Genomic DNA, 72,089 nt, shown 5'->3' with positions numbered 1-72,089 from the left:
TACTGTCACTGGAGGAGGGGCTAATAGATGCTCACTATTGGAGGGCTAATAGAGGCTCACTAGTGGAGGGATTTATAGAGGCTCACTAGAGGAGGGGCTAATAGAGGCTCACTAGTGGAGGGGTTAATAAAGGCTCACTAGAGGAGGGGCTAATAGAGGCTCACTAGTGGAGGGGTTAATAGAGGCTCATTAGAGGAGGGGCTAATAGAGGCTCACTAGTGGAGGGGTTAATAGAGGCTCACTAGAGGAGGGGCTAATAGAGGCTCACTAGTAGAGGGGCTAACAGAGACAATAACACACAAAAATATAGCTAGTATACTGTAAACATTTGCCCTACCAAAAAAAGTAGCTTGTTTTTATGTTCTTTGTCTTTATAAATGTTTGCCTGTCAGAGAGATCTACAGCTAACTGCATACCAGATACTGCAGCTCTCTATTGGCTAGATAACAAGTTTTGCGGTTCAGCTATACCGCTGAAAAATTGGCCATATTAGCTATACCGCAAGCATTTTAGCCTGTAACGTAACGTCCATGCCGCACTAAAAAAAATGATGTTTGAGTGCAGGATTTTCGTAGCGCCTATATTGCGTTACAGTCTATACCGACACGATACATACCGCCACCTGAGAGCAGTAGTTATGGATTTTGTGTAACAAAAATGTTTCACAAAACTCGTAACTAAAATATTACAAAGTACACTAACACCCATAGACTACCTATTAACCCCTAAATCGCCACCCTCCCGCATCGCAAACACTATATTAAACCCTAATCTTCCGCCAACCCACATTGTGACTATTAAATAAACCTATTAACCCTAAGCCGTCGCCCCAACATCGCTGACACTAAATAAACCTATTAACCCCTAATCCGCCGCTCCCCAACATCCCCAACACTAATAAAAGTTATTAACCCCAAATCCGCCGCCTCCGACATCGCCAACATAACTATTCTAATAAAATAAAAAAAACTATCAATTAAAAACCTAAATTTAAAAACCTTACACTACGAAAAAAAATAAAAAAAATCTAATATTACAAAAAATAATAAACACTAAATTACGAAAAATATATATTTTTATTTGAACAGCCAATAGGATTTCAGTAGCTCTCATCCTATTGGCTGATTTGAATTTGAAGAAACAAATCAGCCAATAGGAATGCAAGGTACGCCATTTTGAAACAGGTACCTTGCATTCAACTTCAGTGTATAGCTGTGATCGTATGAAGAGGACGCAGGATGCCATCGCCCTGGATAGCTCTGCTCCGCACTGCCGGGATGAAGATAGAAGACGTCCCCGAGATGGATGAATACATTTTTTGGCGTTATTTTTGCACCATGTTTAGCGCAAAACTTGTAATCTAGGTGTTTTTTAGCCAAGAAGTTACATGAATGTCAAAAATTCAGTTTACTTCTATTTTCCGATGTATTTCATTCTCTTGAAATCCTTTGTGGAAAAGCATACCGAGTTAGGCTCAACAGCAGCAGCAATGCTGATAGCTGGTGACAGGTGTCTACACACATACATACCTCTCAAAGGATGTGTTCAGCTAGCTTCCATTAGAGCATTGCTGCTGTGGGGCTGATTTCAACTATGTGTTTAACAAATTAATTAATTAAATCAAACACATTAAAAGCAATTTCTTTTTGCACTTTTATATCCCTTTATATCATATGTTTCTACAGTAATCATGCTAAAAAGATGTGTTTTGTGTGAGTATAAATGCAAGATTTTGTTTCTCAGATTGCAGTTTGTAATCTTTCCAAAGTTAATTGAAAGATTTCAACGGGTTCTTAGAAACACTTTCCACCTGTAGAAAAACAAGTTACAACACTGCGTGCGTCTCTTGTCTTACTGAGATCTCAGCCTCACATATAATCTGGCTCTGACTGTAAAGACGCTGTAGAGCATTTCCAGACTAGCCCATGAAGTTTACAATTGCATGAACAGATCAGTCTAAATAAACAGTACACGTGTACAGCTGGGATATCACCCAAAAATAGGGCTAAACTGGGCTGTCTCTAACAGCTCCCCGCGTAACATGCAAGCAGCTTCCTATAATGTTAATATTTACCATTTCTTAATTGTGGCTTTGGTAAATTTGTATAACTGACATTCAAAATATGGTTTTTGGGATGCTGCTATAAAGACACATCTGAATCACATGACCAGCTGTCTTGTTCCCCATCAAAGGCGAAGGCAGCGTTCACTGCTACAATGCACTATCTGTCACATTTACGCCCACGAAAAGTATTTTAAACTTGACCCTGTTAACTTCAAAAGAGACATTCAAAGCCTTGCTGGGGCTCTGAATATGTCTCCAGCAGGGAGGATGAGAGGGCACACACTGCAACATCAAATGTTCAAAATAAAATGGTTTGCTGTTGCTATAATGCAGTATCTGTCAAGCTCAGCCCGTAGAAGTGTTCAACACATACATCAAAAGAGGCTTTAAAAAAAGTGCTGCAGATGTACAATGTACCACAGGTCTGTGTGAGAAGGGTTTTAGCATTAAAGGGATGAAAAACTCCATATTTAATGGCACAGAACATGTTTAAAAGTAAGCTTTCATTAAAAGGAAATTAAACATCTTAGGTTTGTAATATAAAATATTTAAAAATATGTAATAAAACAACTTATCAGTGTACTTTCATTATTTATTTTGTCCCCCTTTTTCTGTAATTTAACTCTGCAATTTGTGTGTGTTGTATTCCTGTTAAAAAAGGGTCTGGACTTAACTGCTATATTTCACACAGTCATTGGTTGCACACTCTAGTGACTGATTTATAACTGCTTACAATACCTATAATTTTTTTAAAAAATATTTTAGTGTCACTAAAGCAGTTGCTGCTCATTACTTATGGATACTAAAACTTTACACTTATTTTTCAATATTTAAACAACTAATCGGCTAGATTACAAGTGTTGCGGTACAGGTATACGGCTAAACAATTGGCCACTGCGCGTGGAATGGCCAGAAACGCATATTACGAGTCGAGGCCGTATAGCTATACCGCAAGCATTTTTTTTTTTTTTTTTTTTTTTAAATAAGATTTTTATTGGGTGACAATTCCAACAGCATTCGCATTCACAAACTTTTAGTCACGTGATAACAATAAAATCGAAAAACATGTTATACTTTCAACAACAGAACTTATGATCCATTTTTGCTGCTGAATTGCCCTCCCCTCTTTTCATTATATCTCGCCCCTTCCCCTATTTAACTTCAACCATCTCCCCTGTTCAATTATCCTCTCTATCTCTGCCCCTCCTTTTCTGAGGCTCCTTATACTCCTCTCCCCTTCTTCTCCTATCATTTCTGCATGTATAACGTTTTGTGTCTTTCAGGTTGGTAAAAGTTCTTGCCCGTTATGATTCTTTGCTGTTAGTATTCTGCAGTTAATTACCTCCTCACTTTAATGTTCAGCAGTGGACTCCTTTCCCCCCTGGGACTCGCTTTTTCAATTTGTAGTGTTTACAGTATGTTCCATTCCCCTCTCAGTTGTGCAGTTAAAATGTATTCTGAGTTGCGGAAAGGGTGTAATATCTGTTTTTGTATCTCTGTTGACTGTTGTAGGATCAGCCTCTCCCATTTCCTCATGAAAACCTTTACCCTATCTTTTACATCACTCATGGTATCAAACTGTTCTATTATCATTTGTTGCCGTAGCGCACTTTTGAGCTGTCTTAGTGTTGGCGGTTCCCTCTTCCTCCACTCCTTGAGAATTAATTTCCTTGCTGTAAGGATTATGTTATGTATAAGTCTTTTCTGTGTGCCTAGTTTAGCTGTGATGTCAAGAAGTACTATAGCTTTCCCATCTAGTTTAATCTGTGTGGAGCACATCTTGTTTATCCATCTTTCCGTCATGGCCCAACATTTTGTCAGTCTTGGGCAAGTCTCAAGTAAGTGTATATATTCAGGGTCTGGCTGTCTGCATTTGACACATACATTTTCTGTGTCCTTCACCCATTTACTGTATAATCTGGGGGTGATATGTGCCCTATGAATCGTTTTGATGTGCATCTCCCTTATGTCTGCTCCTATGGTGGCTCTCCTGACTTTTTCTATGCTCTCTGTAATTTGTTCCTCCGAAATTGGTGTCTGCAGTATGTCTGACCATTTGTCGCCCAGGCTTGCCTTGTGCTTTTGGTTTGGCTTTTCTATCAGCATTTTGTATATTGGGGAAACAGAGTGACCCCCTTGGGATGTTCGAGCAACCAGTTTTGATATCGGGTCAGTATGATCTGTGAAATCTATGTGTTTCTGTAACTGTGTAACGTAGTGTTTGACTTGCAAGTATGCAAAATGGTGTTGTCTAGGTAGTGTGTATTCTTTTTGTAGGTCTTGGAATGTATGGATCAGTCCTGTGGACTCCGATACCAACTGTTTAGCAGTGTGTAAGCCTTTGTCTTTCCATTGTTGAAATGGCTTTGTCGTCAGACCTGCCGGGAAGTCAGGATTCCCCCCCATGGGTATAAATTTCGTGTGTGTATGTGATACCCCCATCCACTTACACATTTTCGTCCAGGCCCTTACTGATTCCCCAAAGATTGGAAAGTCCTTGGACCATGTGTGTAATTTGTGATTTTCCATGTGTGGTAACATAGCTAATGCCCATGGCTGAGCCATACTGCTTTCTATTTATTTGTGTGTGAAATGGTTTGTGTTGCTTAGCCAGTCCAAGACGTATTTGCTAGTTGTGGCCCAATTGTATAGTTCCAGGTTTGGTAGACCAAAGCCTCCTGCATGAACCGAACACATGATCTTCTCCAGGCTAAGCCTGTGTTTTTTCCCTGACCATATAAACTTCGCCCATTGTGTGTTTAAATGTTTCAGATCTTTCTTATGCATTAGCATGGGGAGCATCTGGAAGGGATACATAAGTCTAGGAAACAGGCTATTTTTATCATTTTTATCAGGCTAATTCTACCTGACATTTTGTTAATTATCGGTTTATAGTTAAGTGCATACCATCTGGCTGGGTCCTTTGATAAACTAATCCCCAGGTATTTAATAGTGTCCTCTAGTATTTTAAAGTTAAATCCTAGGTCTTCTTTATAGCCAGATGGAGATAGCCACAAGATCTCACTCTTATCTTTGTTAATTTGGTACCCCGAGATTTTGCTAAAGTCCTCAATAATAGACATTAGTCGTGGTGTGTCCCTTTCTGGGTCTGATATGAATACTATCATATCGTCTGCGTACAGGGATAGGTGCAATGTTGCCTTCCCCACCCTTATTCCTTGTGTGTCAGTCCTAATTCTGAATGCTAGCGGCTCCATGGCCAAGTCAAAAAGGAGAGGGGACAGGGGGCAGCCCTGCCTCGTCCCCCTTCCCAGTCGGAATCTTGGAGAGAGTGTGCCATTTATGATTACTGCTGCCTGAGCTGATCTATAAATGCTGGCGACCGACCCGAAGAAGGAGCCCCTAATTCCATATCTAGTCAACGTGTGGAATAAATGTTCCCACAGCACCTTGTCAAAAGCCTTCTCCGCGTCGATCGCCAGCATACATGCTTTTTGTGATGGAGTGTCTGTTTTTCCTCCCTTTCTAGTGTTCCAGTAATGTTGTAAAACTAATTGTACTTTCCTGATGTTGAGGACTGATGATCTGCCCTTGATGAACCCTGTTTGGTCGTTGTGGATCAAGGATGGTAGTATGATAGCTAACCTGTTGGCCAAAATTTTTGTGAAAATTTTATAGTCACTATTTAATAGTGATATGGGTCTATATGATTCCCTGGCTGTGGGGTCCCTACCTGGTTTTGGGAGGACACAGATATGTGCCTCTGTGAATCTGTCACTTAGCTCCTCCCCTCCTGTTATCTTATCAGATAGCGTGACTAATGGTGCCAATATTTCCTCTTTCATCAGTTTGTAGAATTCGTTGGGTAAGCCGTCAGGTCCTGCTGTCTTATTTAGAGGTAATTGTCCTATTGTCTTATGTATTTCCTGTATTGTGATTGGTGCGTTTAATAGTTGGAGGTTCTCCTCCGTGATTTGGGGTAATTTAATGTTTTCCCAAAACTGATCTCTGTGTCTTCCGTCTACTGAATGTGGTGTATATAGTTCTGAGTAGTATTCGCTGAATGCCTGCTGCTTTTCATCTTCCGTGATTAAAGTTTTGCCCTGGATCTTCAGTGTCTGTATTATGTTAGGTTTTCTCACTAACCTTGTGATGTTGGCTAGGGTGCTGCTTATCTTATTGCCATATCTGTAAAAACGTGCCCTGGCTCTGGTTATGGTGCCTTTAGCATTTTGCATCAAAAATGTGTCCCTTTGTAATTTAACTTCAGTATACTTTTGCCTGTTCTCTGTGTTCGGGGCCCTAAGATATTTATTGTATGCGTTCGTGATTTGTCTTAGTAGTATGTCCTCCCTTTGTTTGTATTTCTTGTTAACCCCTGATGCGTATGACATTATGACTCCTCTTAAAACCGCCTTAGCTGTGTCCCAGAATAGGGCCGGTGTTGTCATATGTGCTTTGTTAGCTTCTGCATAATGCAGCCATTCTCCTTTGAGATGATTTAGCAGATTAGCGTCTCTGTACAAATAGTATGGGAATTTCCAACCCTCCCTTTTGGGTCGCCTGGGCCCTATCGTCATGGTCATGGAAATTGGTGCGTGGTCTGAGATTGTGACTGTATCAATTTTAGTGTCCATAATCTGTGTGCCCAAAGTGGATGATGTGAGAAAGAAGTCTATCCTGGATAGTGTCTGCTTAGATGGGGATATGCATGTGTAGTCTCTACTGTCTGGGTACCTTGCCCTCCAGATGTCTGTCACTTTCAATGCCCTCTTAAAATTGTTCAGTATCCTTGTGTCTCTCTTGCAGTATATGGCTGGCTGTTTTTTGTTCCCTAGAATGTCTGGGTTGGGGAATCTGTCCGCTGGTACCTGTGGTGCGATGTTAAAGTCACCTACCACTATTAGTTGTGTCCCTGTATAAGTCAATAGTTTTCTTTGTAATGTTTGCCAAAACTCAGCCTTCCTGTGTAGGGGGCCATACAGTCCACATAGAGTAAATGTCGTTTGTTCCACTTCTATATTTAGAATGATATATCTACCCTCGTTGTCTATTTCCTTGTGTGTTATCTTGTATGGTAATTGTTTTCTGAATAGAATGGCTACCCCTCTTGCTCTTCTAGCTTCATATGGTGTGAAGGTGACCTCCCCCACCCAATCTTGTTGGAGTTTCCTGTGTTCTCCTTGGGATAAATGTGTCTCCTCCAACACTGCAATGTCTGCTCTTTGTTTTTTAAGGTATTTAAGAATTGCTTTTCTCTTAACGGGTGACGTGACCCCACCCACATTCCATGCTACTATCTTGATCTGATTTAGTGCCATTGTGCTATGAATGAAATGTATCTTTTATGTATGTTTGTATGGTATGTGTGTTCGTCTAGTAAGCGCTTACCCTTGTTGTGTTCACCAGAAGTATTTAAAGATGTTTATGACCTACTTATTTTCCTTTTCTGTGAATTGTAGCTGAGTCCCAGGGGAGTCCGTGAGCTGAGTCCAACCTGCTTGTCGAGGATAAGAGAAAAACAGTTTAAATAATAGCTTGTCTTGATTACCTTAGTCTCCCAACACCCAACCTTCATATACTTTACAGAAAACGATATATCTATTAAATAACAATTAAGTAACAAGCCCCTCCCCCCCCCCAATAACTTGAACTGTGATACTTATTATAACTGTTCATTGCTGTGTCTTATTTAAGTCCTTAGGTGAAGACCTTTGGTCTTTCTTCTCCTTTTGCTCTTGGTGTTTCTACCAGTCCTATAGCGGGTCTTGCCTTGCTTGTATGAAACCTGTCCTATAGGGATGTTGATACAGTGTTATTTTTACTGCTCTACCGGTAGGTCGTGCTCTTCTTCTTCCTGCTGGTTTCCACCTCCTGCAGCTTGTCTGAGATACTTCTGTATTTGGCCCGTTGAGTCAAAGAGTCTTGGGCCCTGAGGTGTTTGAATCCTGAGTTTTGCTGGGTATAATAATGCCACTGGGATTCCTTTTTCTATGAATTGTCGACAATATGGGGAAAACTCTCTCCTCTTCCTGGTCACATCCGCTGAGTAGTCTTGAAAGATGTGTAGTTTTTTGCCCTCATATTGGATGGGTCCAACTTGTCTGTATGCTCTCAACAGTTGTGCTTTGTCTTTAAAATTTAAATATTTTATCATAACTTGCCGAGGTGGTGCTTCTTTATTGTCCATTTCTCTCATCCTACCTACTCTGTGAGCCCTTTCCACTACACACGGTATGTTGGCTTCTGGAATTTGTAGTGTTTGTGGTAATATAACCTCTGCAAAATGTATCAGTTCTGTGCCTGGAACTGACTCTGGCAACCCCACAACCCTCAAGTTGTTCCTCCTCGACCTGTTTTCCAGGTCATCCACTTTTGCTAGCAGTATAGAATTTTGTCTCTGAAGTTGTGTGACGTTCGTGTTGGTATCCCGTTGTCTGATCTCTGTGTCTGAGATTCTTTGTTCAACTTGTGTCAATCTTGTTGAGAAGTGTTTGAATTCAGACGAAAGTGAGTCCATCCCATTTTGGAGCTGTTCAATCTTTGGGAGGAACAACGCTGACAACTGAGAGACTATGGGGTGAGTGTCATGTAATTGAGAGTCAAATGTTGCGTCTTCATTGTTGGGTTCCGCATGTATTTCTGCCAAATGCCTTGTTTTGCGCTCTGCAGTTTTGTTCCTGGATGTTATGGTTTCTGTTCTTTTTTTGAAGCTATGATAATATTTTTGCATACAGTTGTCTGACAATTGAGCTTCTTATTAAAACAGGAATCGGGTTAGTGAGAGTTCTAAGGGATATATGTATGCCCCTTTGCTCGGCTGCACCCCTTGTGTAATTGGCCCTATAGGAGTATCTGTAGTCCTGGTAGGTTATGTTAGTCTCTCAATGAGGTCTTGGTCTTCACCATTATAGGAATGTCGCTGTGCTTGTTCAGGCGAGGGTGTATTGGGGCATTGGGGGGGGTTCAGGCCATTGGGTTTTACTCCTCACATGGCGTCATCATTACTGAGTGTGAATCGATTACCTCCTTTCCAATAATTAATTTTTCCTTTCTCAGGGCCCAATCCCCTTGCTGTGCTGCACCCCCCCTTCGTATCTTCTGCTGCTATGTGTAGTAAGGGAGTTGTTTTAGGGTTAATGACCTTTCTGCCCAGCTCTCTATCTTGTATGTTCTTTCTCTCCACCTGATGTCTGTTTAGGGGCCTGTAAGTTCCGTGCGCTGCATGGCCTGTGCGCTATTACCCCTTCAAGTGATTTTTATTTCTGGGTATATTGTCCCTTTGTTTCTGGCCAGTGTCCCTTCTGATACAAATATATGTAGGGTTTTTAGTGTCTTTTTTGCAATATATAGCGTGGTTCTCTTAAGTTGCAGTTCCGTTCACTCCGCTATAATATGTTACCCTTGCCACGTGGGTCTTTTGGCTGTGTGTAAAATGGTCTCTTTGTTACTCACTGTCTCTGTGGGTACCGGGCAATTTCCTCCGCTATCTTTTGTGCCTTTTTGCACTCCTCCGGTATCGTCGCTTGTATGCCTCTATGCCTTATGCGGGCGAGATGGTTGCTGCGCTTTCGCGCCACCGATGTACTGTCTGTCCGGGTGCCGGGGCGGTGAATTTCCCCCACACGCTTCTCTGGCCAACACTGACCTGTCCCAGGTGTTAAGGATTAAGGGTCATGTAAGGCTTGTGCGTTGGAGCTGATTGAGCGGTTTTTTAATAGTTTATTACTATCGCTTGTCCGGAGCTCTCTGTCCTTGCTTCCACTCTTCAGCTCCGCCTCCCGGAAGTCTCCCATACCGCAAGCATTTTAACCAGTAACGCAATGTTCATTCCGCAATCAAAAAATGAGGTTTGAGTGCGGGATTTTCCATAGCGCCGTATTACAGGTTGTGCGGTCCGGCTAAAATGCTTGCGTTACAGCCTATACCGACACGATACATTGCGCCATCTGAGACCAGTAGTTATGGATTTTGCAAAACAAAAATATTTTTACAAAACTCATAACTAAAATGTTACAAAGTACACTAACACCCATAAACTACCTATTAACCCCTAAACTGCCGCCCTCCCGCATCACAAAACTATATTAAACTTATTAACCCCTAATCAGCCGCCCACCCACATTGTGACTATTAAATGAACTTATCAACCCCTAATCTGCTGCCCCTCGACATTGCAGACACTAAATAAACCTATTAACCCCTAAACCGCCGGCCCCCCACATCGCCAACACTATAATAAAGTATTAACCCATAAACCTCCAGCCCCCCACATCGTAACTAATAAACTAAACCTATTAACCCCTAAACCTCCAGCCCCCACATTGTAACTACTAACCTATTAACCCCTAAACTGCCGGCCCTCCACATTGCAAACACTAAATTAAACTATTAACCCCTAAACCTAACACCCCCCTAACTTTAAATTAAAATTACAATATAACTATATTTAAAAAAATAAAAACTTACCTGTGAAATAAGTTTAAACTATAAATTAACCTAAAAAAAATAAATCTAAAAAATCTGGGCATTTGTATGGGCATTCAGCTCTTTTACACTGCCCATTAAAGGCCTAATCTAAAAAAAAAAAAAAAAAACACCCCAAAAAATAAACCTAACACTAACCCCATAAAATCTACTCACGGTTCCTGAAGTCCAGTCATCCATCCTCATCCAGGCGGCGAGAAGTCTTCATCCAGACGGCGACACCTTCATCCATCTCAGCGCCGTCTTCTATCTTCATCCTGGCGGCGCGGAGTGGAGCTATCCTGCACGGTGATGACATCCTGCGCAGAGCGTCCTCTTCATAGGATCATATGTTCAAATCAGCCAATAGGATGAGAGCTTCTGAAATCCTATTGGCTGTTCAAATCAGCCAATATGATTTCAGTATCTCTCATCCTATTGGCTGTTTTGAACAGCCAATAGGATGTCAGAAGCTCTCATCCTATTGGCTGATTTGAATTTGAAGAATCAAATCAGCCAATAGGAATGCAAGGTACGCCATTTTGAATTTGGTAACTTTCATTCAACTTCAGTGTACGGCGGTGATCGTATGAAGAAGATGCTCCGCACCGCCGGTATGAAAATAGAAGACGTCTCCAAGATATTTATTTTTTGGGGTGTTTTTTTTTTTTTTTTTAGATTAGGGCTTTAATGGGCAGTGTAAAAGAGCTGAATGCCCTTTTAAGGGCAATACCATCCAAATGCCCCTTTAAGGGCAATGGGTAGCTTAGTTTTTTTTTTAGACTTAGGTTTTTTATTTTGGGGGTTGGTTGGGTGGTGGGTTTTTACTGTTGGGGGGACTTTGTATTTTTCTTTCTAGGTAAAAGAGCTGTTTAACTTAGGGCTATGCCCCGCAAAAGGCCCTTTTAAGGGCTATTGGTAGTTTATTGTAGGTTAGGGGGTGTTTTTATTTTGGGGGGGCTTTTTTATTTTTATAGGGCTATTAGATTAGGTGTAATTGTTTTTATTTTTTGTAATCTTAGAGTTTTTCTATTTTTCATAATTTTAGTAATCTTAGATTTTTTAATTTTTTTCAAAGTATTATTATTTTTTTAATTTGTAATTTAGGTTTTTTTAATCATGTAATTTAGGATTTTTAATTGGTAGTTTTTTTATTTTATTAGAATAGTTATGTTAGGTTAATTTATAGTTTAAACTTAGGGTTTTTTTATTTCACATTTTAATTTAAAGTTAGGGGGGATGTTAAGTTTAGTGGTTAATAGTTTAGTGTTTTGCGATGTGGGGGGGCGGCGGTTTATGGGTTAATAGGTTTAGTTTAGTAGTTACAATGTTGGGGGCTGGCAGTTTAGGGGTTAATAGGTTTATTTAGTGTCGGCAATGTCGGGAAATAGCGGATTAGAGTTTTATAGGTTTAGTTTAGTAGTTATGATGTGGGGGACTGGCGGTTTAGGGGTTAATAGGTTTATTTAGTGTCTGCGATGTTGGGGAGCGGTGGATTAGGGGTTAATAACTTTATTTAGCGTTGGCGATGTTGGAGAGCGGCGGATTAGGTGTTAATAACTTTATTTACTTTCTGCGATGTCAGGGGCGGCGGATTAGGGGTGTTTAGACTTGGGGTTTATGTTAGGGTGTTTGGTTTAAACGTAACTTTCTTTCCCCCATAGACATCAATGGGATTGCATTACGGCGATCACCATTCTGTGATGGCATGTGTTAGTTTTTTTTTCGAACACTTTCTCTCCATTGATGTCTATGGGGGAAAGTGTGCACAAGCACATAAACTCAGCCCTTGGCTTTTGTGCAGTATGGAGTTTAACGCACAATAACAAACAGCACAAGGAGGCTTTTCAGTAACTCATAACGGCAGCACTATGGAAAGTACAATAAAGCAACATTTTTGCCGTTATTTTCGCACCCTGTTTAGTGCAAAACTCATAATCTAGATGAATGTTATTTAAAACAAATATGTGTGCATATTTTAATCATGCTATTTTGCTTTGAATATATCATTCAATCTAGTATTTAGTGATCAATGTCTCTTTAATTGATTTTTGCCTTATTTTCCTGTAATTTAACTTGGAAATGTTAGTTTTTTTCCCCCTCACTGCCTGAAAAGAAGCTGTAGTGGACCCTACAGGTTCCAGGTCTCTGACACTACTTGCTACACATTCATTGCTTAATATCAGTGGCGTCTCTTCCTAATTAGTCATAGCAGATATTATTATTATCATTTATTTGTAAAGTGTCATCAGGGGATAGGAGTATACTATGTCAGAGGTGCATTTAACAACGGCTGGACATCTCCGCCCCTGTCTGCCTGGCATTGCTGCTAGTCGGCAGCTATACACTGTCTGCATTTATCATTGCACAAGCCACTGCTTGTACAAACCGCCCCCTGCTCGCACACAGCCAATCACACATGAGCATGGTTTGTCAATCAGAGGCGTAACTAGAAACCTATTACTTTTTTTTGCAACATAAGACCCTGTCCATGGCAATTCCCTAGCCCCCACCCCTCTCCGTTGCGGTCCACCCAGAAAACAGTTATGGTCTACTGCTCACACATCCCCTGTGCCTGTTCTGGAAAGTCTCTAGTGGATATTTTATTTATACCCGTTTTCTGCATACTGTGCAAGATAGAGCATAAAGTGTATTTTCTTTAGGTGTTATAAGAAAATTAATTGAAGCTAAAAACAGAATCATAAAAAGTTTGAACTAAATTAACTAAAGTAACTTATCACAGAGACTCCTTTATATTGGATCCAGCAATGGAACAGTACATGGTGCAGCCAGTGCAGAAGCACAAGTGCCCACTATTACAGGGGTAGTTGCCCACTGGTCTGAGGTGTAATCTAATTTTTTGACTACTGATCCAAGCATCTGATCTGAGATATGATGTTGGTAAAGGAATGCAGATCCAGGAGTAAAATCCAAGGCCTAATCTGGTTATGGGGCTGTAGGTTCAGAGGTCTGAACCAAAGTCTAACTTGGGCATCGGACTGCAGGTTCAGCAGTCTGAAATAAGACCTAAACCAGGTATGGCACTGCAGGTCCAGAAATCTGATTTGAGGCTTAATATAGGTATTGTACTGTAGATCTAGGAGTCTTAGAGTCCTATCTTGTGTGTGGGTTGTAAATTCCAAAGTTTAATTTGAAGCCTAATCTGGTAATGGGAATACAGGTCTAGGGGTTTGACCATAGGCCTGATCTGGGTATGGGACTGCGAACTGAAGGGACTGTTCTGAGGCCCAATCTTGGTATGGGACTTCAGGTCCAAAGGTCTGCTCAGATGTCTAATCTGGGTATTTTGTGTACAAGTAAATGAGGTAGTATCTAGATGTGTGCATGCCTGACAGAAAAAAATGCTAGGCTATTATTCTGTTATCACCAATAAAAGTTATCCAAACTCTTAAAAATGGATGTTAGCTAAAAGTGAAAACATTTAAGTATATCTGTGCACCTAATCACACTATCTAAGTTACATACCAAGAGTACTCTGCAAGTGGAAAGTCTTTCAGGGATAATGCCTAACTACAGTTATAAGTAAAAATGAATATATTATATCTCATATAAAATTAATATGTATAAGACATATGGTGCATTTTAAAAAAAACATATAAAATTCCATAAGCAATAACTGGTACTAAATAAATGATACTAAACAAATGACCCGGGTCAGTGAGTATATAAAATAATTTTTCAAAGAAACTCCAGAAAAGCTCCAATTATAAAGAAATAATGAAATGCTAAATCACTGTAATTATTATTATTATTATTGGTTATTTGTAGAGCGCCAACAGATTCCGCAGCGCTAATTGTAATTCGCTAAAGCATGTTATTTCATTAGTAGTGACACAGCAGACTTGTGTGTGTTTATCCCCTGCAAAAGAAAACTTCTGCTGACCCAATCAACAGCAATAGTTACACTTTACAAATACACCCAAAGTCACCAGCGCTATCGATAGTCCTTCAATAGGAAATGTGTGTTCTGAAGTCAAGTGCCGCTTCTCAAATAGTGATATATCCTGGTCACCGTGGATGAAATCTAAAAAGAAGCAGAAAAAGTGCAGCTTTGACTCAAGTAAAAATGTATTGACACTATACACTTGACCACACCATATTTATCTACTCATTTATACAATAGTGCTCAGCATACCAAAGTAATTCCTAATACCACTTTATTCGCTATGTAACAAATTGAAAAATATATATTATAATCTGATGGAAACTCAAACACTTCTTATTTGTAGCATGCATCAATCATACATACACAGAAACTAAATTTCACTCCAGGCGTCCCTAGGGGAAAATAATCTCAGATGAGATAGATGAAAAGTCTCAGTTAGTCTGTAATCCAAGACCGGTAATAATCTGTATTACCAGAATTGAAGACAAAATGGTAAGGTCTTTGGAGAATGTCAACATGCAGTATTAATGTCCACTAGTACCATCCGCTTTTAATGTGTTAGCTTGTCAGTACTTTTCCACACTGAACAATAGTAGTATGCATGTGTTAGTCCCTTTCACTCTGGGCTGAATTCAAACACCTATAATACGTAATATCAGTGTCTCAGCTTGGTGTAACAGGTGGTAGTAAACATACACGTTGTTTAAAAGATATTGTGTATAATACTTGCAGTTATGTGCGTTTAACAGCTCCGGCATGCACACTTTCCAAAAGAAATTAAGCCATCCTTATCGTCAGGGTTGCTTCAGGAATCGTATACAACATGCATGCAAACAATCCTATGATGCGGTTCAGCCGTATGGATCAGTGATGCGTCCCGGCGAGAGAACAACAAGCTGGTAGAACAAGCAGGTACTGTAGTGAGTTGACGGCACCGGCAAACAACTCAAACTCTGATGCGCGTTTCGGGACTCCACCTTTTTTCAAGGAGAATTACTTTTGTGTGCTGAGTACTATTGTATATATGAGTTGGAGTATTTTGGCGATACTATACTAGTGCACCCACTAAGAAAGAAAAAGGAAATATCTTTTACTATTGATACAATCAGGTGCTGTTACATTATGTTTTGATTATATATATCTACTCACAAGATTAAATAAAAACAATGCCACATACAAACATTCTCCAGATTGATCAGAGGCTCACTGTGCTTTATTGGAACCGTCCTTGCTTGCAGCATTCCATTCCTCTCGGAAGGTAAAGATAAGGACACCACAATCCACGACTCACTACAGACCTGGCAATGACCTGACCGGAGGCAAACCTCAACGCATTACGGCAAATGTTTTCAAGAGAAATGGAATGCTGCTAGCAAGGACGGTTTGCTAGTGATAAAATGACATTCTTATGATTTAGAGAATTTCATTTTATCACTATGATGGCCCTTTAGACATTAGTTAGTACTGAACAATGAGAACCCTGTGTACGTCATAAGATAAACTTATTAAAGAGGAGAGTTGTCAATGGACTAGATTAATAGATGATCGTTAGGCTGCGGAGGGGTCTCATTGTTAAAGGTACAGTAAAGTAAAAGTTATTCTTCCATGATTCAGATTGAGCATGTACTTCTAAACATTTTCCAATTTACCTCTATTATCTAATTTGTTTCATTCTCTTGGTATCCATTGTTAAAAAGCATACCTAGGTAAGCTCAGGGGCAGCAAGTCACTACTGGGAGCTGGATGCTGATTGGAGGCTGCACATATATTGGTTCATCCAAAGTGATCAGCTAGCTCACAGTAGTGCATTGTTGCTCCTTCAACAAAAGACACTAAGAGAATGAAACACTTCCTATCAAATTTGAAATTGGCTTCTGTGCATTTTAAATTTGACCTAGTAAAAACATTTGTAAGACATAATTTCTATGCCAGACAAGACATTTTGGAGGGACAGCTACAATAATAATGCAAGTTTGTCCAACCTAAGGTCGAGGTGCCATAAAGCAACCACCTAATGCGTTTTATGTGGCTCCTCACCTTTTAAATAAGGTAGAGATTTATTTACCAATGTGATTTAATAATCCTATAGAAGCACTACAGGTACAAATCCCCAAATTCCAAAATCCAGAATTATACTTTTTTTTAATCTTAAAAGAATGATCTATCTGGGGGGGGGGGGGGTGGAGCCTACAGCTGTTGCAGAAGAACGTATATGTGAAGAGCTCCTGGTTCTTACTTGGATTTAACTATACTTTTCTCTTTAAAAAATATAACTTTTGTGCCTGGCACCTTAGTTAAAGTGTCCTGAAGTTACCCTAGAGGAGTCAGTGAGATAATATCGCATAGATGGATCTTCCTATGCTCTTCAGCGAGACCGCATGGAAGCTGACCGCATGGCAGTCAGGCCTACTTTGTGACTCAGTCAATCTATGTTGTCAAGGTTGCCGCACATATAAACCCCCCCCCCCCCCGGGATTTTATTGATTCTGGGTTAATAGCAGCATAAAATTGTTGCCCTCATTATATCTTTTCTAAGGAGGAACCGTCAACCGTCCTAAGGTGCTATATTAGTGAGGCTTTGGCGAAATGGAAGGCTTGAGTGGACCGGCTTCTGCATGATCATTTCCGGGAGTTGGAGAGGTAGCTGAGTGAGGTGATCCTTGGTGTGAGTCCTCAGAGTGGGTCCCATCGGGTTTCCGCCAACAATGATCGCAGCCTTGATAATTATGTGGCTGTGGGGGTAAGTTTGGGGGCTGTCCCCTTGGCTACGAATCAAATAGCAGTGAGCCCAGACGCTAACAAAAATATACTCACCCTAGAGCCCTTATTGGAGGCTCCTGAGATCTCTCAAGACTAGATCTACAAAGTGAAGCCCTCCATTTCTCAAATGCAGATCAGACCTGGTCTGGGAAATAATACGGCAGCTATCACTAGCGCATCTGAGGAATATGTTCCCACACGCAATTGCTGGGAGAGAGATGGATACATAGCAGAGAAACCGAATCAGGCTTTCTCTTCTGCATCAAAAGGCCCTGCAGCCTCGCGGTTTCTACACTTGAATTCCTGGAATGCCTATTACCACCGATCCCCAGCTCCAGCCGATGCCAGGTGCAGAACATGTAAAGTACCCACACCGTCTTTCAGCAAACAGAACCCGTTGGAAACCTGTCAACCATTACAATTTAGTTCATGGGGATGGCAACTTACTGACCCAGGACTTAATATATTAGGCAATTTTTCACGAGCAGAACGACAAGGTGTGGGCTAGCTGAGATGGGAGATTAAACCCACCTAGTCCTGTATAACTTCACTGATCCTAAAGGTAATCTGTAATTTTGTCCCGTCTACCGATAGTGACCCTGAGAGCAATACAAGTGAAAAATGTCTTCTTATTAAATGTGTCCCCAACGCAAGGGCGATGTGGAGGCAGTTCAACAGTTTACTGCTATTATGAGGTCTTTGAGTCTGAGACTTATTCAGTGACTTACTACAATAATTTTGAATGTCATACACGTTTTATATACTAACCAGCTGAAACTTCTCAATGGCTTCTAGTTATCAATGTCTGTCGGACCTGATCAGGTCCGACAGACATCGCTGAATACAGCGAGCAATACACTTGCCGTATTCAGCATTGCAACGCCGCCCCCTGCAGACTCGCGGCCAAGGGGTGTCAATCAACCCAATCATACTGGATTGGGTTGAATTGCGGTGATGTCTGTCCGCCTGCTGAGAGCAGGCGGACAGGTTATGGACCAGCGGCCTTTGTGAACGCTGCTTCATAACTGCTGTTTCTGGCGAGCCTGCAGGCTCGCCAGAAACATGGGGCATCAAGCTCCATTCGGCGCTTGATACATATGCCCCTATGTCTCTATGTATTGTCGTGACTTAATGCTCTCTCTAATTTAATCTTGTGAGGGCTACCACTATTACAGGGTATTTTACCCTCAGTTTGGATTTTAGGTAATGCAACACCTATATTATCTTAGATGAGTAGGAACTCTACTAACAGGGCTGACTAGCACGTGCAGCTCAATATAGCTGTAAGGCCATCTATCGGCATTATTGCTGCTAATTTTAAACCACTCCTAAGTAAGCAGAGCTTTAACTTGGTATCCCTGAGGAATAATTTATACTGTAATACTGTGATCCAGATTCCAGGAGGCAGATATTTGTTTTTCTGCCAAAGGACCTTATGTGCGACATATATGTTGAGCGCAGTGTTTACTAACTGTTAAGTATTTATTCTGTTTATTATATTTGATATACCCTACCATATGTATTTACTTTTATCAGAAGCTGATGGTAACGACTCTGTACATATTATCAATGATGCGCTGTCTGCGGCCGAGATAGAGCATTTTAGTATTTGGCTTACAGTCCATCGCCATAACTAACTGGGATTAATTACTTACCGATAAGAATTCATACCACATTAAGATACCCAGCACTTTAGCTCCCTAGACTTGGAGTCTGACAATATAGACACAGGTTAGAAGCATATTCTTTCTTACTTATCTTGGTAAGCCACAATCACTGAATCTCTACCCTGTATTTACCGCTCTACACTATTACACCCTAGAGAGGTACCATTGTTTAACGCCTAACTAATCTACTGATGATAGTCATGACGGTTCCCCTATCACAACACTTTATCTAAATCTGCTATCTAATTGAGAGATCAATCGTGCTTATATATTTTGATAACTCCCCTCGCTGGTCCAAGAGTAACCTTTGAGTAAGTTGGGGTACAACTACTAAAATATAAAATGAGGTCCCACCTTTATAGGCTCTAGGTTTTATATATTCTTGACAAGTTTTACATTTGAGTTTTTTATACCTGATACTGTCCATTCAATTTTTCCCTTTTGAGCTCACTGTTCACTCATATAGGTGTAGTACACTCCAATGATGTTTATAGCTACGACTCCTGAGACCTACGGTTTCAACTCACATATATGCCACCTGTGCTGTTTGTATGTACTCTGATAGCGTATTATCATTACAAATGGACATATCTAGTTGCTATATTTCTTTATAACCTTTACAGGTTCTATGTTTTATATCCGAGTCATATGCACAAGATACTGTCCATGCAACAATTTTCCCCTTTTTGAGCTTATTGTTAACTCATATAGGTGTGATACATTGCAGCAATGTGTAAACTATGTGTATAACTAGTTTGAGGTCTACGGTTATCACTCGCATGTATGCCAACTCTGATGTTTGTATGTTCTCTGACTTGGTATTGTCATTGTAAATGGACATTTCTTATTTGTTATATTTATTTAAAACATTAATAAAAGATTTTAAAAAATAAATTAAAAAATGACTATCCTTTCCCAACCATAAAATAAAAATGTTCTCTGTCTGTGTCTTTAGCTTGTTGATTGTGTTCTAAAATGTAAATACAAGTCTATATTTATTTAAAACAACTTTTACCTTTCTGATTACAGTACTGTACTATCTTTCTAAGGGTACAAAAAACTACCTTTAGGTTACATGTATAAGCTGTATTATGACATGTAAATATTGCCCTAAATGACATAAGATATTGTTGTTTACACTTTGGACCCTAAAGCTCTCTGGGCTGGCGATATTATTAAAGAATACTCACTAGTACTTCTATTTCCCTGGGAATTATTTAAAAAGAGTCAGTCTAATCCAAAATAAACTTTCATGATTCAGAAAGGGCATGTCATTTTAAACAACTTACCGATTTTCTTTTATCTCCATTTTCTTTGTTCTCTTGGTATTCTTTGTTGAAAGCTAAACCTAGGAGGTTCATATGCTAATTTCTTAGTCCTTGAAGGCCTAATTTAAGTAAACTGGATGTGCAAATAAAACAAAAATTAAAATACAAAGTGTAATTGTTGTTTATTTTGTAAAATGGGCTGAACATGGGCGTTCCATGGGCGCATATGAAATTGTCTCTCTAATACCAGCGTAATTCTGTAAAGATTTTGACACTGCAGATCTCAGTTTTTTCATGCTAACTAAAAGATGACAAGCTTTTCTCAAAACACTCAAAATACTTAAACCCCTAATAGAAAAAAAACACACACATATGAAAATATAGGTGATTGTAAGATGCTATACAGATAAAGCAGCGTAATGTGATTTATATTGGCTGCAGGATTTCATTTTTAAAGTGCGCCCCCTTCTCACTGACAACTTTGCTTCACTTCAAGCTCCATTAATTTCAATAGGGACAGTCCCTTTTTTACGATAATTTTACCAGGGCAGCCCCTGCGAGGGTCGGTAAGAAAAACCACGCCTGAAATTGCATGGTTTAGATAATCGGGCCCCTAGTCCCATCTCCCCTGTTCCATGTTTTTTGTACCTGTACTATGTTTTAAAAACAGAAAAACAAATGCCCCAATAAAATAAAGGGGTGTCAATATGCATGACTCTCCATATCAGCACAATAAATCATACAATAATACATTTGCACACATACCCTCCAAGTTAAAAAACAAACAAAAAAACTAAAGTTTGGCCCTTTGTGTGAAAAGATTGGACACCCCTGTATTAATGAAATCCCAATGAGACCTAGAGCAGCTCATGATTATGAATATATCCAATACTGGGTATGGAGATAGTTTATCAAATTCCAGCTCTTTAAATGCCCCACCCTGTATTACTAAACATTCTAGAAACGCAAATGTCACATATTTGAGATGAAGATTCCTTTGCTTCATCACACACCCATCAAGGAGGGAGGACACTGGAGACGTCACGTATGGAGATATCTTATATGAAGAAGGGGCATTACAGACTAACAACTGCATAGTAGTCCCCATCAATGTGTTGCAGTCGTTGGCAGTCAAACGGTTAAAGACCTCATTAGGTTACTAAAAATAATTTCTCATTGTCTCTAATGGCTTTCTGTTTTAAAAAAATTATTCATTATAGGGATGTCAATCAGAATTTCCATGCAAACTGCCTATGTGACTTTTTTTGCAATTTGAATGTTAAAGGGTTAGATATCTTGTCACAATAGTACAAAAATAAAAGATAAATTATAATTATATATATATATATATATATATACACACACATGTAATAAAATAAACCTACTTTTTTGCAGAAACGAAGCTTCTAAATTCCTTTAAATTTACTTTTTAAATCGTATAAAGTTTAAACTAAATCAATTCTTGTTATATAGGCAAATGCAGAAATTAAAAAATATAGTGCAAGGTCTTACCTTCCCAGAGGCAGAACTTTTTTTCACTTTCTGTGTTATAAATGCTTTTGTGTAGCTCTATCTCATTGGTTTTCAAACTTGCCCTCAGGCCTCCCCAAAAGATCAGGTTTTCAGGATTACCTTGGGGTGAGAATAGGTAAAATAACCAGGTTTACTAATCATCTGATTATTTCACCTGTGCTCCAGTTCAGATATCCTTAAAATGTAGCCTGAGGACACATTTAAAAGATGTAGGGACCTACTAATAAACCATTTACTTAATTATTCACTGTTATATATATAAAACATCACTATAATGCTATACTGAGAAGAATGATCAAAGTAGTTTGGGGAGGACAGGCAGTCAGTCATCTGTTCATATACAAAAAAAATTGCCTTATCACAAAAAAATAGTTCATCACTTTCACTCAGTCAGTTGCCGGACAGTCAACTGGACACTCCTCGTCCTCGCGGCTCGCTCCTCTGATGACCTGACTGATACTGTGTGACAGTGAGAACGTGGCTCCTCTCGTCTACGTAGCAGCTCCGTCCTGCTGTACTGCTGTCTTCCCGTGCCAATGCGACAACGTCACTCAGCCGAGTCAGCCAAGACCAGCAGGCAGTGGCACGCCTCCCTGTGCTGATGCTGCTGAGCTGATTGGCTGTAGATTTAGCTCCATCATAGAGGCGGTTTTGAGAACCACCTCTATTGGAGCGTGTATGGTGCCCAGTGAGCCACCACTGGGTGGCGCTAGCTCATAGTGAGCTAAAAACAAGATTTCGGCATCCAGGTTTGCGCAATCAATGGAGGGCAGCAGAACGGCTTACTTCCTTCTTATTGTGCAACATGGATGCTGAATTTTTTTGGATTATAAATATACTGTGATGGTGAGCAGACAAAATATAAATAGTTACAAACATTCCCTTTCATGATGAAAAGCTAATACATTTTGTAACTATTTACATTATGTCTGCTTTATTGAAATATGTTCACTCCTTTAATCAAATAAATCAGTATAATAATATTGAATATACAGAATAAAAGAACATAGTTGTAGGAAGCCTTTTTTGGCACTGGTATTTTGATGTCCCCAGCTAGTGCCAAAATTGTGGACGTACCGGTGTTCTGTAATATTTGCTGACTGTGGCAGTGAGTGCATGCGTGCAAAGGGTATTTGCAAGTTTATTGTAGGTGTGGCCGTACGCATTACGTAGGTAGGAAAACGTAACAAGGTAGGAAAATATTACAGAACACCCTCTTCCTCCAGAACAAATTTGTTTTGTTTAGTATGTTACTATGTATCTGTATCTTACCACAAATCCCTGCCATTGTATACCTCTACTTTTGAACCCAGCACTATGGCATTTGCTGGCACTATAAAAAGAGATGCTGATGATAATAGTAATAATTGCACCTCAATAATTTATATTAATTGCTGCGTGAAAGAAACCTGAGTCTACTTGCATTATACAGTCACCAATACTTGCAACATCAGTCTTTATGTTTTACTTTAGTCTGCACAAAAATCCCTCTTAAAAAAAAAACGAAAAAAATTGTGATATTGTTTAAATGTATTTATTTTTAATATATATTTCATCACATTTTCCCGTTATACTGTGTATATAATTTGAGATGTTTTGTTTAGTAATCCCAACATGTTTTTTTTCTAACGGATTAGATGGTTTAAAGGGATATTAAAAGCCTCTTGCTTTTGTGTAAAATTGTGCTTTGTCTCCAACTTCTTTGAGAAGCCAAAAAGCAGAATGCCAAAACCAGCTATTTGATTTGCAGCACTTATAGGTTACAGAGTTTGTTGGTTTGGCTTTAGGGAGCGTGGGACAAGCACAATCTGAAAAAAACGTGTTTAATATTTTTGTAAATAAAAGCAAGAAAAAATAATTATTCAAACTACAATGTTTAACACCTGAATTCTGATGTATTGGAATAGGGGGCAACACTTATATTACTTATTTGCAGTGGTCCCATCAGCATTTCTCCTTCCTGACTGTATACTATCAGCTGTTGCCGCTACATATGCGAGTTCAGTGATTTAGTAGACGAGAGCAGCTGTTACATTCTGTGCAACTAGCAATGTCGAAATCATGCAATAAATCCCAGCCAGCAGCTTGTCAGACAATGCAGTTAATTTATAAATAATATCTCCTAATGGATAATAATTTCTCATTAAAGGAACATAGAAATCTGTGTATTCCCTTGTCACATTTAATAAAGTGCAATTTAATGGGGGGGGGGGGGTTCTGTGCTTGATTATACTAAATTTGTTTCCTTATCAGCAAATAACCAAAACAGCAGCATTAGATTTTTTTATTTCCTACTATTTTTGAACTGTTTAAACAGCTTTTAATCAAACAGACAGAAATGTATTTTAGATATTTAATTAATAGAACTTCTTAACCATTATACAACATTCAAGCTGCCTATGATCTTTATTCACCTAGTAAATATATAATCATTTAAATGTTTACTTTATATTATTGCTCCCAATACAAGATTATAACCTACCCCAGGAATAGTTCATAGCTCTACTTTTTTTCCAAGATCTCTGCTGACTCATCAGTAATATTCATTTTCTCCTGATGTTAAACCATCCTAAAAAATGTAGGATGATGTCATTTTGCTCTTGTTTCTACAGAATTCCATCTATTGTCTTTCTGAATTACAACATACTCATAAAAATGTGCGTGTGTATATTTAAAAATAGACTTCTTTTAAGCTCTCATGATTCATATAGAGCATGTCATTTTAGGACACATAAAATCACTTCTATTATCAAATGTACTTTGTTCTATTATCATCCTTTGATGAAAAATATATTGTATGTACATTTCCTCTGCATCAGCAATGCATGACTGGGAACTAGCTGGTGATTGGTGACTACACATATTTGCCTCTTGTCATTGGTTCACCAGACGTGTTCAGCTAGCTCCCAGTACTGCATTCCTTGAACTGTCCTTTATTATGTGTTTATCTCTTTGCAGGTGTTATACACATAGGTATATTCAAGCAATAGTGCAATAATAAAATGCTCTAACATATTAGAGCATCTTTGTGTTAAAATTTGATGTCCCTTTAATTCAATGTATATCTATCCCTATCGATCTATCACATATATATTTCTACAAAGCTACAAAGCTACCAGAAATACAGTGTTTGGGTCAGAACGTAGGAGTTAAAGGGACAATAAGCATCTTATAATTTTAATACTTCCAATAGATTAACATATAACAGATTAATTTGCTTTCTGCAAATGTTGTTCAATGAATAAATTCCTCCCACCTTTTTCCTTATTTGGAAGAGTGAATCTGGACCTGAGTTTGGAGACATCTGGACTTGCCACTGCAGATCTCCTATCTACCTAAATTTGAGAGTGACTGTCCCTAAATCTGAGCACTGTCCCTCTGAGTCAGCCATATGTCCCGATCTGCAGGATTTTCCTTAGCCCCACCCATGGACTATCCTGACACGCCCAGAAAGTGCTCACACACACTGACTAAACAGACACACCCACAACTCTGACCCTCCTGACACAGCCCCACCAACAAAACAGGGACGGGGCCCCCTCGACCTCGTGGGTCCCGGATACAAAGGAACAAATGCTGGGAGATATGCCACTGTCATTGGGCTCCATTTATTAAGCAGCGAATGCTTCTTCGGAGCCCCATCGTTTCAGGTCCGCCTGAAACAGAAGTTAAGAAGCAGCGGTCGTAAGATCCAATCTAATCAGATCACGATGATTGACAGCCCCTGCAAATGCTTGTGCAATGTTAAATGCTGTCGGCATTTAGCCAGGTCGAGAGGATATGGTTTGCTACAGCGAATCATGTCCGCTTGACTGTTGTTAAATCTACCCTATTGTGTTAACAATATCTCCATTGTTTAGGTTTAGCAGAAAAGATCAGATAGCAAACTACAAATTAGGTAGAGATATGTGGCAAGGTTAGGCTGGTGAAGACTGCCATGCACTCTTTCAGTTTTCAGGACTGGAAAACCCATAATCTTCAGACCTAAATTATAGGAAAATGGGGCAAAGTAAATAATAAAAGTATATTGCAAAGTTCTATAATATACAAAAGACAAGCGCATCCACAACTCATGATATCAGATTTATTATAACACTTCAAGCATAACACGATATGCATTTACTAAAAGTTAATCTTAATGTGACCAGTTAACATCAAGCAATGGTGCAAAGTACCATGTACCGCCACCTCAATTCCGTAGCCGCAGGGCCGTCTTTAACACAGGGCAAAAGGGGCACCAGCCCAGGGCCCAAGAGTACTTAAAAAAAAAAAAAATTTTTTTTTTATGGTTCATACCAGTCTGCTAATATGACATGGGGAACACACACATTCAGTCATAATACTGTCACAGTCAAAAGTACTCTGCTTATATATTTTATTTTTAAAAACTGTGCCAGGCTGTGTCTGTGTCAAGAGACATGCCAAGCTATTGCCATATGCTGTTATAGATGTGCACTGTGCAGCACTGAATGCAAAGCCCTTACTCGGCATTCAGCCATTCCCACTGCATCAGAAAAGGTCCTACTGGGGTTACCACGGTTACCAGTTAACTGCTCTGGTGGTGGGGATTGTTTCTGGGTAGGGCTGACTGTAGGCGCATGCAGCAGAAAGCTGGAGCGGAAGGTATGTGAGGATTTGAGCATCTGTGCAGCTGCATACACTGCTCTCTTCAGTCTTGAGGCTGTATGACACATCTCACACTGTATCCATGAAGCCTTGGGCAGACAGCATCCAGTCTGCTGGTCCCCTTAGCCCTGCTCTTTCTGCTGTGGCCCTAAGATCAACTAACTGAAGTTTGTTAGGGAAACAGTGCTTTGTAGAAAGGTGTCAGTGGGAATAATAAGTGAGTGCACACACGCCCCTCCCCATGCAGCATTGTCTAGTGCAGGGTGAGAGGGAACTTGTTCCTAGCAAAGAAGTGACATGTGCTGCTGTGGCTGATGTATAGTGTCATGCTGATACTTCACACATTAATGTAAGGTTTATTTTTTATAGTTTTTGTTTTCTCACTGTCTCAGATTTTACAGCTTCCCATAGCAGTTCTGCTGTTCCAGTCAGTAAACTTATATTTGTCTGCACCTCCATGCTTCCTCCTCAGTCTTTAACTTGCTTTGCTCCTGTTGGCTGCTCTAAATCTCTTTAACCAGCTAACCTCACACCAGAATCACATTCAAAAGAATATTAAATAAATCCACAGTGGAGGAATGTATATATTTATTTACTTATTAATACTGCTTAGGTCCAGTTTCACATATTGCAATTTATTTCATTTTTATTTAAATGATTAGCCCAGCAGTGGATGATCCACTGCTGGGCTAATAATTTTGAAAACAATTATAAAATAAATTGATTTAGTTGTTTTTTGGGATGTTGGGGTGGAGAGCAAAATTGCATGGGGTGGGGGCCCAAGAATTTTTTTGCCCAGGGTCCAGTCAATATTAAAGACGGCCCTGCGTAGCCGGTTTGTCTCTGTGTGTGGTAGCTGGGCTTTCTAGCTCTCAGATCACCGCCAATGTCCACTGGTCACAGCTGCAAAAAACAGAAAATAGTAAACCAGTGCAATAACCGTTATTATTACACTGAAAAGGAAAAGCATGTTTCACTTCCTGGTAGGGTCCCCTCTATAGGTTAGATAAAATTGTGTGTAACCCTGCGCAGGATTTTCTAAAATACCAATATGCCAGTAGGTAATGGAGAACCCCTGTCTCCACAAGTGAAATAGAAAAAATAAAAATAACTACCTTAAAAAAGATAAGAAATTTTAAAACCTCTGGCGCTACAAAAAAAGTTTTTTGTTGCTAAAATTGGAAAATAGAAAAAATGGATGAATGTGATATGACCTACTTGGTTAAAAAACAAAAATTAAAATATCCTTTGGTCTTAGTGACAACTTAAGCAACGTATGCTTTGTGTGCAAAAAATATGTTTTTATTACATAGAATAAATGGACAAAATAAGAATGAAAATAAAAAATATAAAAAATATGTATATGCAGATAAAAAAAATATATAGCTGATCAGCTAGTACAATTAAAAATGAATAAGTGCAGTACCAAAAAATAATAAAAATAAAATAAACACAACAGAAATATACAATAGGACTTGATCCAAAGAGAGTTCATAAGCCTTCAAGGGTTAATATGGATTAGATCCAGATCGGAACGAAATCAGAGACTCCTTCAACAGCTGAGAATGTCGAGTGCCAATTGTAGCTGGAAGGGAGCTGAAATGACAATGAATCCAAATCAAAAGAACAGCAGAGAACCAAAATTGAGGTGTTCAATTTTACTTACACCGTGTTTTGGTCTCTGCAGCAGCGGTCAGACAACAGTGGAAGCGGATGTTTCTTTAATATAAAAGCCGATGTCGAATAACTGCTCCACTCAGGGATTCTCACAGTATCGAAGCCGGTCTGTAATGACTACGTCACGTAAGGTCAGAGTGGGCGGAGCAACGCGTTTCAGCCCGTTCAGGGCCTTTGTCCCCTCTATATACAGGACCTGTAATTATCACAAGACAATGCAGTGGCCTAATGGTAAAATATTGCAATACACCCTATAATCTTACATTATATGTTCTGTACAACTGGGTGGCCAGTACAGCCAACGAGAGACTGTACTAAGGGCTGGCACTAATCATTGTATGTCTGTTATGACATCGCCAAGACAAGGGGAGCTTTAGTAACCCGTACCTACAGGTGCCAGCAGTGTAAATCCTGGACTCCAAGACTCATAAAGATGTCACAGCTGTCCTGCATTTTGCACAATGTATTAGATTGGGAGACCTGTCCCATTGTCCACACTTTTTCTTAACCAGTGATGACCTAGTCCTGCACAGAAGTGATCATACTCTGTACTTAACGTAGTCATTCACTAGATCACCCAGATTCTGTTCAGTGATCAAGAGCATAGATTGGTCAGGCTCCGCCCACAGATCATTAAGACTCTACCCTGAGCCTCCCAGTCCTATGATCTGAGGGACTCAATCTTGGGAGATTAAGGATAGATGCACTATAGCGCTGCTACAGCTGAACTCTTTACCCCCAGGTCAACCCTGGGTGAAATGTGTAGCAGAGTCTGTATTATGTATTCTGCACAATTGGTAATGATCACTGTGTGCAACCTAATAACAGGTTCACAAGTTATGAACTAAGAACATTGTCCACTACAGTATATTGTACCCAGATCTCATTTCCTTTTAGAACATTGTCCACTACAGTATATTGTGCCCACATTTCATTTCCTGTTGATCAAATAATAGAACAGTTTATTTGTTGTTATTTTCATATAAAACTCAGTCCTCTTCTACACTTCTCTTTAGCATATCAACAATGTTCTCAACTTTGTGGTGTGTACTCGTAAAGCAATTTGCTGTCTCTATAAGCAGCATGATGTCACACACTTCCTTATTGTCTGAACTCAGTGACCTGAGTGTTTTGTACTTTCTCTAACAATGTAAACTAAAGAGCTGTGTACTTAGTGTTATCACAGTTATTCTCCAGTTGGCTCCTACTTTCTCACTTTTGCTATGTGTAAAATTAATCACATCTCCCCTGCTCATTGGCCCAAAACAATATATTTCATTAATATTCTTTAAAGTCATTTTTCGTATACATTCATAGTTAATATCAGCAAGCATTGGATTGAAAAATATATGCACACAGAAAATAGGTTTACGTATATATATATATACACACACATATATATATATATATATATATATATATATACACACACACACATATATATAAATATATATATATACACATATACATACATACACACACTGTAATAGTAACACTATTATAGTAGTAATAATTAAGTAATGGACTGAAAAATATCTGCACATAGAAAATGTTTCAAAAACATGTCACTTTAGTGAAGAATTTTAAACTTATCTTTTTTTTTAATCTAAACACACATTTTTCAAATTACTTGCATGACATCAAACATACGAACCTAAAATGTTGTCAAAATGAAGCCTCATAAACTTTTAAATCCGTTTTTTAGTTTTAGTGTAGAACGTCATGTAATCCAGCCCTCTTTTTTAGCCTCTACGTGTATGCGACAAATAACCAATCGTTTGCTCTTCTTTCGCATATAATTATGTAGTCAATCGCATGCGCAAAAATCAGTGACCAAATAGCGCATGCGCATTCTGTATTACTCACGCCGCAATTTCCAGGACATCGTATGGAACAACGCATGCGCATTGTAAATATCAATCAATGCGATAGTCTATCCAGACTTTCTACGCATAACCTTTCTAAAAAAAAAATCCCTCCCGTCCTGATCTTAATTGCAGGGAACGATGCATGTTTGAAACTTCAACAACTAACATATCAAATCTGTTATTTGGTGGATCGAGTTGTTGAAGTTCAAACAGCATCCTTTATATGGTAATCCTTTATATATAACATCCTTTGTATATATTATAAAGATATCCGTTCTTATATGATTATCCTCAATAGAGATAGATTTTTAACAGTTTATTTACAAAAATCCAAACTCTGTTTTCGATAATATATATTTAAAATGGAGCCATTTGATGAGAATATATTATTAAAAATATTGTCAATGACAATAATTGATACTTTGTAATGATGCTCGTTATAACTAGGGAGATTCTGCAATACTTACCTATCAATGCGCTGACGGATCTTCATATGTGAGATTGATAGATCAGGTAGAGAAAAGAGGTTTAGTAAGGGCGCTAATAGCTAAAGATACTATGTGGATTTATTAAGTGTATTTATGTGATAAGAGTTTAAAGTGTCAAAAAATGTGTAAAAAACATACAGTTAATTTATGTGTAAAATACAGTTTATTTGGTTACAATATGATTAAAGAACTTATAGAGACGTCTCTAGTACAAATCAATAAAATTTAAAAACAGACAAAAATACAGAAAAAATAAATCAATAAAAGATAAGATAAAAAGCAAGTAGTACTATTAGAGAATATTCGTATGCTACTTTTTATGTTGGTCACTCAGAAATATCACATGTAATGTGACTAGGCAGTTTGCCAAACTTTCCGTGAGTATTTTAAAGTTCATAAAATTTCTTACATACTTTCATTTAAAATTCGTTTACCAACTGGATAAAAACTTTGAAAGAAGATGGAGCTTAAAGCAGAGCTGTGCATAAAAAATGTTTGTATAGAGTTGTATCTTTCTGTCAAAATATACCAGACCTTTGTATTAGTTTCAAAGCAAACTTTCAGGGATAATTATCATGTCCATATATATGAACCAAGAGAGATGTCCCATAAACTTATTTTGCTAATGGTTTGAGATTGCAGTTTGCGACTCCCATACAAATTGTACCTTATCGTATACGTGAGCTATAGCAGGGTATCCTGTGCATCCTGCAGCTCGGTTCCTCCGATAGTGTCCTCGTGTTGCTGGCGTCTGACGTCACATCCAATGTGTGGGGGCCCGCCTTGCGTCCGCCAATCAATGCTTAGCCAGTTTCAGGATACCTTTTTGCATCCGATACAAGGTGTACAATTTTCTTCTTATTTCTGATACTTGCTTGTACCGGTCAGCAGAGATGTGTTTGAATGAAAGAAATTTTCCTGCACTTAGTGCTTTTAAGCACGCAGGTTCCGATGATATATAATTTCAATGTCTTTTGTTGACAATCAACCCGGGTTGGTTCATTCAGTTCAAACGATAGTGGAGTCAAGGATACAGTCTTTAGCTTCTACGCGTTTCACTCCCTCTAAGATTCTTGATAAAGCTCCTAGAGGGAGTGAAACGCGTAGAAGCTAAAGACTGTATCCTTGACTCCACTATCGTTTGAACTGAATGAACCAACCCGGGTTGATTGTCAACAAAAGACATTGAAATTATATATCATCGGAACCTGCGTGCTTAAAAGCACTAAGTGCAGGAAAATTTCTTTCATTCAAACACATCTCTGCTGACCGGTACAAGCAAGTATCAGAAATAAGAAGAAAATTGTACACCTTGTATCGGATGCAAAAAGGTATCCTGAAACTGGCTAAGCATTGATTGGCGGACGCAAGGCGGGCCCCCACACATTGGATGTGACGTCAGACGCCAGCAACACGAGGACACTATCGGAGGAACCGAGCTGCAGGATGCACAGGATACCCTGCTATAGCTCACGTATACGATAAGGTACAATTTGTATGGGAGTCGCAAACTGCAATCTCAAACCATTAGCAAAATAAGTTTATGGGACATCTCTCTTGGTTCATATATATGGACATGATAATTATCCCTGAAAGTTTGCTTTGAAACTAATACAAAGGTCTGGTATATTTTGACAGAAAGATACAACTCTATACAAACATTTTTTATGCACAGCTCTGCTTTAAGCTCCATCTTCTTTCAAAGTTTTTATCCAGTTGGTAAACGAATTTTAAATGAAAGTATGTAAGAAATTTTATGAACTTTAAAATACTCACGGAAAGTTTGGCAAACTGCCTAGTCACATTACATGTGATATTTCTGAGTGACCAACATAAAAAGTAGCATACGAATATTCTCTAATAGTACTACTTGCTTTTTATCTTATCTTTTATTGATTTATTTTTTCTGTATTTTTGTCTGTTTTTAAATTTTATTGATTTGTACTAGAGACGTCTCTATAAGTTCTTTAATCATATTGTAACCAAATAAACTGTATTTTACACATAAATTAACTGTATGTTTTTTACACATTTTTTGACACTTTAAACTCTTATCACATAAATACACTTAATAAATCCACATAGTATCTTTAGCTATTAGCGCCCTTACTAAACCTCTTTTCTCTACACATTACTTTTAGATTGAAGGATCTAAAAACACTGTAAGGAGTTTGATACTTTATTCCACCAGCGCACTATTTACCCACACTTTTGCACTTGATAGATCAGGTCTTCTGTGTCTGAGCCGGTCTGGAAGTTACTGACGTAGATGATGACGTTGCGCAATCGAAACTACGGTCGCCATCTTCAAACTGCGGTTTGCAAAACGGATTGGCTAGGAGCATCTGCTACCCACGGAGTGGGTTTGGAAAGATACAGTTTTTTTAAAACGGATTACAGCGGTAAGGTAGGAAAGCGAAAAAGACATGCTATGGAAAAATATGTTAGAAAACGTTTAAAAAAAAAGAGGAAACTTTAACTTAGTGTTCCTTTAATGCCCACTTGCTAACTGTCCCAATTTAGCCAAGACAGTTACTGATTTTAATTAGGAGCAGCTGTTTCAAAGAACATAGCATCAGGTCCCAATGCACAGTGATGAACTTGCTGCTTGCCAGGGCTTTGCATGTAAAGTAAATGTGATGCAGCGCACAAATATTAATGCTATGCTGCATTAGCTGCTTGAGAACAATAAAGCTTCTATTTTTGCAACCTTTTGCAAGATTGTGCAAAAGATAATGCCCCTGCGCTATTGATTGCACTCCACTTGTAATCTGATAATGTGAAAAAACATTTTATCTTATCTAGTAAAAAGGTATATATATATATATATAGTTAGTTTTTAAAAAATGTTTTTTTTTTATTACATCCAGCTACAATTTCATCAGTTATATAGTAAATAAAGAATAATAATAAAATAAAAATAATAATAATATATGGGATTTGTAAGACTTTTGTACCAAACGATCCTAAACTAAGAAGTAATGAAAAGAACCGTATTTTAACTTTATTAATTTTTGTAAATATAATAATAAACTGACAAGTGTCTGGAACCTTTACACAACTGTTACCTTATGGCCTATAAACCACACTGAGATATAAAATGTACTTATATTTGTAACATACAAATGTAAAGTAAGTGAGTCAATTTAAGACTTGCAGGCCCATTTATCAAGCTCCGTATGGAGCTTGAAGGGCCGTGTTTCTGGCGAGTCTTCAGACTCGCCAGAAACACAAGTTATGAAGCAGCGGTCTAAAGACCGCTGCTTCATAACCCTGTCCGCCTGCTCTGAGCAGGCGGACAGGAACCGCCGGAAATCAACCCGATCGAATACGATCGGGTTGATTGACAGCTCCCTGCTGGCGGCCGATTGGCCGCGAGTCAGCAGGGGGCGGCGTTGCACCAGCAGCTCTTGTGAGCTGCTGGTGCAATGTTAAATGTGGAGAGCGTATTGCTCTCCGCATTTAGCGAGGTCTTGCGGACCTGATCCGCAGTGTCGGATCAGGTCCGCAAGCCCTTTGATAAATGGGCCCCTTAGAATGTAAGTGCAGAGACAGATAGGCTTGGAGCATCTTAAAGAAATAGTCAAGTCAAAATTAAACTTTCATGATTCAGACAGAGCATGCAATTTTAAGCAACTTTCTAATTGACTGCTATTATCAATTTTTCTCTGTTCTCTTGGTATCTTTATTAAGAGCCTGCCCATTTTTGGTTCAGAACCTGGGTAGCGCTTTCTGATTGGATGGCTACATTTTAGACACCAATCAGTAAGTGCTACCATGGTGCTGAAACAAAAATGGGCTGGCTTCTAAACTTACATTCCAGCTTTTTTTAAATAACGATAACAAGAGAAGAAAGACAAATAGATAATAGAAGTAAATTAGAAAGTTGCTTAAATGTGCATGCTCTATCTGAATCATGAGAGTTTCATTTTGACTAGACTACCCCTTTAAGGGTTATGGCCTGTAGGGAAAGGAAAGAGTGTTTTTTTGCAACTATGTTGCCGTTTAGGGGGTCCTTTCATAAGCTGGAACTGTACCAGGCCTGATCCTCTTCTCCTCTGGAAGAACTGCCAGTTACCCTCCCTCCCTGATGTAAAGGACGGTGGTGTCATGAGTATTTAGGGCTTCCATAGGATTGCTATTATATTTTACCACAGCTTAGACAAGGTTACCTAGTCTTTGTAAGCATGTGGTCTTTAAGATTTGGCTCCCCCTAGATCCATGAGCCAGGTTAAAACACCAGGTGATGTCTGGGGCCCCCTAAGGGTTGGAGTACCTACTACACTAGCAGCAGGAGGGTGCAGAATTTGATGATGTCACATATATTGAGGGCCAGGCTTCTGGGAAGAGGCAGATACTGCAGGTGGGGGCCTAGAGTGCCCTTCCCTCCTTTACAGTAGGTCATGAGAACTCAGGAAACCTCATTGCTTCTGTTTGGGCAGAGCGTGCTCCTAGAAGCCTGCAGTAGGGCCACTGACCTCTAATAGTTATGGACTCAATTGCTGCCATCCTAAGTTTAATCGGTTATGACATGGTCTTTTCTTCCAATGTGGTGTCTTTGTGTTTTTTTACTTATGGTTGGTAAGTTTATGGGTTTGTGTTAAGGAGTGGGAGGTACTTTACTCTGGGAGTAACCACACTAGGCCTATAATCTCTTAAAAGAAGCATATATAAGAGGACAGAACAAGAACCACAAGGAAAGATAGGAATCACAAAGAATACATTTTCCCCAGACTTCCCCTTCTCTGGGAACTACTGACCATAACAGATTTGGTCTACAAGAATATTTTAATGGTCACTTGTTCTCAGGGTCGGCTCCAAGGGGGGGCATTGGGGGACAATGCCCACCCAAATGGAATGCTGTGCCCCCTCAAAAAATATTGATATGATCATACGCTTTAAAAATAAATAAAATAATGAATTGTTATTTAATGCTGCATGCTGAGGGCGGAGTTAGCTGCCAAACTGTGAGGTTGCATCACACATCTGAAAGGAGCTCCGTGTACTTACCTCTTATTTGGAATTGGAAGTTAGAGACTTTTTGGACTTGTCTTTAACCCTATTAATTTTACCTCACTATCGTGAGTTACTCATTTTCTTAAACAATAGACCATGATAAGAATATGATTGTATCATATAAATATAAGTCAATAAATAGCTACCGGCTTCTATCAATGCCTCAAAAGTGCACTGTGATCTTATGCCGGGCCTAAGATCACAGTGCACTTTTGAGGCGTTGATAGAAGCCGGTAGCCATTTATAGACTTATATTTATATGATATAATCATATTCTTATAGGTTCACAGTACATAGGTTGTATTAGGTAGCCTCATATCTGTTAGTTATTGCAAAACAGGTATAGCTAAATCTAATCTACAAAATTACCAGTACCTGAAAACCTAGTATCCTCACTGCTATTGCAAACAAAGGGGTTAATTCCTTTATGGGGTGCATGGCTATTTAGGGGACATCATTGAGATTTGAGAATGAGCTTAAGAGTTTTGGATCATGGTGATTAAGGGGTTAATTGTTTTTAAGGAGCTATTGCACTGGGGGTCTCAAGTTAATGGCTCTGTTTTAGTGCACTGCATAGGATTTAGACCTTTACATAGTGATTTCGCACATATTCTCCAAATGTTAATAGTGGGGGATAAGCCAGCCAGAAGCTACACTTTCCTGCAGAATATGTAGGTCTGCTCTTATGTTGACTCTCATACATGCTTTGTAAATGCGTGTCCCCTCGTGAAAAAAAATGCCCCCCCATTTAATTTGTTCTGGAGCCGACCCTGCTTGTTCTAGACTGAAAACATGACCTAACCTATTTAAACAATTAGCAGAAAAGACAGACACTCTTAAAAAGCTTTACGCATAATTAAAAATGTTTTAAATAATATCTCGATCAGCTATAATCCCTTAAATAACATTTAAACTAGCATACACATTTATACACACACACATAATAGTGCGAACATCCAGGTACAAATACGTAATCCCAAAATCCAGAATTATTACAAAATGCAAGCTTTTTTTATTCATATATATATATATATATATATATATATATATATATATTTTTTTTTTAATTAAAACTAAAAATTACCATTTTCCCCTCAAGTGACTCCTCTGCCTGTATCTTTGGAATGTTATTTTTGTGTTATAAAATGCAAATGCTAATCTATACCTTTCTGATTACAGTACTGTACTTTGTTTACAAAAGTATTAGTTATGATATAAAACTACCTCTAACTTACATGTATACGCTGTATAATGACATAAATATTGCCTAAATGACATGATATTGTTGTTTACACTTGGTCCCATTTCCTCTCCAAGCTGTCCCATTTTACAGATATATATTTTAAAATCCAAACTATTCTGAATTCAAAGCCTTTTCAGTGTATTTGTCTATCAGTCTGTATTTGGATTTGTGTTGAGGGTGACATGGTTTTTGGATTTGTGTATCTGTTGTTTTTGGGGCTTTTTGGGAAAATGCATCCTAATATTTTAAAGCTTTGCCATATAGAAACATGGTATTGGCCACTGTCTATTTAGCTATGCCATTTCAGAATTACCTTGGGTGAGAGCAGGTAAAATAACCATGTTCATTGATCAGCTGATTATTTCACCTGTGCTCTAGTTCAGATATCCTCAAAATCTGGCCTGTTGGGGAGGCCTGAGCACAGGTTTGAAAACCAATTAAAGGGATACTAAACCCAAATTTTTTCTTTCATGATTTTGATAGAGCATAACATTTTAAGCAACTTTCTAGTTTACTCCTATTATCAATTTTTCTTCGTTCTCTTGCTATCTTTATTTAAAAAGCAGGAATGTAATGCATAGGAGCCGGCCCATTTTTGGTTGAGAACCTAGGTTATGCTTGCTTATTGGTGGATAGATGTAAGCCTCCGATAAGCAAGCGCTATCCATGGTGCTGAACCTAAAATGGGCTGGCTGCTAAGATTTACATTCCTGCTTTTAAAATAAAGATAGCAAGAGAACGAAGAAAAATAGATATTAGGAATACATTAGAAAGTTGCTTAAAATGTCATGCTCTATCTGAATCATGAAAGTTTAATTTTGACTTGAGGGTCCCTTTAACTATGCCAAATGTAGTTCTATCAATATAATACAAGACTATTTTGGGATTATAGCTGCATTTCTGCAGCTAAAGGTATATGAATTCATGTTCAAAACAAATGTATAAATACATTTTGCACAGGTGCAATCTGCACCACACATATAATTTGAAGCTGAAAATAATTTGAATAATAATTTCACAAGCACATATGTATTTCACAGTAACAAAATAACATATATACACCGTGACCACACTATAGTCTGGCCATCCCTAGTACATGCATTCTATGCAATCTTCCTCTGTCACAAGCAGATCTCTATATAGGAGTAGGTGATACTGTAAACTGCACTGCATGATTTTAAAAGATAAACCTCCATTGAATTATCTAATAATATCATGGCCTAATCGGATATTATTCCTTCCTTCTCTCTTCCAGTCCTCCCCTCTACTGACCACTGATTGACCTTTTGCAATTTGGTACACTTTAAGGTTGCCATGACAACTATGACCCGGGCAGTGTTGACCTTGTAAATAAGGCAGCACTTGTATACACTAGTTTGTTCCGCACTATATATTCAATGAGTCTTTTATTTTTTTCTCAATCATTACTTTTGCACAGTTTAATCCATTGGCAAACCATTGTGTTACAGCCCTTTCTCGCAGCCAAAGGGTTAAAATCTCAGGAACAGGCACTTTAGCAGAAAGAAAAATAGTTACCAGGATGCAGAGGGGATGAATTTGGAGCACCACAAATGTTTCAGTTATGAAAACTGGGTCAGTTGGCAGCATGATCCTTGCTGGATGAGTGACACTTGGCAGCCACTTTATTCCTAAATACTTCACTCCAGGGCAGGTGTGTGAGCTGAATAATTTTTGGCTTTCGTTACAGACATTCTATTTTTGTAGTAATAGCGCCCTCTGCTGGTCTTTACAAATACTTATTTTTATGTTTCTTACTACAGAGATATTCTTATAAATATATTTGCAGCAGTATTTGACTTATTCGTTTATTATATAGTTACACTTTATGCTGCCTCAAATGAACTCACTATTATGCTGTGCAAAAGGTTGTACATTTTACTAATCAAATTCCATTCACAATTTTATGGAAATGAAAACAAGAAGCAGCCTCACTTTCTCCATCACTGATGAGTTTTTCACAGCCAAGTAGAAATTATAGACACACAGTGAAATAAAAATAAATAAATCATTCCCATATTTATATTTGATCGTTTTATCTTTGTTAAAAACAAGAAAATGGAGTTCTCCTCTACATATCTAATGATATTCAGAAAGCAAATTCAATGTCTAACGCCTAGATTTAGAGTTTTGTCGGTAACGACCCGCGTAGCTAACACATGCTTTTTTTCCCCCGCACCTTTTAAATACCGCTGGTATTTAGAGTTCACATAATGGCAGGGTTTTCAGTGCGTTAGGTTCCAAAAAGGGAGCGTAGAGCATAATTTAACGCCACTGCAACTCTAGATACCAGCGGTGCTTACGGACGCGGCCTGCTTCAAAAACGTGCTCGTGCACGATTCCCCCATAGGAAACAATGGGGCTGTTTGAGCTGAAAAAAAAACCTAACACCTGCAAAAAAGCCGCGTTCAGCTCTTAACACAGCCCCATTATTTCCTATGGGGAAACACTTCCTACGTCTGCACCTAACACTCTAACATGTACCCCGAGTCTAAACACCCCTAACCTTACACTTATTAACCCCTAATCTGCTGCCCCCTCTATCGCTGACACCTGCATATTTTTTTTAACCCCTAATCTGCCGCTCCGTAAACCGCCGCTACCTACATTATCCCTGTGTGCCCCATTATCTGCTGCCCCTAACACCGCCGATCCCTATATTATATTTATTAACCCCTAATCTGCCCCCCACAACGTCGCCTCCACCTGCCTACACTTATTAACCCCTAATCTGCTGAGCGGACCGCACCGCTACTATAATAAAGTTATTATCCCCTAATCCGCCTCACTCCCGCCTCAATAACCCTATAATAAATAGTATTAACCCCTAATCTGCCCTCCCTAACATCGCCGACACCTAACTTCAAGTATTAACCCCTAATCTGCCGATCGGAGCTCACCGCTACTCTAATTTTTTTAACCCCTAAAGCTAAGTCTAACCCTAACACTAACACCCCCCTAAGTTAAATATAATTTAAATCTAACGAAATAAATTAACTCTTATTAAATAAATTATTCCTATTTAAATCTAAATACTTACCTGTAAAATAAACCCTAATATAGCTACAATATAAATTATAATTATATTGTAGCTATTTTAGGATTAATATTTATTTTACAGGCAACTTTGTATTTACTTTAACCAGGAACAATAGCTATTAAATAGTTAAGAACTATTTAAAAACTACCTAGTTAAAATAATTACAAAATTACCTGTAAAATAAATCCTAACCTAAGTTACAATTAAACCTAACACTACACTAGCAATAAATTAATTAAATACAATACCTACAAATAACTACAATTAAATAAACTAACTAAAGTACAAAAAATAAAAAAGAACTAAGTTACAAAAAATAAAAAAATATTTACAAACATTAGAAAAATATTACAACAATTTTAAACTAATTACACCTACTCTAAGCCCCCTAATAAAATAACAAAGACCCCAAAATAAAAAAATGCCCTACCCTATTCTAAAATAAAAAAGTACAAAGCTCTTTTACCTTACCAGCCCTGAAAAGGGCCCTTTGCGGGGCATGCCCCAAAGAATTCAGCTCTTTTGCCTGTAAAAAAAAACATACAATACCCCCCCCACCAACATTACAACCCACCACCCACATACCCCTAATCTAATCCAAACCCCCCTTAAATAAACCTAACACTAAGCCCCTGAAGATCTTCCTACCTTGTCTTCACCTCACCGGGTCCCGATCTGTCCAGAAGAGGGTCCGAAGTCTTGATCCAAGCCCAAGCGGGGGGCTGAAGAGTGACGTCCATCCTCGGGCTGAAGTCTGGATCCAAGCGGCGGCTGAAGAACTCATCATCGGGCTGAAGTCGGAAGTCCATCATCGGGATGAAGTCTTCTATCAAGCCGCATCTTCAATCTTCTTTCTTCTGGAGCGGAGCTGAGCCATCTTCTTTCCAACCGACGCGGATCCAACCTCTTCAACCGACGCCTACTCGCCGAATGACGGTTCCTTTAAATGACATCATCCAAGATGGCGTCCCTCGAATTCCGATTGGCTGATAGGATTCTATCAGCCAATCGGAATTAAGGTAGGAATATTCTGATTGGCTGATGGAATCAGCCAATCAGAATCAAGTTCAATCCGATTGGCTGATCCAATCAGCCAATCAGATTGAGCTCGCATTCTATTGGCTGTTCTGATCAGCCAATAGAATGCAAGCTCAATCTGATTGGCTGATTGGATCAGCCAATCGGATTGAACTTGATTCTGATTGGCTGATTCCATCAGCCAATCGGAATTTTCCTACCTTAATTCCGATTGGCTGATAGAATCCTATCAGCCAATCGGAATTCGAGGGACGCCATCTTGGATGACGTCCCTTAAAGGAACCGTCATTCGTCGGGAAGTCGTCGGAAGAAGAAGATGGGTCCGCGGTGGAGGTCTTCAAGATGGAGCCGGTCGTCATCGGATGAAGATAGAAGATGCCGCTTGGATCAAGTTGGTTGCCGGTCCCGATCGCCTCTTCTTCCCGGATAGGATGAAGACTTCGGAGCCTCTTCTGGACCTCTTCAGCCGCCGGATTATGGATCGCCAGCCCCCGCTTGGGCTTGGATGAAGATTTTGGAGCCTGGAACGATCGGTGATACCTGGTATGGTGAAGATAAGGTAGGAAGATCTTCAGGGGCTTAGTGTTAGGTTTATTTAAGGGGGGTTTGGGTTAGATTAGGGGTATGTGGGTGGTGGGTTGTAATGTTGGGGGGGGTATTGTATGTTTTTTTTTACAGGCAAAAGAGCTGAATTCTTTGGGGCATGCCCCGCAAAGGGCCCTTTTAAGGGCTGGTAAGGTAAAAGAGCTTTGAACTTTTGTAATTTAGAATAGGGTAGGGCATTTTTTTATTTTGGGGGTCTTTGTTATTTTATTAGGGGGCTTAGAGTAAGTGTAATTAGTTTAAAATTGTTGCAATATTTTTCTAATGTTTGTAAATATTTTTTTATTTTTTGTAACTTAGTTCTTTTTTATTTTTTGTACTTTAGTTAGTTTATTTAATTGTATTTATTTGTAGATATTGTATTTAATTAATTTATTGATAGTGTAGTGTTAGGTTTAATTGTAGATAATTGTAGGTATTTTATTTAATTAATTTATTGATAGTGTAGTGTTAGGTTTAATTGTAACTAAGGTTAGGATTTATTTTACAGGTAATTTTGTAATTATTTTAACTATTTTAGCTATTAAATAGTTCTTAACTATTTAATAGCTATTGTACCTGGTTAAAATAAATACAAAGTTACCTGTAAAATAAATATAAATCCTAAAATAGCTATAATAGAATTATAATTTATATTGTAGCTATATTAGGGGTTATTTTACAGGTAAGTATTTAGCTTTAAATAGGAATAATTTATTTAATAAGAGTTCATTTATTTCGTTAGATTTAAATTATATTTAATTTAGGGGGTGTTAGGGTTAGGGTTAGACTTAGCTTTAGGGGTTAATCCATTTATTACAGTAGCGGCGAGATTCGGTCGTCAGATTAGGGGTTAATAATTGAAGTTAGGTGTCGGCGATGTTAGGGAGGGCAGATTAGGGGTTAATACTATTTATTATAGGGTTATTGAGGCGGGAGTGAGGCGGATTAGGGGTTAATAACTTTATTATAGTAGCGGTGTGGTCCGCTCGGCAGATTAGGGGTTAATAAGTGTAGGCAGGTGGAGGCGACGTTGAGGGGGGCAGATTAGGGGTTAATAAATATAATATAGGGGTTGGCGGTGTTAGGGGCAGCAGATTAGGGGTACATAAGTATAACGTAAGTGGCGGCGCTTTGCGGTCAGCAGGTTAGGGGTTAATAAATATAATATAGGGGTTGGCGGTGTTAGGGGCAGCAGATTAGGGGTACATAAGTATAACGTAGGTGGCGGTCGGCAGATTAGGGGTTAAAAAATGTAATTGAGTGGCGGCGATGTGGGGGGACCTCGGTTTAGGGGTACATAGGTAGTTTATGGGTGTTAGTGTACTTTAGAGCACAGTAGTTAAGAGCTTTATAAACCGGCATTAGCCCAGAAAGCTCTTAACTACTGACTTTTTTCTGCGGCTGGAGTTTTGTCGTTAGATTTCTAACGCTCACTTCAGACACGACTCTAAATACCAGCATTAGAAAGATTCCATTGAAAAGATAGGATACGCAAATGACGTAAGGGGATCTGCGGTATGGAAAAGTCGCGGCTGGAAAGTGAGCGTTAGACCCTTTAATGACTGACTCTAAATACCGGCGGTAGCCCAAAACCAGCGTTAGGAGCCTCTAACGCTGGTTTTGACGGCTACCGCCCAACTCTAAATCTAGGCCTTAGATAATTGAATAAACGCGTTCACATATTCCCCAATAGAAGTTAATGGAGCAAAAAGTGGAAAACACCTAACACCCTACTCGCGCGCAGACACATTGCATATTATCAAGTGCGCTAACCCGACATGAAAATATGAATATTTTACATTCCAATGCTTTTCACATAACATAATATGCTATGTATATATATATATAATGGTATTTTGGTACAATATCTATTTATACTTAATATTATTATGAGTGTATCTGTACTTTGTAATGTATTTTTAATGTCTTTTGTGCAACTTTTTAGTTTTGCGAAACAGTTAATCAGAGCTCTGATGACATGGTAATCAATCTAGCATAAATTGTGATTACGCTCAAGCGATCGTGTTTACTTTCAACTCTCAATACCAGCGGAAAGCCAGACGAGCGCAAACACCCGATATCGCTCGCATGCTCCACTTGTAATCTGGCCCTAAGTGTTTAACCCCCTGCAAAAGGGTTTAGGATGTAGTTAAATTTGTGTTGCTCCAGATGAGGCTGCATATGGTGAGCCAATCTGGAGCAGGAATACATGTGAATGTTCCATTCACTGGATGTATTTTCATGTGCTAAAAATGTTTGGTGTTCTAGAAGTGCAACTTTGACTATGTGTTTAATCATTTTAAAGGAGATAAACACACAGTAAAGTAAGGGTAAATTTATTTTTACACTAAAATGTCTCTTTAATGATTTATGTTGTGATGTCAATAAGATAAAAAGAATGCAGTGAACAGTTTGTAAATGCATTCCTCATGTTTACAAATTTAAAACAATTCCTGTGTCTGCCTTCAACAGGGCCTATAATCTCAAAGTTTGAATTGTTAGTGCTGATGTTGGCTCTATAGGAGTTAAAGACAAGATTTATTACTACTGAAAACTTAAATATTTGTTTTTCTTGTCTGGGGGGTTCCAAATGTGATAGCATGATGGAAGTCTAATTTCTTACACTCTCTAGAACCAGACAATCACTTAAATTTCTGGGTATCCACACATATTCTGAACATGTGATCTTTTTGATGAGTTCCTGTGGTATTATTTACCTAGCCAAGACTAACTGTAAAGTGAAAGATAAAATTAATGAACACACTCGAGGGAATAGTATTTTGGTACCTATTTCACATGGTGTATGATAGTGTTAAAAAACAAACATTCATTAGTATTGTCAGCTCTCCAAAACCAAATCCTAGACAACCAACAGGAGTCATGCAAAAAATCCTCACAACTTGCTATCGTGGGCTCCATCCAAGGTGAACCTAAACCAACCCTAATCCCTGTCATACATATTTTTGTTTTACAACTGAGCAGTGATTTTATCTTGTCAGTAGCAAATAAAGAAATAGTTTTGCACCCTGGCTCCTAGTGATACACGCAAGTAATGAGTTTACTCCCTTGGTTGAGAGCAACCATCAGGAAACTATTATTAACCTACCTAGACTGCCAGTTACACACATAGAGCATGTATTTTACTCCTCATGGGTGGCAGTAACACACACAGGGAGCATGTATTTTACTCCTCATGGGTGACAGTAACACACAGAGAGCATGTATTTTACTCCTCATGGGTAGCCGTAACGCACACAGTGAGCATGTATTTTACTCCTCATGGGTAGCAGTAACACACACAGAGAGCATGTATTTTACTCCTCATGGGTAGCCGTAACGCACACAGAGAGCATGTATTTTACTCCTCATGGGTAGCAGTAACACACACAGAGAGCATGTATCTTACTTCTCATGGGAAGCAGTAGCACACACAGAGAGCGTGTATTTTACTCCTTATGGGTAGCAGTAACACACACAGAGAGCATGTATTTTACTTCTCATGGGTAGCAGTAACACACACAGAGAGCATGTATTTTACTCCTCATGGGTGGCAGTAACACACACAGAGAGTATGTATTTTACTCCTCATGGGTGGCAGTAACACACACAGAGAACATGTATTTTACTCCTCATGGGTGACAGTAACACACACAGAGAGCATGTATTTTACTCCTCATGGGTAGCAGTAACGCACACAGAGGGCATGTATTTTACTCCTCATGGGTAGCAGTAACACACACAGAGAGCATGTATTTTACTCCTCATAGGTAGCAGTAGCACACACAGAGAGCGTGTATTTTACTCCTCATGGGTAGCAGTAACACACACAGAGAGTGTGTATTTTACTCCTCATGGGTAGAAGTAACACACACAGCGAGCATGTATTTTACTCCTCATGGGTGGCAGTAACACACACAGAGAGTGTGTATTTTACTTCTCATGGGTAGCAGTAACACACACAGAGAGCATGTATTTTACTCCTCATGGGTGGCAGTAACACACACAGAGAGCATGTATTTTAGTCCTCATGGGTAGCAGTAGCACACACAGAGAGCGTGTATTTTACTCCTCATGGGTAGCAGTAACACACACAGAGCATGTATTTTACTCCTCAGGGGTAGCAGTAGCACACACAGAGAGCATGTATTTTACTCCTCATGGGTAGCAGTAACACACACAGAGAACATGTATTTTACTCCTCATGGGCAGCAGTAACACACACAGAGAGCATGTATTTACTCCTCATGGCTAGCAGTAACACACACAGAGAGCATGTATTTTACTACTCATGGGTAGCAGTAACACACACAGAGAGCATGTATTTTACTCCTCATGGGTAGCAGTAACACACACAGAGAGCATGTATTTTACTCCTCATGGGTAGCAGTAGCACACACAGAGAGCGTGTATTTTTACTCCTCATGGGTAGCAGTAGCACACACAGAGAGCGTGTATTTTACGCCTCATGGGTAGCAGTAACACACACAGAGAGCATGTATTTTACTCCTCATGGGTAGCAGTAACACACACATGGATCATGTATTTTACTCCTCATGGGTAGCAGTAGCACACACAGAGAGCATGTATTTTACTCCTCATGGGTAGCAGTAACACACACACAGAGCATGTATTTTACTCCTCATGGGTAGCAGTAACACACACAGAGAGCATGTATTTTACTCCTCATGGGTAGCAGTGCACACACAGAGAGCATGTATTTTACTCCTCATGGGTAGCAGTAACACACACAGAGAGCGTGTATTTTACTCCTCATGGGTAGCAGTAACACACACAGAGAGCATATATTTTACTCCTCATGGGTAGCAGTAACACACACAGGGATCATATATTTTACTCCTCATGGGTGGCAGTAACACACACAGAGAGCATGTATTTTACTCCTCATGGGTGGTAGTAGCACACACAGAGGGCATCTATTTTACTCCTCATTTGTAGCAGTAGCACACACAGAGAGCGTGTATTTTACTCCTCATGGGTAGCAGTAACACACACAGAGAGCATGTATTTTACTCCTCATGGGTAGCAGTAACACCGTCGCCCGCTTGCTTGCTCTGCTGCAAAGTGTCCCTGGAATTTTTTTTGAAATGTTGTCAACTATGAGAGAGCATGTATTTTACTCCTCATGGGTAACAGTAGCACACATAGAGAGTTTATTTTACTCATCATGGGTAGCAGTAACACACACAGGGAGTATGTATTTTACTCCTCATTTGTAGCAGTAACACATAGAGAGCATGTATTTTACTCCTCATGGGTAGCAGTAACACACACAGGGAGTATGTATTTTACTCCTCATGGGTAGCAGTAACACACACAGAGAGCATGTATTTTACACCTCATGGGTAGCAGTAACAAACACAGAGAGCATTTATTTTACTCCTCATGGGTAGCAGTAGCACACTCAGAGAGCGTGTATTTTACTCCTAATGGGTAGCAGTAGCACACACAGAGAGCATGTATTTTACTCCTCATGGGTAGCAGTAGCACACACAGAGAGTGTGCATTTTACTCCTCATGGGTAGCAGTAACACACACAGAGAGCATGTATTTTACTCCTCATGGGTAGCAGTAGCACACACAGAGAGTGTGTATTTTACTCCTCATGGGTAGCAGTAACACACACAGAGAGCATGTATTTTACTCCTCATGGGTAGCAGTAACACACACAGAGAGCATGTATTTTACTCCCCATGGGTAGCAGTAACACACACAGAGAGTGTGTATTTTACTCCTCATGGGTAGCAGTAACACACACAGAGAGCATGTATTTTACTCCTCATGGGTAGCAGTAACACACACAGAGAGCATGTATTTTACTCCTCATGGGTAGCAGTAGCACACACAGAGAGCGTGTATTTTACTCCTCATGGGTAGCAGTAGCACACACAGAGAGCGTTTATTTTACTCGTCATGGATAGCAGTAACACACACAGAGAGCGTTTATTTTACTCCTCATGGGTAGCAGTAACACACACAGAGAGCATGTATTTTACTCCTCATGGGTAGCAATAGCACTCACAGAGAGCATGTATTTTATTCCTCATGGGTAGCAGTAGCACACACAGAGAGCGTGTATTTTACTGCTCATGGGTAGCAGTAACACACACAGAGAACATGTATTTTACTGCTCATGGGTGGCAGTAACACACACAGGGAGCATGTATTTTACTTCTCATGGGTAGCAGTAACACACACAGGGAGCATGTATTTTACTGCTCATGGGTGGCAATAGCACACACAGAGAACTGATTTTCCCCTTCTTGTCTTCTAGTAGCAAACAAAGAGTAAGGGTTTTACCTGTGACTATCAGTAACACACAGAGCAATGGTTTTACCATCTCAGCATAATTCAATGATTTCTGTAATCATCCTTGTCTGGCAGTAACACAAGACAGTAACACACACAAACCACTGATTGAACTCATTTTGTGCAAGTAATAGATCAATCATTTTTTTAACCCCTTTTGTGCCAGTAGCAGATTTAGCAGTCATTTAAAGGATCTGTTCCAGTACAACATAAAGCAATTTATTTGGCTGCAACTTGAGGACAAAAATTCCTTAACTTTTACATGAAAAAATAATAATATATTCTTTATAATTCATGTAAAGCATGTGGTTTTAAGATATATCTCAATTAACTTCAATTATCAAATTTGCTTTGTTCTAAATATCCTTTGCTGAAAAGCATATCTTATGCCCAGGAGCTGCAATGCATTATGGGGAGCTAGCTGGTGATTGGTGACAGGCATATGCCTTTTGCTATTGGTTCACCAGATGTGTTCAGGTAGGTCCCATTAGTACATTGCTGCTCTAAAACTGACTTTAATTTTGTACAGTTTTAAGCAACAATACAATATTAAGATGATCAAACACACCAGGTCATTTTCTTTTTTTTTTTTTTTTTTTTAATTTTCAGGTTAAATATATAACAATGCAAAGAAATATTGGTCAAAGGCATTACATACATGACATAACCAAAGCTTAATAGTTACAGTAGAATATTACAATTGCAAGATCAATAGAAATGATTTTCAGTCATGTCTGCCATTATATGTAGATAAATGTACGAATCAGCAAAAATATACGATATAGCACAGACAAACCTCTGAATTTTGTTTGGTTTTCCCCATAATTGGGGATAGGATAAAAGGGATTATGGTGATTAACTATCTTGGATGGTGCTGCCAAATCTACGTTCTCTCTGTACCATCTGACCTGTCTTATGGCTATTATATTTCCTTTCTTCCTTTACTGCTTTCCTCCCGCTAAGCTCAGCGGGGGAAGAGTGAGACAGAAAGTCCAGAGTCAGGCCTCTGAAGAAAGGAGCTCATCAGGGAGGGGGAGGGTGTTGTGGGAGGGAGGGAAAGAAGGGGAGGAGAGGGAGATAAAAAAAAAAACATTCTTGAAGTCTGGTATTAAGTTTATATCAGATATAAGGGTGCAAAATAGGTCCAAAGGCACCTGTTCTCCTCTATTGATTTTGTATCCAGTCAGTCCATATCTCCCAATAGTTGTCAATACGCTCCTGCGAGCTATAAACAAATCTCTCCATATTGGCCAAGTAGTTCACGACTTTACAGACATCGGACAGAGAGGGAGCTTCACTCTGCTTCCAGGCCCTGGCAATGCATAGCCTGGTCACGGAGATAATATAAATTATCATATTTTTGGTGTGTTCTGGGAATTTATCATCAAAGATGTGAAAGATAATGTTCTGGGGGTTCAACGCTATCTCTATATAGAATTCAACAGCAGCTCAACATCTCTCCACAGGATCGCCACTTTTGTACACAACCACCATATGTGGGAGTCCGAGCTATCATGGCCACACTGTCTCCAACATAATGGAGAGGTCGTATTGAACATCCTGGCCAACCTAGTAGGAACCCTGTATCTCTACAGGACTTTAACATATCCTTTAAATATCGTCACACATTGAATTGTTCTTTTTGTAAGAGTTCCTGCCTTGATAATTTCTAGTTCCGTAATGCTTAGGTTTAGTTCTCTACACCAGGCCTTGGTTTGCCAAGGAAGCCCTTGAGAGTGGTCCTTTAATAGGGCCCCATAGTGAAAAGTGAGGGGTTGTATCACCCTCTGGCCCCCTTGTCATCTCTCTTCCCATCTAGAGTGTCCTCTAAGGCTTTTTTTGGGAAAATCCCATGTCTTCATCAGGCTTAGTATCCTATAGCATTCAAATCTAAACCATGAAGGTGAATCAATGCACATATTGATAACCTGAGGAACTGACGCTAGTCTTTCATTGAGATATAGATTTTCAGCTAGTGTTATTTTTTTGTCTATCCATTATTCTAAATGTATGTTGGGGAGGTTCCAAAGCAGACCTTTCAGCTAGTGAATTGGGGACGGATTTGGAGATATCTCTAAATGATGTTGGAGATCATGCCATAGACAAATATTTTGTTGGACTATGGGGTTCTCTATCTTTTTCGCCAGAGATTTATAGCTTGGAACCCATATGGCATTCGGCAAGTCTAGTCCTAATGGCAAGGTCATTTCTTCCAGCCTATACCATCCAGGTTTCTCTGAGCGTAAGCACCAGGCCATTATATGGGATAGTCTCGCACCTCATAATACAGAAAGGTGTTGGAAAACGAGACTCCACCTTTTATGAATTCTCTTTGCATAAACTTATGTCCTATTCTAGGGGTTTTATCCATCCAAACGTATCTGGTGAATATCTGATGAATTTGCTGTAGGACGGCATGGGGAATATTCAAAGGGATGCACCTAAACAGGTACAAGGCCTTTGGGAGCAGTGACATTTTAATCATGGCTATTCTGCCAAGCCAATAGATCTCCCTGAAATCCCACCAATTATAGATCTAAAGTCTACAATAAGGGCGTCAAAGTTGAGTTTCAGGACATTTTCTATATCTGCACTAAGCTCTATACCTAGGTGCGTAAGAGATCAGGAAGACCACTGAAAATTGTATCTTGTTGCAGCATATTCAACTGTTCCTGAGGGATATTAATACAGTATGCTTCTGTCTTGGCCATGTTTACTTTATAATAGCTAAGTTTGCCAAACTGCTCAACTAATTGAAATACAGAATGCACAGAAGATGTGGGGTTTGTGAGGAGAAAGGTGACGTTGTCGGCATAAAGCACAATTTTTTCCTTGCGGGTGCCAAATGAAATTCCCAATATTTGCGTCGAGCTACGGACAGCTTGTGCCAGCGGTTCCATAGCCAGGGTGAATATCAAAGGAGACAGGGGACACCCCTGCCTGGTGCTATTCGTTATAGAGATTTCTGGAGAGCAGAATCCAATGCCTCTTACTTAAGCATACGGGTATGAGTGTAGGACTCTGATCATAGTTATCACTGGGAGCGGAAATCCGAAGCCTTCAGAACTTCCCATAGGTAGTCCCATCTGACCCTGTCAAAAGCCTTCTCGGCATCAAGTGACAGGGCCATCAGGGGCACCTTTTCTCTCTTTGCCTCTGAGAAGACTGTGAGCAGTCGCCTAGTATTATCGTCCCTTGTCAGCCGTGTACAAAGACGACCTGATCTACCTGAATTAGTGAGGGCAATAGGAGTGTTAATCTGTCTGCTATCAGCTTGGAGTATAGCTTAGTACCCACATAAATTAGGGAAATAGGCCTATAGTTATAGCAATAAGAAGAGTCTTTACCCGGCTTCGGGATCACTATAATGTTAACCTCCTAATTTTCTCTTAAGATTTGCCCTTCCGCCTTAACCTCATTAAATGTCTGGCATAAAATATTTAGAGTTTGGTTAGGGGACAACTTATTTTGCTTTTCTTTTAGCCTGATATCACAAATCAATTTACCTAGTGGGGCACCTCTTTTTTTTTTTTATTTATTGCCATCCAGGCAATGCAGAATCCCCTTAAATAGGATTTCAAAGCAGCCCACCTTATTTGGTGGGATGTTTGGTCCACAGGGTTGGTAGACAAAAAGTCCTCCACTTTGTCAGCAATGTCCTATGACAATGTCACATCCTCCCATATGAACTTGAGAAGTCTCGATGCTGGCCTGGTGGACAAGGATCCGGTCTCCATGAGCGAGAAGGATACTGCCTCATGGTCGGACCAGGAGCAGTTATGTATCTTAGACTCTGAGACCGTATTCATAGTCCTGGAGTCAACGAAAAAATATTCAAGTCTCGAATAAGAGTGGTGAGGGGGCGAAAAATAAGAATAGTCCCTCGAATCCAGATGGCATGACCTCCACACATCATACAATGAAGACTGAAAGATTAAGTGTCTAAACTTAGGAGAGGAGGACCTAGAGAAAGAGTTGAGTTTTTTTATCGCCTAGTAGTTTTTTTTATCTATAAGTGGATTCAATAAAAGATTAAAATCACCTCCCACCACTAGGGTGCCCTGTTTCAATCTCTCTGCCAGATTTAAAATCTTACGTATAAATATCACTTGGCCTTGATTAGGAGCATAAATATTCACCAGAGTGTAGATTTGGTTATTAAGTTTACAAATTAATATTAGATATCTGCCCTCTGAATCAGCCTCAACATGAATTTGGTGGAAAGTAACATTTTTACTAATCAGAATGGAAACTCCTCTACTTTTCTCTTGATACACTGAATTATATGTCTTAGGGTACTGTGAGAACTTTACAGTCGGGACCTTGTCAGCTGCCCAATGCGTTTCCTGAAGATAAATTACATCACTATGAAGTTTTTTCATAAAGTTATGGAGAATACTCCATTTGGTTGGGATATTTAACCCCTTAGCATTTAGAGTAACAAATCAAAGGCTAGGTGTATTGTCCATATTGCCTCCTCTATGTCTATCTCTTCTATTCTCTGTATTATCTCTTTTACACCAGAGAGATAAAAAAAGGGGGGGGGAGGGACAGTCAACAGGGGGAGGGGGTATAGGTTAGAGCTCTAGTCTGAACTAATTCTCTTTAGGGAGCCAGGGTAAGGCTCCAATAGGAATAAGAGTCAGATTCAGTGGCCTACGTTATAGCTAAATTATACTAAGCTCTACAGCATGTACTTAACGTCCAGCAAACTGGAATTGACAGTCAGAGAGCCCAAATAGACATGCACGTATCTAGTTAAGTAATAGGGAGGTATAAAATCTAAAAAATGTAGATTAAAAAGCTCAGGGTAAAGACACCAAACTCCTGGTATACCTAAAATGTCCCCTAATATAGGTGTATAGAATGGATACAAAATTAAAATTAAACAGGAGCGCTATAGCTAAAGGTGCGGATGTAGGTGAAATAAATATACAAACTTGTGAGTCTCAGAACTATACAATTTACGTGTTCAATTTCATTAGTAATTTGAAATAATAGGAAAGTGTCAGGTGCTTAGTGATAAAGTGATTTGTGCATACTGTGGTTACAAGAAGTATTTAAAAAGCAAAATAAACTAAAGTAAAACAGTGACAAGTTAAGTGTTATTTAGCAGGGCTCTGCCTTAAAATTCTTATTTAATGTAACGTACACAAATAACAAAGTAAAAACACAATATATTAAAAAACGGACGTCTCCGTATATAGCTAAATATGCCAATACACCAATATTGCCAGAATGTGTCTCCTTATATTCAGAGAAGTGGATTGGTGATACAGTCTTACCCCCAAACAATTGCGGCTTATGATGAAGGAAGAAAGAAAATTACCGCCGTAGCGGAAGTGACGTCACTTATAGGGGCGCTGGTCTGGTTGAGTACTCCGATTGGTTCCTGTTGTGATCGCTTTCAGGTATCGGCTTCTTAGTTCCACAGTGGTAAGGTATCCGCTCTTTATGTGCCCAAATGCATGCAGGATACTGTTAACGGCTGTTGTGTGTTAAAAGCAGCTGTTTAAGTAGAGGCAAAGTTCCATTTATAACCTTCAATAAGGCTTGTAATGTCGGTACATAGACAAGTACCAGGAAGATGCAAAGTTAATCTAAAAGTTAGCAACAAACATCAACGCGTTTCTCCCTCTGCAGGGCTTTCTTAAGATCTTGAGAAAGCCCTGCAGAGGGAGAAACGCGTTGATGTTTGTTGCTAACTTTTAAAACTTCAAGGAGTAGATCACAGCCATCAGTTGCTGTTACATATTAATGCTACTTGTCGTTTGTGGAACTTTTAACTTTGCATCTTCCTGGTACTTGTCTATGTACCGACATTACAAGCCTTATTGAAGGTTATAAATGGAACTTTGCCTCTACTTCAACAGCTGCTTTTAACACACAACAGCCGTTAACAGTATCCTTTGGGCACATAAAGAGCGGATACCTTACCACTGTGGAACTAAGAAGCCGATACCTGAAAGCGATCGCAACAGGAACCAATCGGAGTGCTCAACCAGACCAGCGCCCCTATAAGTGACGTCACTTCCGCTACGGCGGTAATTTTCTTTCTTCCTTCACCATAAGCCGCAATTGTTTGGGGGTAAGACTGTATCACCAATCCACTTAATAACCCTAACTGGGACTGTTGTATCCCTTCTCTGAATATAAGGAGACATATTCTGGCAATATTGGTGTATTGGCATATTTAGCTATATACGGAGACGTCCGTTTTTTAATATATTGTGTTTTTACTTTGTTATTTGTGTACGTTACATTAAATAAGAATTTTAAGGCAGAGCCCTGCTAAATAACACTTAACTTGTCACTTTTACTTTAGTTTATTTTGCTTTTTAAATACTTCTTGTAACCACAGTATGCACGAATCACTTTATCACTAAGCACCTGACACTTTCCTATTATTTCAAATTACTAATGAAATTGAACACGTAAATTGTATAGTTCTGAGACTCACAAGTTTGTATATTTATTTCACCTACATCCGCACCTTTAGCTATAGCGCACCTGTTTAATTTTAATTTTTTAATAGGGAGGTATGTCAGATGAATCTGTGTTCTTTTGTTTACTTAGTAAACCTTGGTATTACCATGGGGGGGGGGGGTGGATTTGTAGTCTACCAATAGATATAAAGTAAAGGGGAAAGATTCCGGCCAGGGAATTCTCAGTAATATAAATTAATGGGGTAGAATCTACCACCTTGTTCAAGGGAGATGGTCCCATTCATTACTGCAGGGTTTAGAGCCATAAATGCAAAGGTGGAAGTAGGGGTCTGGTCTTGTCCACAATGGGTGGTAGGTCTCCCAACCTCCCTCCAAATCATTGCTATCCTATCATCTCAAGTGTCGGTGCTGTAATAGCTGCATAGTTTGCACTGCTCCTAATATCGAACCACTTCTATATATGTCTTATGTATCTATTCCCTGCACTTACTAGTTAGTCCACAAAATGCCTTTGTCGCTACCTGTATACATTCATGATATAGAACCCTAGTTTAAACTGTAGGCCTAATACGAGGTAAGCTAATCCTGTAATGCCTTGTGGCTAAGTTATTTTACTTGTCAGTATCATTGTGGTCTATGAAATGATAGGGGCTCAGTAGCAGCATCTTCTAGCTAAATGTGACTGTCCATGTCCAAGATTCCAGAAGACCACAGACCCACCTGCATCAAACCACAGCAGATCAGAGGGTGGTAACCACAATACAAACTCTAGTGTGGGTCTGAGCACAAACCCGACATTGGAATCACTATTACCTCGGAATTACAAAGTTACGTTAAGGCATATACATTTTAATGACACATGATCTCATAACTGTCAGTAACAATTTTAAACATTCATAAAAGCATATACTCCATTTCCAGACTACAAGTTCTTCCATAAATATTCAATGAGCATAATCTTATATCCATTATCTATATTCAAGTTAGGGTCGGAGAGCCCCAGTCTATACCTCTAGGTGCAATCAGTGTGTGCCCACCTAACCTAGGGCCTTCTGGGAACCTTTGGATATAAAAAGAAGTCAACTAATCTTCATTAATCTATTAGCGTTGTTATGTGGCTAGTGTGTGTCTATGCGCTGTGGTTAAATATGGAGGTAATAACATGTTAGAGTACGGCCAAATTTGATTCAGAACATCAAAATTAGAAATGTACTCCACTAGATTTGTTAGTATCTTGGGTATTTAAATATGTACAAAAAATTAAGCGTGACATGCATCTTAGTGAGTAAGCACCTCTCCAGGGCTGGGTTTTAGGAGTATGCCGTATATCTCTATCTTTGGCTGGTCTATATTCTTATTTTACTGGCTGAGTATATCCATATGTACTCATTGAGATTCTACAGACATTTGCTAGCTGGTCAGCGGGGTGTGTTTAATGTTATTCAGTTCTATAGGGTCATATTCTATGCATCAAATTTTGTTTTATATGTACTTACAGGGTGTGAATCCAAAGGTTTAATATCTGTGTGAAGTATAAGATAATCTATTTTCACCCTAGCTATTCCCTTAGTCATTATGCTAGATGATATCCTTGTAATAGTAATAGGAATAAGGACTATGTAATAAAAGAGTGCAATAAAATATTATATAAAACATTACAGTTTTAACAAAAGTGCTAACTTTTATGGCCTTATGGCAAACCTACAAAAAAATTATAACTCTAAACAAGGCACAGTAATAATAAGTGCTGTAAACTGGAACAGTGATATAAAAAATAAAGCCTGAGACTGTCCTTAAGTAGAACATATCTTGGCCGCCACGGCCAGGTCAACCTTCATCATATATACTGGAGTCCAGCCGCTGAAGGCAAATTACTTCAATTATAAAGACAATGTCTCAATGCTGTAAATTAAACAGTTATTAGGAAGTAACAGAACTAAGGCAAAATCAACAGTTAGTATCAAAGGTATACTCATCGGTAGCTCTCCTCCAAACGATCCTCTGTCTGGTCAGACAAAATAGAGTCCACAACAAAACTGTCTTTTAGAAGAGGATGGTCGCTGTGGGAGAGGTCTCCATTCTAATGCTGCCTGCTGAAGAATTGAGGATGATGCGGTGGTTTAATCTTTCTCTCTGGGCGAAGAAAACTTGTCTTCAGCCACATTTTCTCTGACTGTGGCCCAACCTCTGAGTAGCTGCTGACCTTTAGCTGGGGTATCAGCCGGATATAGATGACCTCCCTTGTTTATTAAGAGTTTAGTTGGATAGCCCCATCTGTACTTTATTCCTTGCTGTCGCAACACCTTAGTGATTTCACGGAAAGTCCCTCTTTTCTGGATGGTATATTGCAACAAGTCTGGGAAGACTTGAATATTTTAAAACTTTTCAGGTAAAGAGGGGTTCAGGAAGATTGCTCTGAAAATTTGTTCCTTGTATGTAAAAAAATGAAACCTGGCTATGACATCTCTCGGTTTTCTCTGCAGGTACATTTTTCCCCCTAGGGAGCCTGTGGACTCTATCTATCTAGGTCTCATTAGGGAAGTCAGGAGGGCAAAGAAGTTCGCAGAATTCAGTGAGAAATTTTCCCAGATTTGATGACGGGAAATCTTCTGAAAGTCCCCTGAATGTCAAGTTATTCCGGCATGACCAGTCCTGCATGTCCGCCATTTTGGTTTCAATAGAGTCCATCATATCTACCAGGACCCGCGAATGGTTAGTTAAATTGACCTGCTCTATGGCCAGGTCCTCCTGCTTCCTCTCCAAGATGTCAATTCGTTCACTGATGGCACCTATATCTTTACGGAGATCTGCAACTGATCCCTTAATTGCCTTGGTAAGAGATTCCTGCAGGGAATTGAGTCTCTGAGTTAAAGTTGTCACTATGTCTGATGCCATGGAGTCTGCCATGTTTCCTGTATTCTGGGAGCACTGTTTAGTGAAAGTGCCTTTATCCTTTAGTAGTGGAGAATTTACTCTGCAATCCGCATCCCTTTCCGTAGTTGTTTTCGTCTTAAAGGGATCCGCCACAAATTTTTTGTACTCTGATGATTTTGTGGTCTTTTTCTTAGACCCTTGCCGCATGTTAGAAATGACAGAAAAGGTCTGGACTGCAGTATTGGCTAGGATGCAGCTGCAGATAGAATATAGGTCTAGTTAGTTGTGTTGCTTTTACTGTCTGTAAACAGCACCTAACTCTTTAATATTTTCAGCAAATGGGACCTCTTTAAAACGCTCAAGCCATGTGGACCCAAAGATTTTTGCATGCTCATCTTGAGTAGACTACTATTCAAAATCCATATGTGGTTTAATACAACCGGTCTTTAAAATTGCATTTTAACCATCAGGAGCAGCTATCATCTCCAGTGCCTGTAAGTTACAGTGTCTCTATGGGCTATTATTCTGAAGCACTGCTTTCATCTAGGCGCTATAATTCCATCTAACCGCTCAGGGTATAATGTCAGATAGCAACTTGTGTTTCCTGCTATAAGAAAAACCTGGTATTCGGCCTCCTAACCAGGGTCTCTAAACAGGGTTGCCTAATGGTCTTTTCGTTAGCCAAATCTACCCTGTCAAGTGAAGAGGGGCACTCTCCTCTTCACATAGATAGGCCACGTGGCCTCAGGACTATTCTCACAGTTTCAGGGAAGATGGCGCCTTGCGACCCAAAAAAATTGTGTGTTCTGCGGTATTATTGTTACAGCCATTAGCTGGCTACTATAGTCTGTCCTATCTGATATTTATGTGAGGTCTTGGTGAGATCTTAGTGGGAGCCTACGGGACGTGAGTATACTGCTTGTATTCGTGCCCTCTAACTCACTTGTAATATGTCGGAGCTCCAATGATCGTCAGCCTCCTCACACAACTTCCTTGTCCTCTGTCAGCCGGTCAGGTCCGGAGCAGTATTCTTTATCCTGCATAAGTGGTTAGGCACTCTCACCATGATATGCCGCCCGGTCAGCATGGCCTCATCCGGATCTTATTTGGGATTTACCACCCGAAATTGTAGCCTGTGGTGTACTTTCAGTAAATTCTAACTTCAGCAACTGTTAACAAAGCTATTAAAGCAATTTAGACTTTAGATATATGCTCCAAAACTTTATATAAGTTGTATTTAGTCTGGAGCTCTTAATGCGTGCGTCTGCTCAGACCGGCTGTTGGCTCTGCCCCCTTTCTTTTTTTAATTTAATATTAATTTAAGTGTAAAATATTTTATATGTATTTTACTGTATTTTACTGGGCAACTGGTTAAACACTAAACTGTCCAGTTCAATATTAGATACATGGCATTATTTACTGATACTGAACTGTTGAAGAAAATGGAGGATTTGGGATCTTTAAAGTTAAATCAATCATCCCAAAAGGAATAAATAAAGAATTAAATGTGTATTTATTTTTGTTGATCATTAGAGGAGGATGTTTGCATTTGTTCCAAGTTTCTTGTCTGACCGACATTCTGTTGTAACTATAAACATTTTTTTTTAAATGTAAAAACTATAGGTTTAACCAATAGATGGCGTCAGTATATTACTGTATTGACCACCGGTAGATGCCAATGGCACATGTATGAGTAAATAGTACAAGCTTGAAATGGATGTGAAAGGGTTAATGATATTTATTACTATTAAGTGAACTCCATCTTTATGAGTACGCTTTTTTATATTCATTTATCTTTATTAAAATTCTGATAGAACAACAAAGTCTTAAATGGTAAGAAAACAAAAGAGAGTATAATGGGGTGTGTGTAAAAAAGTTGTTATTTATAGGTTAAGAGCAAAAGGAAAAGAGAAGAGAGGGTGGGTAAATCAACTGATCCCAATTCTCTTGTCCCCCATTTTATGTCCAAGAAGAGAAGGGCTCAGAGTAATGCGCTGCTTTATTACTACATTCTGCATTATACGCTGCTAGGTTGCATGGCCCCTACTAATGTATCCCAATAAAACTTAATATCATGATAGAGAGGCAATTTCCGTCTCCAAAAATATGTGTACTCTTCTAGGAAAATGAGATTGGTTGCATTGTGAATCCACTCTGTAAGAGAAGGGGTCATTTTTGTGTAATGAGGGACCCTGCGCTATGTAGACATATTTTAGAAGATTCCATCTGATTTTACAGAAGTTTTTGGGTTTATGATTATGATTTAAGATTTTTAAAAGCAGACTCCACACATATACACAAAGGTGTTATTTTTTTGCATTGCCACCATATTTGGGATACTGTGCCATTTGGCCACATCCTCTCCAACAAGTATTATTTGTGTTAGGATAGATACGATCAATGCGAACCGGAGTAAGCTACCAGTGTAACAACGATTTGTGATCAGTTCTAACATTCTTGAGGAAAAAGAGGATTTGCAGGTATTGAAAAATATTTTTTGCCATGAGTTGTCAGAGATACCCCTAAGTCTGCTTGCCATTGCGATATATCCTGTGGTATGTGTGAGCTGGGGCTCTTCCAGTAGTTTACTAGCTATGGAGAGTGTACCAGAAGGTAATGTATCCAGGAGACACAGGCGTTCAAAGTTAGTGGGATTCCTGAGAAGATCCTTCCCATGAGGGGAATTACTGATTAAATGAAGTAATGAGCATATTTAAGCTACAATGTAAAAGAGCATCATGCAATGTCTTGTCAGATCTTTGTTTTAAATTACCCCCATTCTACCAATTTCATGAATGGGACTTTAGATCCAATTTATCCCTCATAAAGCCTACTGGGTTTGAGGCCTCCTATTAGTTCAGCATTATAAGAAATAAAATACATACGTAACACCAGAGAAGATTCACCTTTTTATAAATCTCATAGTATCCCGATTGTTAAAGATATGAGAATACAAGGGGGACACTTTGGTCAATCGTGGTCTTGCTACTGAATTAAGCCAACATAGGGAGCCCACAGGCCGTGTTCTTAGGAGAGATGAATCAATAGAGGACAAGCTTTTATATCTTTTTCTGGAGAACAAAATAGGTATGCAATATTTCTTTTAATTCATGGCTTAATGCAACTCCATAAAAAACTCAAGTATGCTTCAAAAGATGCCAACAAAGTACACAAGGAGGGCGCTTGGAGCAAATATCAAAATTATGTGCACTTTTTGCTTTAAAGGGACACTGAACTCAATTTTTTTCTTTTGTGATTCAGATAGAGCATGAAATTTTAAGCAACTTTCTAATTTACTCCTATTATCAAATTTTCTTCATTCTCTTGGTATCTTTATTTGAAATGCAATAATTTATGTTTAGATGCCGGCCCATTTTTGGTGAACAACCTGGGTTGTTCTTGCTGATTGGTGGATAAATTTATCCACCAATTAAAAAAGTGCTGTCCAGAGGTCTGAACAAAAAAAAAAAAACTTAGATGCCTTCTTTTTCAAATAAAGATAGCAATAGAATGAAGAAAAATTGATAATAGGAGTAAATTAGAAAGTTGCTTAAAATTGCATGCTCTATCTGAATCACAAAATGTTGTTTTAGTAGTATGTCTATCTAGGAAGGAGATTGCTAGGCTTGTAAAAGTCATTAATCAGTGCAAGACCCCTTTTTTGTGTTACTTTGATACAAAAAATGCCAACTACGGTATGTAATTCTTGTACGACATTTCAGAAATAAATGCACTACATTTATTTATTCAATTGATGGTAAAAAAGAAGCATGAAATAGACACAACTTATAACATGCAATAGCACAAATGTAATATATTTGTTCTGCTGCTCTTGCATTTAATTCTATATAAGTAGAACAATACAACTTAAAGGGACACTGAACCCAATTTTTTTCTTTCGTGATTCAGATAGAGCTTTAAATTTTAAGCAACTTTCTAATTTACTCCTATTATCAAATTTTCTTTATTCTCTTGGTATCTTTATTTGAAATGCAAGAATGTAAGTTTAGATGCCGGCCCATTTTTGGTGAACAACCTGGGTTGTCCTTGCTGATTGGTGGATAAATTCATCCACCAATAAAAAAGTGCTGTCCAGAGTGCTGAACAACAACAAAAAAGCTTAGATGCCTTCTTTTTCAAATAAAGATAGCAAGAGAATGAAGAAAAATTGATAATAGGAGTAGATTACAAAGTTGCTTAAAATTGCATGCTCTATCTGAATCATGAAAAAAAAAAATTGGGTTCAGTGTCCCTTTAATTATGTTTTTCTAAAGGATTGTTATTAACCCCATAGTTGCAGTATGTGCAATAATAAAATACTCTAGTTCACTATTGGACTATTATATCCCTTTAAAATAAAGCCAAACATTTATGTGTAAGTGACTCAGTGGAGGAGAGCAGCAGAGATACTCTGAGTTTATGACCGATTTGTGAAAAAAATGGGTATTCTAACTTTTTATTTATCACTGCAAAATGACAGCATCCAAGAGGTATGAGAGCCTGAAACATATCAGCCATAAGGAGAACTAACCTAAATTTCACAATGACTGTGTTATCTTAAAACAAAAGCCTCTCACCCTAATGATCTTAGAGAAATAATCTGTAAGCAGAGTATGCCTATGCACTTTTTATTCTGGTTTGTCCATACGTGAAACGTGAATCCTTCAAGAATGTAAAGCGGACAGACTTGCCATGTAACTAAGAAAATGATTTATTTCGAATAATACATCTAAGAGGGTCACCAAACGTGATGCAGGCAATAAGGTTACAAGCACAAAAGGGTTAAAATGAGACTTAGGGGCCGATTTATGTAGCTGCGAATGCAGCTGTTTCCGCGCCGGAAACATAAGTTAAGGAGCAGCGTTCTTGAGACCGCTGGTCCATAACTTGTCCACCACCTCTGAGGCGGCGGAAAGCAATCTTCCCGATTGGATACGATTTGGATGATTGACATCCCCTGCTAGTTACCGATCGGCCGCAAATCTGCAGGGGGCGGCATTGCACAAGGATTTCACAAAAAATGTTTGTGCAATGATAAATGCCGACAACGTATGCTGTCTGTATTTATCAATGTCGGGCAGACATGATCCGCTTCAGTGGATCATGTCCGCCCGCATCATGATAAATCAGCCCCTTAGCTGCTACTGATGAATCAACTGGATTTTTTATGTAGCCTGTAATGACCTTCCCAAGATGAGTTTGATTTCATGATAAAGTTAATGGCTATTGGCTAAAATATAAAGTGATACCTGTTCTGGCATGATTTGCACACCTTGAAATTTTTTTAGCGCATGTCATTTTAAGATTATCAAACCTAGAAAAGAGGTTAAACACACAGTAGAAGTACCGCTCAGTACCCGTTAAGCACTACTGGTCTAGAGCGGAACCGGACGCTGATCCAATCAGCAGAGCTAGTCACACAACTTAGATGCAGAGCTCTGCAGATCCCAAGCAGCACCTCCACTGTCTGTTTAACCCTTTTGTGGGGTTAAACACACAGTAGGGCATCTAATTTTTCGACTATTATGACCTTCAAAATGCCACCATTTTACAGGTATTATACACTGGAGATTCTAACTTTATAATGTCCCTGCTGGTTTACTTTCCCCGAATGACCTCAGGTTCTAGAACACCCACCCACCAACCATTAGGGGCTACAAATTCTCTAAAACTATAAAAAGGGTCACAGACCTCAGAACACACTAGCTATACACAGACTTAACATGGGACCCAAGGGGGGGGGGGGGGGGTCTAACCTCACATAAGTAAAAGGTTCAGACTTTTTGTCCTGAAGTTCATATTAAAAGAAGGTTATACATGATTAAACAGCAGATATCCTTAAAGGGACATGCAAGTGCAAAATGAAAATTCTCTAAAGTCAGCTCCCTAGTAACAATGCACTAATAGGAACTAACTGAAGACATCTGGTGAAGCAATGACAAGAGACAAACGTGTGTAGGCACCACTCTCCAGCTAACTCCCAGTAGTGCATTTCTGCTGCTGAGAATATGTATATATGCTTTTCAACAAAGGATACTAAGAAAACAACGTAAAATTGTGATTTTAAATTAATAGTGCCTTAAAAGTATTGCATATGCTCTATCTGAATCATAAAAGTTGAATTTTGACTTCAATGTCCCCTTAAGATCTGGTGTTATTGAAATATTGTGGATTCAGCCTTATTTATAGTAGAAAGACATAACTGTCACGTTGGCCCCACTAAAACCTTGCTGAGATAATTAAATTGCAGGTCTCACCATTATATTTATAAGTTGTTTTGGGTTCTTTATATATTTTTTTATTGTTGGCCTCACTCTCTCATATGTGGGGTGAGGTCTCTGGCACTAGATATAATAAAAGCACAGATAGAAGTAATGTTTATAAATGTCCAGGGATAATGAGATGCATCAGCTGTTGTACAAAGTTGTGGAAGGTGAGATCCTATTTCAGTCAAAATCTTGTCCCTCAGCAATGTCACAACAGTATTGTCAGGGTTAACATCCTTACCATGACAGTAATAATATAAATGTCAAGTCACCATAGATCATATTCAGTTATTGAGCCAGTAATGGTCTATACATTTTAATCTGATAAACTGGTCACTGTAAGAGAAATTAAAAGCATGATAATTACAGCTCGCTTTGCTCTTAGTGGTGTGAAATGTGTAAGTGGCAAGTTGAAGTTATAAGCAGCATGTTAAAAACAGAAATGCTGATCTGAAACTTAAGTCACATGACACCCTAAGTGTATTTAAAACAGTTGTCTGTGCCAATACTTCTGTAGGCACCTGTTTTACTACCCAACCACTCCCCATTACACATCAATCCCTGAGATATCAGAGATGATTTAATCTTAAACCAGCTGTCTCTCACTGCTGTTTTCATTTTCCCACTTAGCAAATGTCTCTTTCCCCCTCACCTCTTGCAAGAATGATCAAAGTCTGGTGGACAGTGGGTACATCTTCACTCCTTTCCACCAGGGGGAATGAGACACGCCACATAACAGGTGGTGAAGTGGTTTAAGAAGAAGCAGCGGTCTGATGACCTCTGCTTCTTAAAGGGACAGTAAAGTAAAAAAACAAACTTTCATGATTCAAATAGGGCATGCAATTTTAAACAACTTTCCAATTTACTTTTATCACCAATTTTGCTTTGTTCTCTTGGTATTCTTAGTTGAAAGCCAAACCTAGGAGGTTCATATGCTAATTTCTTAGATCTTGAAGGCCGCCTTTAATCTGAATGCATTTTGACCACAAGAGGGCGTTAGTTCATGTGTTTCATATAGATAACATTGAGCTCATGCACGTGAATTTACAGAAGAGTGAGCACTGATTGGCTAAAATGCAAGTCTGTCAAAAGCACTAAAATAAGTGGGCAGTCTGCAAAGGCTTAGATACAAGGTAATTACAGAGGTAAAACATGTATTATTATTACTGTGTTGGTTATGCAAAACTAGGGAATGGGTAATTAAGTGATTATCTTTTAAAACAACAAAAATTCTGGTGTTGACTGTTCCTTTAACTCTCAGCTGCAAGTTCGCTCATGTGAGCCTGCAGTCAGATTCAATGATAAATCTGGCCCTACTTCCATTTTCCACTCTTTCATCATTTCATATTCACCTATTTCCATTTGCTTCCTTTCTCTTTGTGTCATGGTTGTATGTCACTTTTCCTCTTGTTACTCTGTGTGTGTCTCTTGATCTGAATTAAAATATAAGCTGCAGTTAGATGATAATTGTTTATACAGCAAGTAACTGACACTGACATAAAACACTGGAGTATTTACTAACTGTCTAGGTGTGAATATTGAGGAATCTTCCTGTACTTTAAAAGCACATGATATATTTAAGTTAAAATCACTGGGTTCAAATAATAAAAGTAATTTTGTGCCACAACAGGTGAACCCAGGAGTAAGTACTTTTATCCAACTGGTGGAACATGAGATTAATAATCTATGTAAAAAGATTGAAAAAGATTACCCTAAACATATGCATGGAGCTAATAATTTCAACAGGGATGATAGGGGTAATTTGAAGAATTTTAGGGAGAATAACAACATTATTTTCAAAGAGGCAGACAAGGGTGGAGCCCTTGTAATTCTGGAAAAAGAGTATTGTGTCCGGGAGATTGAAGGACAACTTGCTAATAAAAATGTATATCATTTGCTTTCATTCAATCCAATGTCTAAAGTTAAAAATGAGCTTGAGGCTTGTGTGGTCAGAGCCCAAAAAATTGGATTGATTGAAAGCAAAGTAGCTAGGTTTATCCTAGAGACAGAGGACATTATGCCTGTCCTGTACACACTCCCCAAAGCCCATAAGGACATAGAAAGGCCTCCTGGCTGTCCTATAGTGGCAGGGGTGGGCTCTATTATTTCCAAGTCATCTTTGTATATTGATAAAATACTCAGGCCATTTGTTTGTTCCACTTCTTACATTAAGGATACAGCGGACTTTGTAAACAAAGTTCAGAATATGATACTGGATAACAACAAGGGCATTTTATATAGCCTGGATGTGACAAGTCTATACACCTCCATTACACATGAGGCAAGTATGGGTGCTGTGAATAGGTGCCATGCACAAGATATAGATATAAGTTAGAGACAAAGGACATTTGTGTTGGATCTCTTAGGCATTGTCTTAAGATGTAACTTTTTTCTATTTCAGGATCAATTTTATTTGCAATTACAGGGTACGGCTATGGGTTCCAATGTCGCCCCAACCTATGCCAACATTTTTATGAATACATTTGAAGAATATTTTGTTTATGGACATCCATTGTTTCTTCTATATGGCGCCACCTGGTGGCGATATATAGATTATATTTTTGGCATATGATTGGGGACATTGGAACCCTGGAGCATTTTGTAAAGGATTTAAATTGTGCCACACAACATATAAAGTTTAAATTAAATGTAAGTGAGGAAAGGATTGACTTCCTCGATACTACTGTATACAAAAAAGATGGTGTGTTGGCTGTGGATCTGTTCAAAAAAGAATCAGATTACAATAATTTATTGCATTTTGAAAGTGCACATCCTCCTGCTCTGGTGAAGAGTTTACCCAAAAGCCAGTTCATGCAAGTGAGACGGATTGTCTCTGATGAGAATCTAATCAAGGATAGGCTGACTGAGATGGGTGAACGCTTCAAACAGAGAGGATACCCTGCAGATATTATTGAAAAAGAAATGAAGGCCGTATTAGAAATCCCTAGGACTACTTTGCTTAAAGAAAAAACAAAAGTTAAAGACACCCCTAGAATGATTTTTGTGAATGAATATTCCCTTGGAGTAGCCAAATACAAAAGGTTTTACAAAAAATTGCATGTTTTAAAAATTTTGAATCCGAATGTGAAGGAATTTGTAAATCCCTCTATGGCTGCATTCAGAAGGGGGGGGAGATTAAAAAGATATACTAGTAAAGTCAGATGTTGGTCCTAAAAAAGTGATGAGCCAAAGATGTATTGGGGATAAACATTTGGGATGCTTTCCCTGTCTGGGTTGTCAGAACTGCAATAGCATTATTAAATGCCCAATCTGTACCCATCCCCATACAGGCAAAAAATATAGGTTGAGGAATCATTATACCTGCAATACAAACTATCCGGTCTATTTGATCAAGTGTCTTTGTGGGCTGGGGTATGTTGGCGAGACCACCCGTAAGGTCCGCGAGCGTATCAACCAGCATAAAAGCAATATTAGAACAGGAAATTTGGAGGCCCCAGTGTCAAATTATTTTATTGTAGCAGGGCATGAAATAAATCAATTGAGATCTCAGATATTAGAACAGGTTAATATGCCTAGGAGGGGAGGTAATAGAACACAAATTTTACAGAATAGGGAATTATATTGGATCCATGAGTTAGGGACTGTGACCCCCAATGGGATGAATAGGGAAATGGATTGGGGTGTATGCCTTTAATAAATTGATAGTGCTATTTGTATATCTGGATTTATTGTTTAAACATTTTTAATTACAATACATTAGTTTTTCTTAAAAGAAATTGATGGACGAAATCAATTTATGTTCTTTTTCAGTGATATATTTTGTGGCCACTAGTTGGAGCTATCTTTATAATATAATGTGACTTTGTATAGGAAGGGGTTAAGCCAGGTGTAGGTGTATGTGGGGGCGTGGTTTTTAGCCTATTTAAGGTTGATTTTAATTGTATGTATACTAGACATGACTAAGGATGAATATACGGAACGTTGTCTATTTTTATGTTGGCTTAAATAAATAATGAACTGTTACTACTAAATTGGAGGTGCTGCTATATTATTTTTTGAAATATTTCATATCTCAGACTGTGGTGCCAGTCTTGAATAGCCAGCACACCTGCAAACTTGCAACCCTGGTATTAGGGGTTACCTTGGTGCTGGTACACATTGGACTCACCTACTAACTGTCTGCAGTTCATTTGTCATTCTGTGGGGCCCATTCCCTAACATCCATGCATTTTTTTCATTTAATTAATGGATGCCTAAAATAAGTAGGGAGACTGTATGTACTGATATACTTACCTACCCCCATCACATCAAGGGATAGAGCTATACACCACTAAGTCTTGGGTGTAAAGTGTAAACATTAGGCAAAATAGCCCCACTAAAATACAAAGGTTTCACACTCAGCTATGATATGTTAATTTATTGCAAGTTTCCATCTGGTATTATACAAAAACATTTTTTTATTAAAAAAACCCCCATATGTTCATCTAGGTTTATTTTTGTATAGGAAACAACTGGTTTTGTTAAAGGGACATAATACTCATATGCTAAATCACTTGAAACTGATGCAGTATAAAAGCTGACAGGGAAATATCACCTGAGCATCTCTATGAAAAAAGGAAGATATTTTACCTCACAATCTCCTCAGCTCAGCAGAGTAAGTTCTGTGTAAAAAGTTATACTCAGCTACAGGTAAAAAAAAATAATGAAGAAATGAACTGCAGCCAATCAGCATCAACAGTGCTGAGGTTGTGATGATAGCAGGATGTGATGTCACTAGCTGGTGGGCGGGGCTTAGGTCCGGTGTCTGTGTCGCAGTTAGTTTAGTACAATCAACCTGTCTGGATGTGTATTGCTATGCTCTGCAATAAAATAGAGTTGTACCATCATTGCTGTGTCCTGCATATGTCCTGCATCTCATGACATGGTGTCAGAAGTTCTGGACTACGCTTCTGTTTCTGATGATGACGATGTCAAAGTTTACCCCACCTGAGCCTTTTGACTTTTCTCAGCCTGCAGCTTGGCCCACATGGCGTCAGCGGTTTCAGCGCTTCAGGATTGCATCCAAACTGAACAAGGAGAGTGGTGAAGTACAAGTTAATTCTCTTTTATACTCTATGGGGAAAGATGTAGAGCCAGTGTTCAATGCTTTTACTTTCCAAGAAGGGGAAGAAGTTAACTTTGATATAGTTATGGATAAACTCAGTGCCCACTTTGTGCCCAAAAGAAATGTGATTCATGAGAGAGCTTGTTTTCACAAACGTAATCAGCGTGTGGGAGAATCTGTGGAGTCATTTTTGCGCAGCCTGTATGAATTAGCTGAATTCTGTGAGTTTGGTGTTGCTAAAGAAGAGCAAATCAGAGACAGAATAGTTATTGGAATTGCAGATGCTGAAGTCTCCCTGAAGCTGCAGTTAGAGCCTGATTTAACATTAGACGGGGCTATTAGGATGGCCCGCCAGAGTGAACTGGTGAAAAAGCAAAGTGCTGATCTGAGGTCTGAGAGTATTGTGGATGAAGTGCAACAGTCTAGGAAAAATACTAGTGAAAGGCACAGTGTGAGCGGTAGATCTAAAGTACTGGAAAGGCCTAGAAGTGGATGGGCGCAACATGGCCGATGCACACGGTGCTACCGGGCTCATGATCAGAGTGCTACATGCCCGGCCAGAGATAAAAGATGCAGAAAATGTAACAGAATAGGCCATTTTGAAGTGGTGTGTAAAACTGAATACATTAAGGAGATGCAAGTGGACAGTGACCAGGAGGGTCAGGAAGTGTCTTTTGTGGGGTCTGTTGTGGAACGGACAAGCTCAGAGGAAGATTGGAAAGTTACCTTTACTGTAATGGGAGCCAATGTTGATTTTAAGATTGACACAGGAGCAGATATCACTGTAATGTCTTTTGCTGAATTTATGAGACTGCCTCGACAGCCCCAGCTGGCGAAGGTTACTACAAATGTTCATAGTCCTGGTGGCCGCATTGATTGTGTGGGGAAATTTCTTGCCAGCTGTGAGTACAAACAAAGGAAGTTCACCATGTGGGTGCATGTGATCCGAGGTCAGTGTGTTAACAGTTTATTGAGCAGAAAAGCAGCCTGTGACTTGGGCCTCGTGGCCAGAGTGAATGAGATCTCTGAAGATATGTTTGGCGAGTTGGGCCTACTGAGCTGCAAACCTGTCCGTATAGCACTTAAAAGTGACGCAGTCCCGTACAGTATTTCTACTCCTCGTAGAATTCCGTTCCCGCTCATGCCTCAAGTGGAGAAAGAGCTCATGCGCATGAAGTCTATGGGGGTTATTGAAGAGGTTGTTGAAGCAACTGATTGGTGTGCCCCCATTGTTCCAGTTGCAAAGAAAAACGGAAAGGTGCGCATCTGTGTGGACCTGAAAAGGTTGAATGAGGCAGTGAAGAGGGAGAGATTTGTGCTGCCGACACTGGAAGATATAGCCCCGAAGTTGGCTGGGGCGAAGTTCTTTTCCACATTAGACGCTTCTAGCGGCTTTTGGCAGATCCCCCTTGATCCAAAGTGCCGCAAACTGACTACCTTTATCACTCCGGTAGGTCGGTTCTGTTTCTGCAGACTTCCCTTTGGGATATCCTCCGCTCCTGAGATCTTTCAGAGGGAAATGAGTTCTCTCCTGAGTGGCCACGTGGGCACAGCAGTCGTCATGGACGACATTCTAGTGTATGGGTCTACAGTGGAGGAGCATGATCAGCGTTTGAGTTGTGTGCTGCAGGCTATCAAAGAGTCTGGGCTGAAGCTGAATAAAGAAAAATGTCATTTTAGGAAAACTGAATTATGCTACTTTGGGCATATCATCAACGGGGATGGCATCAAGCCGGACCCCGAGAAAATTCGGGCTATCGAACAGATGAAAAGCCCTTCTGATGTACATGAGCTGAGACAGATATTGGGCCTAGTAAATTACGTGGGCAAGTTTCTTCCAGATTTATCTACAGTTTTGCACCCTATCACAGAGTTGCTTAAGAAAGATGTTGCCTGGGTCTGGGGACCCTCACAAGAAAAAGCGTTCCTGCATGCTAAGTCCCTGCTGGGGTCTGCCCCAGTGCTGGGGTTCTACGACCCTTCAAAAAAGACTGTGGTTAGTGCTGATGCAAGCAGTTATGGGTTGGGGGCTGCACTCCTGCAGCTGAATGACAACAAACTACAGCCCATCGCCTACTGTTCCCGCACACTGACGGCTGCGGAGTCAAAATACGCTCAAATTGAGAAAGAGTGCCTGGCTGCAGTTTGGGCCTGTGAGCGCTTTCAGCGTTATCTAGTGGGTTTGGAGAAATTTAGTCTGGAAACTGACCACAAACCGCTAGTCCCTCTTATCAATTCTTATGACATCGACAAAACACCCTTGAGATGCCAGAGACTTTTAATGAGACTGCTCAGGTTCAATGTTCAGGCAGTGCATGTGCCGGGGAAGCAGCTGGTTGTGGCAGATACACTGTCCAGGCTCCCGCTGGCTGCTGCTGAAGAATCCTCTACAGAATCGGATGTAAAAGTGTATGTTGATTCAGTTCTGGCCTCTAAGTCCATTTCTTCAAGGAAACTGGAAGAGATAAAGAAAGAGACATATTTGGACACAGATCTGCAAGAAGTTATAAGGTACATAAGAGATGGCTGGCCCGAGAGCCGGGCAGCCTGGATGTCTTTAAATGCTTACCAGCCAGAGAGGTCGCAGCTCACGGAGCTGGAGGGGTTGGTGCTGTTCCAAGACCGTATTGTAATTCCTGTCAGCATGAGGAAGGAGATGTTAAACAGGATTCATGATGGCCACTTAGGCATTACAAAGTGCAGAGAAAGAGCAGCTACAGCTGTGTGGTGGCCTGGGATCAGCTCCGACATTGCAAATCACGTGTCTAAATGTGCCTTTTGCCGGGAACGCCGGCCTACTCAGAGAAGGGAGCCCTTAATGTCTACTCCGCTGCCTGCGGGGCCGTGGCAGAAAATAGCTGCTGATTTGTGCGAACTGCACGGGAAAAAGTTTCTTGTTGTTATCGACTACTATTCCAGGTATTTGGAAATAGCACCCCTGAATGATATCACAAGTCAGGCTGTTATCATTCGCCTGAAGAGCTTGTTCGCCCGCTGGGGCATTCCAATGGAGCTGGTGAGTGATAATGGCATGCAGTTCGCTTCTACAGAGTTCAGTGCTTTCAGCAGGGAATATGATTTTGTACATTCCACGTCAAGTCCACATTATCCGCAGGCCAACGGAATGGCTGAAAGGGCAGTTCAAACAACAAAATTCATCCTAAAGCAATCTGAACCGTACCTAGCCCTCTTGTCATACAGGGCGACGCCCATTCAAGCCACCGGGTTTAGCCCGGCACAGCTGATGCTAGGACGCCAGATTCGCACCACTTTACCCTCAGTGGGTGTCTTCAAGCCGCCTGGCCCTGTTCCTCGGGACGAAGTCCTTAGGAGGGATGAAGAGGCCAAAAAGGGTTATCGTTTCTTCTACGACAGGAGACATTCTGTCAGGCCTTTACAGGAACTGAAAGCGGGCCAAAGTGTCAGAATTAAACTGGATGATGAGAAGAAATGGAAGACGCCTGCTACGGTAGTGGGCCGCTCTCCAGAACCAAGGTCTTACACAGTCCTTACAGAGGGAGGGACGGTTACACGCCGTAACCGAAGACATCTTCAGCCTGTACCTGAGAGTCTGGAACCGGATACCTCAGTACCACCGCCGGTGGGATCTCCTGTTCTAAGAGAGGTGCCTTCCCCTCAGCAAGATCATAGCGGGGATATATCTTTGCCTCCAGCAGACTCTTGTTCACCATCTTCTGTATCAGAGGACAATTCATGCAAAGTTACATCAAGCGGAAGAGTGGTGAGGCTTCCGGCCCGATACAGGGACTGACTTTAGCTAGAACAGTGACCGGAAGTATGGGCAGAATAATCCCATGGTCACTGTGGACTAGGGTAGTCTACCCCGATGTCCAAGTCAGGATGTAATTTGTTTGTTCATGTTTT

The 72,089-nt window shown here is 39.4% G+C and overlaps 1 long non-coding RNA gene across 1 annotated transcript; it reads right to left on the bottom strand.

Annotated features, from left to right (window-relative positions):
* Positions 1-14,243: 14,243 nt before the first annotated feature.
* LOC128638096 (uncharacterized) lies at positions 14,244-63,827 on the bottom strand. Its single transcript, XR_008399045.1, has 2 exons — positions 63,792-63,827; positions 14,244-14,537 (listed from the first exon to the last, which is right to left on the bottom strand). It is a non-coding gene; the product is annotated as an uncharacterized LOC128638096 (long non-coding RNA).
* Between the last annotated feature and the right edge of the window lie 8,262 nt (positions 63,828-72,089).

This window comes from Bombina bombina, chromosome 8 (assembly GCF_027579735.1).
Source record: "Bombina bombina isolate aBomBom1 chromosome 8, aBomBom1.pri, whole genome shotgun sequence".
Classification (NCBI taxonomy): domain Eukaryota; kingdom Metazoa; phylum Chordata; class Amphibia; order Anura; family Bombinatoridae; genus Bombina; species Bombina bombina.
This window is presented reverse-complemented; position numbering and strand designations above follow the sequence as displayed.